The 72,089-nt window shown below is 41.3% G+C and overlaps 1 protein-coding gene across 1 annotated transcript; it reads right to left on the reverse strand.

Annotated features, from left to right (window-relative positions):
• Nucleotides 1–9,634: 9,634 nt before the first annotated feature.
• On the reverse strand, nucleotides 9,635–30,720 carry LOC134611400 (thioredoxin-1-like). Its single transcript, XM_063455264.1, has 5 exons — nucleotides 30,606–30,720; nucleotides 23,292–23,396; nucleotides 15,459–15,518; nucleotides 15,222–15,287; nucleotides 9,635–10,091 (listed from the first exon to the last, which is right to left on the reverse strand). The coding sequence occupies exons 1-5, from the start codon at nucleotides 30,624–30,626 to the stop codon at nucleotides 10,020–10,022; spliced, it is 324 nt and encodes a 107-aa protein (XP_063311334.1). The 5' UTR covers nucleotides 30,627–30,720; the 3' UTR covers nucleotides 9,635–10,019.
• Between the last annotated feature and the right edge of the window lie 41,369 nt (nucleotides 30,721–72,089).

A 72,089-nucleotide genomic window follows, 5' to 3' on the forward strand; every position in this document is an offset into this window, starting at 1 on the left:
GGCAGCAGGTTGTAGAGTTGGGTAAGACTATGGAGGAGGTACAGAAATGGGTACAAGATAGATTACCTGTGAATATTTATCCCCCAGTTCATAGTTACCACCCAGGAGACCAAGTGTGGATTAAAGAGTGGAATAATGTACCGTTAGGGCCCAAGTGGAGAGGTCCTTATGTTGTTCTTTTGTCTACCCCTACAGCGATAAAAGTAGCCGAAGTGACTCCGTGGATACATCACTCCAGGGTTAAACCAGCAGCAGTCGATTCTTGGCAAGTTACAGCAGATCCAGAGAATCCCTGCAAGATCCGGTTAAAACGCACGACTCAGTCGGAGTGACGAGGAACTTTGTGGATTACAAAATGTTATTGTTTCAGAGATTTGGTACGTGAGTGAGAGGGCCATAATAAAGCCTGTCCGCTCACCAACGTATAGTGTATAAGCCAGGAAAGTCTCGAAGGGACTCCTGTGAAGACGAGCAGAACTCCATTCCCTGCAGTCCTTACATCCTGGAAGCTGAGGTGCCTTCGCACGGACGAAGACTGAGGATGACGACGAAAGATGTGTTCTTGATAATGTTTATTTATGTGTATTTTTATATTCAGGAAGGTAGAGGTGCCGACACTCCTAGCTGTGAGGTATGCATTAAGACTACAAGAACAGGTAACCATATATCCCAGACCCTAATTTGGCATTCACAATACGAGTTTAAAGGAGATGTATCAAGATGTAGATACCTAAATATAGAATATAGTGTGTGCCATTTAGGAGTAGGAGAACCTAAGTGCTTCAGTCCGGAGTATCAACCTCGTACAATTTGGTTGACTCTCAGGAATGGAGATCCTCAGGGGACCCTAATTAACAAGACAGTATTAGAATCCGTACATTCTTCGGGTGTTCTGCTATTTGATGCGTGTAAGGCGATATCAAGTGGTAGAAAGCCGTGGAATGTATGTGGGGATCTTAGATGGGAGAGGACGTATGGGTCTAATGATAAATACATTTGTCCCAGTAGTAAAAATAAATATGTGAGTCCTAGATGCCCAAATAGAGATTATAACTTTTGCCCATATTGGTCTTGTGTGGGGTGGGCAACTTGGGGACAGACAGTAGACAAGGACATGATAGTGACTAAGTTGCCTACTAGCCCATATTGTAAGTCTATGGAATGCAATCCAGTCCATATACTTATAAATAACCCCGACAAGTTCTTAGATACATATGGTAATTTATTTGGGTTCCAAATATATGGGACGGGTTTAGATCCTGGGACAGTATTGTTTATAGGGATAGAGACTGATACGGTATCCTCCCAAACTCATCAAGTATACCATTCCTTTTATGAAGAGATGAGCATAGATAATAAGATCCCCCATAATGCTAAAAACCTGTTCATTGATTTAGCCGAAAGTATTGCCGGTAGTCTTAATGTTACCAACTGCTATGTGTGTGGAGGTACTAACATGGGAGACCAATGGCCTTGGGAAGCAAAGGAGGTAATGTCCGGTTCTGAGGCAGTTGACCAATTAATATCTACACAAGCCGATTATCATATGAGTGTTAGAGGTAAATCTGAGTGGAGATTAAAGACCTCCATCATAGGTTATGTTTGCATAGCAAGGAAAGGAATGATGTATAATACTTCTGTAGGAGAATTAACTTGTCTAGGGCAAAAAGCTTATGATGATGACACAAAGAATACAACTTGGTGGTCGGCTTCAAATGTCTCAGAACCATCTAACCCGTTTGCTTGATACGCCAATTTAAAGGATGTGTGGTTTGACCTATCCATCACATCTACCTGGAGAGCCCCAGCAAATTTGTACTGGATCTGTGGTAAGAAAGCCTATTCGGAGTTGCCACAGGACTGGGAAGGGGCATGTGTGTTGGGTATGCTCAAACCATCCTTCTTCTTGTTACCTATTGAAACAGGTGAGACTTTAGGTGTTAAAGTGTATGATGTGAATCATAGGAAGAAAAGGGGACCCATAGAGATAGGCGCCTGGGAAATAATGAATGGCCTCCCCAGCGTATTATAGATTATTATGGGCCAGCCACGTGGGCAGAAGATGGTACTTTTGGTTATAGAACCCCTATTTATATGCTCAACCGTATTATACGATTACAGGCGGTGGTTGAGATCATTACTAACGAGACATCACAAGCGCTCAATCTTCTAGCGAAGCATAATACCAGGATGAGGACAGCAGTCTACCAAAATAGATTAGCCTTGGATTACCTTTTGGCAGTAGAGGGAGGTGTATGTGGGAAGTTTAACCTGAGCAATTGCTGTCTTCAAATAGATGACGAAGGGCAAGCAATAGCTGAGCTTACTAGCCATATGGTTAAACTAGCGCATGTGCCTACTCAGGTATGGAAAGGGTATAATCCAAGCAGTTGGTTTGGTAGCTGGTATGAGTGGTTTGGAGGGTTTAAGGCAGTGGTAGGTGGAGTCCTACTGATTTTAATGTTGTGTCTACTCCTGCCGTGTCTTATACCCTTAGTAGTTAGGTCTGTGCAAAGCCTGATAGAAAATATAGCAGAGAGGAAGGCTGCTGCACAGATAATGGTAATATATAAATATAAGGCTCTAGATCAGGGAGAACCAATGCAGGAAGATGAGTGTTAAAGATTCACATCATAAGATAAGTCTGGTCTGGTTCAAGGTAACTTGCGGTGTATGCAAACTAAGGTTAAGTGATGCCTCAAGTAATTGTGAAATATCAAGAGGCATCAAAGGGGGGAATGTGGTGGAATCTCGATAAAAATAAATTTAGTAGGCCGAGATTACCACGTGGCATGTGTACGTGCATATGCTGACGTATCGATCAGTTGGTTTCACGAGGCAAGATACGATCAGTAGTGTACGGAGCATGTGCAAGAATACAGGATGTAGTATTCCCCTCCTCCATTGTGCTGGACAAGCCATGCGGTCAAGCAGGAAGTTAATTCTTATTTGTATTGATTGGTCAAGAGAATGTGCGGGTGGAGCTTAATATGGGAGGAGTTATGTGCCTATATAAGGAGCCTGCACTATTGTCCGGGGCTCAGAACTTGCTGTATTTTTGGTGACATTAGTCCCTCTGAGTCCCGATCGGTGATCCAATAAAGAATCTCTTCCTTCCTGAAGAAACCTGTGTCCATCTCTCTGTGCTTGGCTTCCGTCAGTTTCTCCGGTATCACTCTCAGTCTTCCTGCAGTTTCTCTCTGCTCCGCTGTGTGCTTTCTGTGGTGATGCTGGAGTGACTGCATGCCACTAAACAGCGCACGAGGGAGCAGAGAGGAACTGCAGTAAGGTTACTGCTCCCTGTGTCGGCCGGCTTTAATGTTTCCTGCGCGGCTTAGCAAAGGGCTGACAAATCTTGTCGACATTTGGTGTCTAGAATTTGTCAAGCTCTGTGTATGTATGTGTGTGTGTATATATCTATATATATATATATATATATATATATATATATATATATATATATATATATATATATATATATATATATATACACATTTTATAACTGCCTCCCTCCTTTTGTCCCTGGCCCCCCATGTGCCCCCCCCCCCAAGTTTGAATCATGGAGACGCCACTGGTGTATATAGCAGGGGTGGGCAAACTTCATGTCTGTAAGAGCCTCATGTTAAACTTTCAAATATTCAAGAGACACAATTACATTTATTGGAGTGTTCAACAGAACCCCAGCCCCTTCAGTCATGTGTTTCATTTCCTCCCCCCATGTGTCTATTTCCCCTGGTGCCCCATGTGTCTCAGTCCCCCTATGTCTCTCATTGCCCCAGTCCCCCATGTGTCTCATTCCCCCAACCCCCCAAATGTCTTAGTCCCCCAAGTGTCTCATTCTCCAAGTCCCTACACATCCTGTATCTCATTCTCCCAGCCCTCCAATGTGCTCATAACATGTAAATCGAACCCTGCTCAGATCCTGCAAAGTCTGAAGATTTACTGAAAAAAGGAGAATTTTGTTTTCATTTATTTATAATGTATTCTATTATTTTAAAAATCCTCTCTACAGATTGCATTGAAAACAATGGGTTTAATCCAGCTTGCTGTATCCCTTTAAAAAAAAAAAAAAAAAAAATACAGCATTTTTTCCATTAGCTCTTTCAGGAGATTTTCATAACAACATCCTGTGGCCTGAGGCCTGCTGCAGATACACCTTGTCTTGTTTTGTATTTCCCTGTTCCAGCTCGCCTAGTGTGGAATTGTTTTTGCAAGGATCAGCATGGAAACACACCCAAAGAGAGAAATTCATACATAATATCATTGTAATCTGTAATAATGACTGGAATGGAAAATATTAGGGTTGCAGGAATTAATGTGAAGATTAATTTACTGTTCTATCCTTAGCCGATTCAGACAAGTTCAGAGGGTTTGTCTACATTTAGATTCTTTGAAAGTCTGTCAAAAATGTTCTGCTTGTCTTTCTGTCTGTATTATCTATATGTCTGTCCAGGGCTGGTGCAAGGATTTTTGGTTACACAGGCAAAGATGCATTTTGCTGCTCCACTCCCCCATCCAAAAAAATGCATCTTCACCTTTCTGTCTCGTAGCCCCCTTTTTTAATTTCTTACCCTCTAGTGCTTCATATCCCCTCTCTTGAATGTCTTGCCCTTTTTGCCCCTTTGTTTCTTACACCCCTTTAGTGTGTCTCTTACAACCCCTCTTGTGTATTTCTTACTTCCCCACCAGCCACTTTCTGTGTGTAATTCTTCCTCCAGCCCCTTTCTGTCTCTTTCTCCCTCCGGCCTATTTCTGTCTCTTTCTCCCATACAAACATTAATAAATGGGCAAAAATATATATATATATGCACAAAGACACAAAATAGAGACACATAATCATACAGGCACACAGAGATAGTTATTAAGGCACACAGTGCCAAAGATATACAGAAACACAATCAAACAAACACAGACATATAGACACATAGTCATACAATCTACACTTACAGGCAAACTGTTATATACATGCAGACAGATTGTGATACAGTGACATACAGACACAGTTATACAGAGACATAAATACACAAGCAGTCACACATGCAGTCACAAGTACATATTTACATCTCAGGCCAGTGTTTGTGTATTTGAATGTAAGCATGTTTTTGTATAAAGTATGGAGTATGTTTGTGTGAATGTAGGGGCGTACCTGTGTGTAGTGTTGACATTTGAATGCAGGAGTGTCTTTGTATGTAGTGTTGGCGTTTGACTGCTGAGATTATTATTATTATTATTATATTATTTATAGTGCGCCGTCAAATTCCGCAGCGCTTTACAATGGGTGGACGAACAGACATGTAGTTGTAACCAGACAAGTTGGACACACAAGAACAGAGGGGTTGAGGGCCCTGCTCAATGAGCTTACATGCTAGAGGGAGTGGGGTAAAATGACACAAAAGGTAAGGATAGTATTAGACTAGTGACAGTTGCAGAAGAGGAATCAGTTGGGAGCTATTAAGAGTTTAATTGATACGCTTTTATGAAGAAGTGGGTTTTTAATGATTTTTTGAAGGAGTGGAGACTGGGTGAGCATCTAACGGAGGAGGGAAGCGAGCTCCACAGGAACGGTGCAGCCCTCGAGAAGTCTTCAAAAAGGCGAACATCAGAGGTGGAAGTATGGACAGAAGATAGACGTAAGTCTTCAGCAGATCGTAAGGGCCTAGACGGGACATACTTGTGTATAAGGGAGGATAGATAGGTGGGAGCAGCATTATGTAGACATTTGAAAGCAAGAACCAGAATTTTAAATTGAGCTCTATATTTTATAGGAAGCCAATGTAGGGACTGACAGAAGGGTGAGGCATGGGAGGTGCGGGCGGACAGGAAGATGAGCCTCGCCGCCGCATTCATTATGGACTGTAATGGCGCAAGTTGGGAGCACGTAAGAACACTGAGAAGCGGATTACAGTAGTCAAGGCGAGAAAGTACAGTGGAATGGACCAACACCTTAGTTGCATCTGGCGTTAGGTAGGGGTGGATGCGCACAATGTTTTTGAGATGGAAATGACAGGATTTGGCGATAGAGTGAACATGAGGCTTGAAGGAGAGGTCGGAGTCAAAGAGAACACCTAGGCAACGAGCCTGCGTGGTGGAGCTGATGGTAGCACCATTGACTTGGAGGGAGACAGACACAGGAGTAACAACACTTGAGGGAGGAAAGACCAGAATTTCAGTTTTAGTCAAGTTTAGTTTAAGGAAGTGGGCAGCCATCCAGTTAGAAACAGCAGAGAGGCAGTCAGAGACACTAGTCAAGAGGGACGGGGAGAGAGCAGGAGAGGACAGGTAGATTTGCGTGTCATCTGCATAGAAATGATATTGGAAGCCAAAGGAGTAATGAGTTTACCAAGGGAGGCAGTATAGATGGAGAACAGTAGGGGACCAAGGACTGAACCTTGAGGGACACCAACAGAGAGGAGTTGGGGAGAAGAAGCAGAGCCAGAGAAAGAAACACTGAAAGAGCGCTGGGAGAGGTAGGAGGAGCACCAGGAGAGAGCAATATCTTGTAGACTGATATTGCTAAGGATGAGAAGAAGCTGTTGATGATCAACAGTTTCAAAAGCCGCAGACAGGTCAAGGAGAATTAGGATAGAGTAGTGACCACGAGATTTTGCAGCGAGTAGATCATTGGATACTTTGGTCAGTGCCGTTTCCACAGAGTGCTTAGCGCGGAAACCAGACTGAAGCGGGTCTAGCAGAGAGTTTGATTCGAGGAAGTCTGTCAATCTCGCATACACAATTCTTTCAAGGATCTTGGATGCAAAAGGCAGTAGCGAGATAGGACGATAGTTGGATGGGGAGTTAGGGTCAAGATTGGGCTTCTTTAGAGTTGGGGTTACAGTTGCATGTTTGAAGGGCGATGGAAATATACCAGAGGAGAGAGAGAGATTGAGAATTTTAGTGAGAGGTGGAGAAAGAGAAGAAGACAGAGTACGGATGAGATGCGAGGGAATTTAAAAGGGGCTGTGGTAGGGAGCAGGTGGTGGGGCGGGAGGACTGGAGCAGAGCAGAAACCTCTTCCAATGTAGCGGGTGCGAATGAACATAGAACAGCAGAGGGAGTGAACTTAGGGGAAGTATTGCAAGGGGGAGGAGAAAGATGAGAGATCTCTTCTCTGATTGTAGAGATCTTGTCAGTGAAGTGAGTTGCAAAGTCTGAGGCAGTCAAGTTAGTAGGTGGAGGAGGTACAGCAGGGCGAAGAAGAGAGTTAAATGTGTGAAATAGTCGTTTGGGTTCGCGGGAGAGTGTGGTTATGAGGGTATTGAAGTAATTAACTTTTGCAGAGGAAAGAGCCAAGCTGTATGAGCTCAGCATAAATTTATAGTGGAGAAAGTCAGATGCACAGTGAGACTTTCTCCAACAGCGTTCAGCAGTTCGGGAGCATTTTTGGAAGTATCGAGTGAGCTTGGTGTGCCAGGGTTGTTGTTGGGGGGGGCTGCAGCATTTAAATGTACAAGGTGCCATGATGTCTAGTTGAGAGGAGAGGGTGGAATTGTAGAAGGAGGAGGAGATGTATGCACATTTAGACAAACACTTCCACACACACTGTGATCCACATACATACAGATGCACACACTGACACACATGCAGATACACTGACACACATGCAGATAAACTGACACACACACACACACACATATATATAAACTGGTACATATACAGATAGACACAGATACACACACTGCCATACACAGGCACACAGTGACAGACATACAGACACACACACACAGCCATACATATACACACTGACAGACATAAAGATACACACACAGACACACACACTGACAAACAGATACAAAACACAGACACAAACACTGATAGACATACATAGACACACGCACTGACAGATACAGGCACACATACTGACAGACACAGAGATATACACACACAGACAGATATACAGTTACAGACACATGAACTGACAGACATACAGATACACACACAGACAGACATACAGATACACACACACACAGTCACACACTGACAGACATACAGATACACATACACACACACAGTCACACACTGACAGACATACAGATACACACACAGTCACACACTGACAGACATACAGATATACACACACAGTCACACACTGACAGACATACAGATATACACACAGACACACACACACACATGCTGATCATATATACTTTTGTAGCCACCCTCCTGTTTTCTACCTTTTGGGTGCAGGAAGGTGACTTCCCTGGAATCCAGTGTGAAGATCTGGCTGAGGTAGTTGCGAGTTAGGGGCAGGCTTTCCTCTCCCAGCCCCTTCTCTCCTCTCTGTTCTCCCACGTAGCTCCAATCATGCCGATATGGAGGGGCGGTAGTTACAGTTCCTGAAAGGCGCCAGCCGCGCTGTGTGTTATGCAGGGAGCAGGGATATGACGTGCTCATATCCCCGCCCCCTTCACGCAGTCTGTGGCATGATGCAGGAAGGCTAGGCTGTGGGGGAGCTGCTGTAGTGACAGGAGAGGAGCGCTGTGTGCTTCTCTCCTGCCGGTCACCCGGACATTTGCGCCCCCTGGCCAGTGCACCTTAAGGCGCTTTGTCTATCTATCTCAAATTGCATTTGCGTGCTTATTGAAAGTTGAGTTGGGAATTCTGGGACATGGAAGATGGACTTTTCCTAAGATCCTACTTGTAATATATAGATGCATAACAGGTAATATATCTATATCTATCTATCTGAAAGTGAAATTGCCATTGGCCACAAAATGTCTTCGAGTTAAATAAATTGTTGAAATATACACAATTTGTTTTGTTTAGGCCTATATGATACTGACACATAGTTAATGCGGGGATCAGACTGTGGGGGATCCATGGGAGTTATGTAAGTGTGATTCTGTTCGAAAACAGACTTTTGCCCTCAAGACAACACCAAGAGATTCCTGGCACCATAACCACTACAGTGCTTAAGAGTACATTTTTTAAATATTTACCAATTTACATCACAATCCAGTACATTTCAGCCACATCCAGGTTACAAAATGCACTGGAGGATGAGTAACAGAAGCATTCATGGTTATTCACAAAAGTGGGAATTCAAAGAGAATTTCAAATTTAAGGTCAAAATAACTAAACCAGAAAAATTCCCTAATTCAGCAATGCTTCCAGTTCAGCTACTTTGGCCTAAAATTACAAATTTAGTGTGAACTCACTTTACATGGTTATATAGGCTAAATACAGACTACCAGCCATAAAGTTTAACCTTTCTCACATCTGTAACTTACCTTTTCGTCCATATAGCGCTGCTCTCTCTCTATGGCTGGCCCCGCTTCATTGGCAGAATTCATAAAGATTAAGGATTTCAGCCAATCCAATAATTTTCTATAGTATGGCATTAGGAGGCTAGTGTACATACCATCTGACAGAAAGAGCCAAGCTTTACTTGGCTATTTCTGTGGAAGCACCACTAGAGGTATTTAAACCCTGCAATATTTTATACAGCAAGGTTAAAACAAGGGGGCATTGCAAACAGAAAACTTCATTGAGATAAAGTGGTCTGGGTGCCTATAGTGTTTCTTTAAATATATGTACAGACTCTGATAAGACCACCTCTTTGGGCATAGAATGCTCCCTCTTTATGGTCCTTCCTTTACCTTAGACTAAATCTTCATTCTTGCAATATAGACCTTGATTTCCAGACAATAAAATTCTCACTTTATTGATTACCCTGATTGTTTCAGTTTTTCTTCCTTTCTCTATGTTGACTGACAAGTGCAAAGGGCCCATCTTAAAACATTGATTAACAGAAAGCTAAGACGTATGCAGTCCCATTTACCTGTATTTTTCAGACCTCACATTTTTTATAATGTTAAATATACGGGATAAGTAAGTATACTATTATAATTCCTGATAAGTGATGGCTCCTCTTCAATCCACTATTTCCTTGAAAAACAAGTTACATTTTTACAGATTCTTATTTTAATTACTTTATTTAATTTTCAGGAGAGTCTTGGCATAATCCCAAGGCATTGTTCATGTGAAGTTGGGTTGCAGTAACATCTAGGATCAGAAAACTATTAGCACTGGGAATACAGCCTTTCAACCGTTTTTCTTAGATAATCCGTGTTGCCTCCTTGAAAACATTCAGCCTGTAAAAAAAATGAAAGGAAGGGGACAATTATGCTTAGTTATAGCTTAAAAATGTATGCTATTGTGAACATACTAGGATATTCAGATTTCTTTACATTAGTGCTCTGAACATTAATAATTAATAAGGAAATATAATAATTCCTGGAAAAATAAGCATAACTGTTAATTATATACACCTAGGAACATTTCACATTATTAATAGCTTACAATCAGTCCAATTCAGCTTTTGAAGCAAAATTCATAGATTGCACATAGATCAACAGGGCCGGCGCAACTATAAGGCAGGACAGGCAGCCACCTTTGGGCACACCAATCTGGGGGGGAGCAATGATCGGGTGACTGGCAGGTTCACAGAGCTCCCCATTCTGCCAGTGACTTCATGGAGCGTGGTCATGTGGACTGCAGTAGAGGATACAGAAGATCCTCTACCGTGGTCTGCGAGGCGATGCTACAATGAGTTAAGCAGGCATACCAGGGGAAGAGTAGTAAAGAAAACAAAAGGAACCAGGAAAGGGAAAAAAAGAGACACACACAGGGGCTGGGGTGAGGAGAGACATGGTGCTGGTGGGAAGATAAACACAGAGGAGCTGGTGAAGGGGTGAAAGAGACACACAATAGATGCTGGGGGAATAGGAAACACACAGAGGGGCTCAGGGCCGCCATCATAAATTGTGGGGCCACTAACACAGCTCAAAGTCTGGGCCCCCAGGTGTCCACCTCCAAGCCCCGCCTCCAAATCCCGCCCACAGGAATACACACACACAGACACAAAAGGACACAGACACACACACACAGAAAGATACACACATACTAACAGACACAAATACTGAAACAGACATACACACATATAGACACATACACAGATACACACACATACTGAAATACATACATACTCACATACTGACACACACACATACAGACATACATACATACTGACAAACTGACATACATACACATAAATACATACTGACATACATACAGAATGGCATACATACTGATATACACACACACACACAGATAGATATATACATGCACACAGACATACTGACATACACACACAGACATACATGCATACTGACATACATACTGATAAAAATATATACATACACACATACATAATGACATACACACACACAGACATACATACCGACATATATACATACTGACATACACACATACAGATCGACACATACACACATACAGACATACTAACATACTGACATACACACACATACATACATACATACATACACACATACATACTGACACACACATACACATACATACATACTTGCAGACACATACACAGACATACATACATACTGACATACACACACATACATACATGCATACTGACATACATACTGATAGATATATACATACACACACATACATACATACATACATACAGACATACAGATATATATACATACTGACATACACACACAGACATACATGCATACTGACATACATACATACTGAAACACACACACATACAGACATACATACTGACATACACACACACTGACATACACACATACATACAGACATACATACATACATACATACATACATACTGACACACACACAGACATATATACATACTGACACACACAGACATACACACACACAGAGACATATATACATACTGACATACACACAGACATACACACACAGACATTTATACATACTGACATACTGACATACACAGAGACATACATACTGACATACATACACACACGCACACAGACATATATACATACTGAAATACACACACACAGACATACATGCATACTGACATACATACACACATACTTGCAGACACATACATATACACACACACTTAATTTATCAGCCACCCTCCTCTTACCTTTAAGTTGCAGGAGGGTGGCTGGGGATGATGGGAGTGGATGGTGTCCTCTCCTGTCCTCTGCTCTCCCTCTCCTCCGCTCTCCCTCTCCTCCCATGTGTAGTAAGCTGGGAGGACGGTGCAGATGCACCTGCGCAGTTTCGCAGCTCCACGTGGCCGCCGGGGCCGTGACAACCGTCATGGTTGTCACCCCCTGATGGCGGCCCTAGAGGGGCTGGGGAAGTGTAAACTAGACACACAAAAGGGACTGAGGGCAAGAGACATACAAAAGGGACTGGTGGGGAGACAAATAAAAGTGACTGGAGGAAGAGAGACATAAAAAGTGCTCGGGAAGAGACACACAAAAGTAGCTGGTGGAGAAAGAGACATACTGGGGATGGGGAGAAATAAATATGCAAAAGGCACTGGGGAATATGCACACAGAGAGGCTGGCAAGACACACAAAGGGACTGGGGAAAGGAAGAAAAAGACCCACAAAGAGTCTGGGGAACAAAGAGACACACAAGGGTGTTTAGGGTAGAAAGAAACACAAAGTACCACTGTGCCCAGCAATTTTGCCATGGCTTATGACTCACAGCCAGCTGTTTAATCTCACAGCCCTGCGATATGCAGTCTTGTTCTTGACTGCTTTACTTGTCAGAATGTGTACCATTATCCTGGAGTACCCACACTATAAGGGCCATATGCATTTTGTATTACTTATCCTATGATATGATTCCCTCTTTTTCTCCCTTTAAAGGGATACTCATTCAAGTGGTAACTACATTATTACTATTTTTGTTTGTGGTGCCCTGCCCTGTTTTATACAATTCCTTGTGGTCCACATTTTACAATGCATATCAACAGTGCTACATGTGCTGCAAGATCCTTGCAATTTTGACTCAAAAGTCCTGATCAAACAATGCCACCGACTTCAGATACAAATGCCACCAACTTTGTGCTAAAAATGCACAGCTCAAGAAAAGAAACCATGTATCAAATGTAAATGTAAAGTTTATAAGGACTTCACACCAACTTGCAAATTGCATCTAAGGTCTGTTTCATGTCTGCACTAATTAAAAAAAAAAAAAAAACATGGGTGATGCAAATTCTAAATTGGGCGGAGTGTGGGTATATGGTGAAAATGTTTTAACACTTGCTGAATAGAAAAGGAGACTGATGCAGAGAAATATAAACAGATTGGGGGAGAAGGGGATAGTGGAAAACACAAGTAAACATAGCTACACAGAACTCATGACATTATAGCACACTGCCTTACACACTATACTTAAATTGCATGAGCACATAGTGATTGCCATGCTTCCCAAATGTACTCCCACATTTACCCACACACACATGCAACACGAAATATCACACATATTTAAAACCACTTGCTGAAATATATTCTGCATCCCACCCATACAGACACCAAACACAAACACAATGGCATTAAACTTTCTTTTGCCGCAGGTACGCGGAAATTTAGAACTGACTAGTGTACAGTTTGTCTCCCCACTGTGTAATGAATGGAGCATTCTGTCACTGTGTCTGTGGACCCAGTGAGATGTAGGACATGAGGTATATTAGTGGACCAGTTGAGGACAAAAGATAATTTATTCAAGATGCTCAGAGCTTATCTCCAGTAATGTAATCAAAGAGATGGTCCTTCGGGAACAATTTGACCCTTGGCCCAGATTGAAAGTATGGGGGAATTTATTTGGGCAACAATTTAAGTAATTCTGGGGCAAAGTGCTAATTAAGAAGGAATCGCCATGTAAACTAATAGAATGTTTCTCAACATTTAGCACTTTGAGTCTGAAATAGCACTTATTTTGCCTTGATAAATCTCCCCAATAGTGTTTTATCCTTTTTTTTAATTTTAAATGACACTATACATCTGACATTATTGATTGTAGATTGTTCATATGTTTTCAATAACAGGTAGTAACTGAAAGTTAGATAGAATGTAGTATTATTATTTTGTACCAATTTACAATTTTTACACAAAATGCAATGCATAGGAAGAGAATAACTAACTGCAAAATACAGCATATATTTTAAACTTTACAAAAGTCTGTAATATTAATAAGTAATTATCAAAAATAATAATCATTATTATTATTATCATACCGCTGTCTGAAGCCACTAAGCAAAGTAAAATAATAAGAATAATTTTAACAACAAACATAAAATAATTGTAACAAAACCATCTAATACTGACACGACCATGTATTTGAAAGAGGAGATATTACTGTTTTCAAACAAGGGGTCTCATGCTTGTTTCAGTATTTTGAGGCACAATGAGGTGCTCCCACTCCCACGTGATTTTGTTACAAATGGGTATGATAATAATGCTGCTGTTATGCTTGCCTTATAGCTACATGAACATGTAAACCCTCACATAGAAGTGCTGAGCATCCTAAAAGGCACATAGTAGAAAGGTGATTACAACTCCTATTGTAATTAACTGTTACCAAGTGGAGCAGGACACCCTGAGAGACAAAAGAGTTGCTTTCAATGGCTAGCTGGTTAATGACCAAAGTTTGCTGCCATCATTAACTGATCCTGAAAACATTGTGCCATAAGGGAATGCTTTGCTTAAAGGGACACTATAGTCACCAGAATAACTACAGCTTGATGTAGTTGTTCTATTGAGTATAGACAGTCCCTGTGGACATTTTCATGCAAACACTGTCTTTTCAGAGAAAAGGCAGTGTTTATATTAAAGCCTAGGAACACCTTCAGTGGCCACTCCTCAGATGGCGACTGGAGGTGCTTAATTGGGCAGCGCTGCACAGTGTGCATTGAGACGCTGAATTTTCCTCATAGAAATGCATTGATCTATGAGGAGATGCTGACTGGCCAGGGTGGCATTTGACCTGCCCCCACCCTATCTCCTTGACAATCTCAGGAAATCCAATGCAAGAAAGCATTAGATTGTCTGAGAATACCAATTCTGATTATGTCAGTCAAAGAGGCGGTTCGGGGGCGGGGCCAGCACCAGTATGTTTTAACCCTTTCTAAGGGGGTTAAGTGAGGGTAAGACACATTAATGCTGGTTTTAACACTGCTGGGCCAGGAATACATGTTTGTGTTCCTTTAATTATACTTGTAAGCTCACTATCACCTTGATGTTGTTAAAGAAGTACCTCATTCTATTTTTGCAAGGAGATCTTTAAAATCTTGATTGTTTTGACAGCATGCAATTGACCATATTCGGACCTTTAGGGTCTGATACCATATACCGTAACTGTTTTACTGCTTGTGCAAATGTACTTACAAGCACTCCATCAATCAAAAACATGAAAGCCGGGACCCCACTGATTTTATACTTTTGAACAAACTCCTACAAATGAAACAGAGCAGAGTATGAAAAGTAAATTAAAGAGTATTCAGTGATATTTTTAAATTTCTTTATGCATAAAACTAAAGCACATTCTGCATTGATGTACATGTTAGGTCATTTGGGCATCAATTTATTTGCTACGTTTGTTCGTATGGTTTTTTTACCACTCACATCTGCTTTTTTGACATCGACTTTAAGAAAAGTAACATCACGCATCTGTTCACTCAATCCCTGTAAAATACACAAAGAAACATTTTTAAGAAACATTTTTAACATATTTGCAATACTCTAATTGAAATAGGTTCTACATTAATAATATATTTATTGCATTGCCTCATGTATCAAAGTAAATAGGCAGACCCACATATAAAAATGATTAGTGCCAATATTAGTTCTGGGATGAAAGCTAAGGAAGGTCATATTCTAAAGCCTGGACATGTCCCAGTGCCCTAGTGGACTCTATGGATGCTGAGGGGAAACACCAACGTGTCCCAAAATACCCACACTAAAGTTGGAGTTGAAATGTGCATGAGGGGGTAAAGTTATATCAGAGCTATTGTCATTGGGTCACATATACACAGTCTCGTGTATGCATAGTATTAAATGCAAATGTGCCTTATATTGATGAAGATGGAGTCCTTAAAGCTTCAAATGTGTTCCTGTTTATTCCAAATGTGTGTCGGTCCACAAAGGTTATTTGTATTTTAGAATAATAAATGAGCATAAAGGAAACATCTATTACCTACAGAGCTTAAATAATAAGAAACCTCACAACCCAAGATTTTCTCTAAAATGTCATTATTATTGGTCATTTCCCTGTTTGCACTATTTGATGGTCCATCTAGATCAGGGGTCGACAACCTGATCCCTATCGCCCTCTAGTGCTCAGGCTTCATGGTGAGCTGCAGGCTGAGCTGCACACACCACCACTGGACCACGGAGGATTCAAAAGTCCCCCCTCCCTCCCTGGCCAAAGGTAGGAAGAAGGAAGGGGTCATATAAATTAGTTATATTAGTTAAAATAAAAAAAAATAAATAAAATAAAAAATATATATATATATGTTTGTATATAAAAGGCAGACAATGTAATAGAGCAGCAGGAAATGCCAGCAGAATGCTTGGTTGTATAGGGGGAGGTATTAGCAGTAGAAAAAGGGAAGTGCTCATGCCATTGTACAGAACACTGGTGAGACCTCACTTGGAGTATTGTAAGCACACACTGAACCTCTACTCACACTACACCCCTTCCACACACTACACCCCTTCCACACACAGCACCGCCCACCAAAATTGAACCCTGCTTACACTACACCGCTCCAGACACAGCACCCGCTCCACACACACACACACTAAAACCCTATACACACTACACCACCTCACATACACACAGCACCCCCCCCACACACACACAGCACCCCCCCACACACACTGAATCACTACACACACTACACCTCCCACACACAGAGGAAGAGGTTCTATTTCAACTGTCAAAAGTAAAGACAAATAAATCAATGGGACATGATGGAATACACCCAAAGTTATTAAAAGAGCTTAGTGGTGTACTAGCAAAAGCATGAACAGATTTATTTAACCAATCATTGTTAACAGGAGTAGTCCCAGAAGATTGGAAGTTAGCAAATGTTGTGCCCATTCACAAGAAAGGTAATAGGGAGGAGTCGGGCAATTATAGTCCAGTAAGCCTTACTTCAGTAGTGGGGAAAGTAAGAGCATTATGGGGGATGTAGTCCCCAACATCTGGAGTGCCAAAGGTTGCCTATCCCTGGTCTAGAGACTAGGGACACCTTTACCAGATACCTCTAGTATTTATAGAGAGGTGGAGTCATTTGTATATATCCCTATCACCTATCCCCTTGTATATATACCCTTCACTTTATAAATTTTTTCCTGTGCGTATTTCTCACTGTTTAGCATATCTCTCACTATTCCTTTGTGTTTGACTTTTGCCTCTGGATGATTACACTAGGCTCTGTTGTAGCCAGTGTTATATACATTTCCATAAGAGTTTATAAACACAAAGTTGGAGATTGCAACTTTTTCTGTTTGTTCTCATATTGTTACATTTGTATCCTGTGGAGTTAATGTGGCATGCTTAATTACCAATCATTAGCTATTGAGCATATAACTCATATCACTTTAGACAGCTATTTGAGAGCTATTTGTTTACATGAGACTGAAGGTCTAGAGACTAGGGATACCCTTACCACAGACCTCTGGTAACCCTAGAGAGGTGGATTTAATTGGTTTTATCCCTATTACTCATCTCTTCGTATATACCCTTCATTTTATATATATTTTTTCCTGTGTGCTTTTTTCTCACCATTTAGCATATCTCTCACTATTCCTTTTACGTTTTAGTAAATATTTTAATACAACCCATGACTTAGAATTCCTATGTTAGAGATGTTTCAGTTGCATGCTAGCTTATACTATGAACACTAGACAGCCTTTTGAAACCTTAAGGTAAACTAAGGGTTAACCAGTTGCTACCAGACACATTAATCTTCATGACACAGCAACCCAGAATGGTTCAAATGCTTATGCCATGTCACAAAATTATTTCTTATGTTCTCTGAGTGTAACTCTGAGTGCCAATACTGTCAGGATGCTGCAAACACGGTTGTTCTCTAACAGATTGTTATCGTTTAGACATCTCTGCCTACTTTATTATGTTTTTAAAACAAAAAATGTGCAAATTTTCCATGCCACTGTTTAACCTATCTATGTTTAACTATAAATGTACGATGTTGTGGCGTATGACAATGCTATGTACTCACCTGCACAACAAAAATAAAGAATTTTTAAAAAGCAAAAAAAAACAAAAAAAAAAAACAAAGGCAGAGTACAGAATATTTGATAGAGTCCTAACCTCAACATTGAGGAAAGGGATTTAGGGGTAATTATTTCTGATGACTTAGAGGTAGGCAGACAATATAATAGAGCAGCAGGAAATGCCAGCAGAATGCTTGGTTGTATAGTGAGAGGTATTAGCAGTAGAAAAAGGGAATCGCTCATGCCATTGTACAGAACACTGGTGAGACCTCGCTTGGAGTATTGTATGCAGTACTGGAGACTGTATCTTCAAAAGGATATTGATACTTTAGAGAGAGTTCAGAGAAGGGCTACTAAACTGGTTTATGGATTGCAGTGAAAAACTTACAAGGAAAGGTTAAAGGAACTTAACATGTTTAGCTTGGAGGAAAGATGAGATAGGGGGGACATGATAGAAACATTTAAATACATAAAGGCAATCAACACAGGAAAGGAGGAGACTACATTTAAAAGAAGATTATCTGCCATCACATTCTATGTTAAAAAGAAGAAAACATGCACCCCCTACACACACACACACACACACACACAGCACCCCCTCTACACACACATGCAGCATCCCCACCACACACACACACACACACACACACACACAGCACCCCCTCCACACACCCACACAGAGCTCCCACCACACAAACACAAACAGCACCCTCCACACACTGTGTGTGTATTCAACAGTATGTGTGTGTGTGTGTGTGTGTATTCAGCATCCTCTGTGTGTGTATTCAGCAGCTTGTGTGTATGTTTTCAGTAGCCTGTGTGTGTATTCAGCAGCCTGTGTGTGTGTATTCAGCAGGATGTGTGGGTGTGGGTGTATTCAGCAATCTGAGTGTGTGTATTCAGCAGTCTGTGTGTCCATTCAGCAGCCTGTGTGTATGTATTCAGCAGCCTGTGTGTGTGTATTCAGCAGTCTGTGTGTGTGTATTCAGCAGTCTGTGTGTGTGTGTGTGTGTGTGTATTCAGCTGTCTGTATGTGTGTGTGTGTGTGTATTCAGCAGTCTGTGTGTATGTTTTTAGCAGTCTGTGTGTAACAGACTGTGTGTATTCCGCAGTCTCTGTTTGTATTCAGCAGTCTGTGTGTGTATTCAGCATTCTGTGTGTGTGTTTATTCAGCAGTCTGTGAGTATGTATTCAGCAGTCTCTGTGTGTGTGCGTGTGTGTATTCAGCATTGTGTGTGTATTTATTCAGAAGTCTGTGTGTGTGTATTAGGCAGCCTGTGTGTTTGTGTTTATTCAGCAGTCTGTGTGTGTACACAGCAGTCTGTGTGTGTGTGTATTCAGCAGTCTGTGTGTGTGTGTATTCAGCAGTCTGTGTGTGTGTATTAAGCAGCCTGTGTTTGTGTTTATTCAGCAGTCTGTGTGTGTGTACTCAGCAGTTCGTGAGTATGTATTCAGCAGTCTGTGTGTGTGCGTGTGTGTGTATTCAGAAGTATGTGTGGATGTGTATTCAGCAGTTTGTGTGTGTGTGTGTATTCAGCAGCCTGTGTGTGTGTGTATTCAGCAGTCTCTGTGTGTGTGTGTGTATGTGTATTCAGCAGTCTGTGTGTATGTATTTAGCAGCCAGTATGTATGTTTATTCAGCAGTCTGTGTGTGTGTGTGTGTGTATTCAGCAGTCTGTCTCTCTGTGTGTATTCAACAGTCTGTCTGGGTGTGTGTATTCAGCAGTCTGTGTGCATGTTTTTAGCAGTCTGTGTGTAACAGTCTGTGTGTATTCAGCAGTATGTGTTTTTGCATTCAGCAGTCAGTGTGCGTGTATTCAACATGATGTGTGTGTGTTTGATTTGCAGTCTGCATGTATTCATCTGTCCATGTGTTTACATATTTAGCAGTCTATGTATATTCAGCGGTCTGTGTATATTCAGCACCATGTATTTGTGTGTATTCAGCAGTCTGTGTATATATTCAGCAGCCTGTGTGTGTGTGTTCAGCAGTCTGTGTGTGTGTGTATTCAGCAGCCTGTGTGTGTGTATTCAGCAGCCTGTGTGCGTATTTAGCAGTCTGTGTGTGTATTTAGCAGTCTGTGTGTGTATTCAGCAATCTGTGTGTGTATTCAGCAGTCTGTGTGTGTATTCAGCAGTATGTGTGTGTGTATTCAGCAGCATGTGTGTGTGTATTCAGCAGTCTGTGAGTATGTATTCAGCAGTCTGTGAGTATGTATTCAGCAGTCTGTGTGTGTGCATGTGTGTGTATTCAGCATTGTGTGTGTGTGTGTTTAGCAGTCTGTATGTTTTCAGCTGTCTGTGTGTTGAATATTTAGCAGTCTGTGTATATTCAGCAGTCTGTGTATATTCAGCATCCTGTCTTTGTGTGTATTCAGCAGTCTGTCTGTGTATTTAGCAGTCTGTGTATATTCAGCAGTCTGTGTATATTCAGCATCCTGTCTTTGTGTGTATTCAGCAGTCTGTCTGTGTATTCAGCAGTCTGTGTATATGTATTCAGCAGCCTGTGTGTGTGTTTTCAGTAGCCTGTGTGTGTGTTTTCAGCAGTCTGTGTGTTTATTTAGCAGTATGTGTGTGTATTCAGCAGTCTCTGTGTGTATGTATTCAGCGGCCTGTGTGTGTGTATTCAGCAGTCTGTGTGTGTATTCAGCAGTCTGTGTGTATGTTTTCAGCAGCCTGTGTGTGTGTATTCAGCAGTCTGTGTGTGTATTCAGCAGGCTGTGTGTGTATTCAGCAGCCTTTGTGTATGTATTCAGCAGCCTGTCTGTGTGTATATAGCAATATGTGTGTGTCTGTGTATTCAGCAGTCTGTGTGTATGTATTCAGCAGCCAGTGTGTGTTTAAACAGCAGTCTGTGTGTGTTTATTCAGCAGTCTGTGTGTGTTCAACAGTCTGTGTGTGTGTATTCAGCAGTATGTGTGGGTGTGTATTCAGCAGCCTGTGTGTGTGTGTTTTCAGCAGCCTGTGTGTATGTATTCAGCAGCATGTGTGTGTATTCAGCAGTCTGTGAGTATGTATTCAGCAGTCTGTGTGTGTGTGTGTGTGTTCAGTATTGTGTGTGTGTGTGTTTAGCAGTCTGTATGTTTTCAGCTGTCTATGTGTTGTATATTTAGCAGTCTGTGTATATGCAGCAGTCTGTGTATATTCAGCATGATGTCTTTGTGTGTATTCAGCAGTCTGTGTATATGTATTCAGCAGTCTGTGTATGTATGTATTCAGCAGCCTTTGTGTATGTATTCAGCAGCCTGTGTGTGTGTGTGTGTGTTCAGCAGTCTGTGTGTGTATTCAGCAGCCTGGGTGTGTATTCAGCAGGCTGTGTTTGTATTCAGCTGTCTGTGTGTGTGTATTCAGCAGTATGTGTGTGTGTATTCAGCAGCCAGTGTGTGTGTTTTCAGCAGCCTGTGTGTATGTATTCAGCAGCATGTGTGTGTATTCAGCAGTCTGTGAGTATGTATTCAGCAGTATGTGTGTGTGTGTTCAGTATTGTGTGTGTGTGTGTGTGTGTTTAGCAGTCTGTATGTTTTCAGCTGTCTATGTGTTGTATATTTAGCAGTCTGTGTATATGCAGCAGTCTGTGTATATTTAGCATCATGTCTTTGTGTGTATTCAGCAGTCTGTGTATATGTATTCAGCAGTCTGTGTATGTATGTATTCAGCAGCCTTTGTGTATGTATTCAGCAGCCTGTGTGTGTGTGTGTGTGTGTTCAGCAGTCTGTGTGTGTATTCAGCAGCCTGGGTGTGTATATTCAGCAGCCTGTGCGTGTATTCAGCAGTCTGTGTTTGTATTCAGCTGTCTGTGTGTGTGTATTCAGCAGTATGTGTGTGTGTATTCAGCAGCATGTGTGTGTGTGTATTCAGCAGTCTGTGTGTATGTATTCAGCAGCCTGTGTGTGTGTGTATTCAGCAGTCTGTGTTTATGTATTCAGACGCCTTTGTGTGTGTGTGTGTATTCAGCACTCTGTGTGTATGTATTCAGCAGCCAGTGTGTATGTATTCAGCAGTCTGTGTGTGTGTTTATTCAGCAGTATGTGTTTATGTATTCAGCAGTCTGTGTGTGTGTTTATTCAGCCGTATGTGTGTGTGTATTCAGTAGTATGTGTGGGTGTGTATTCAGTAGTATGTGTGGGTGTATTCAGCAGCCTGTGCAAGTGTGTGTGTGTATTCAGCAGTATGTGTGTGTATTCAGCAGCCTGTGTGTGTATGTGTGTGTATTCAACAGTCTGTGTGTATGTATTCAGCAGCCAGTGTGTATGTTTATTCAGCAATCTGTGTGTGTGTATTCAGCAGTATGTGTGAGTGTGAGCGTATACAGCAGTCGGAATGTGTGTATTCAGCTGTCTGTGTGTATTCAGCAGTCTGTCTGTCTGTGTGTATTCAGCAGTCTGTCTGGGTGTGTGTATTCAGCAGTCTGTGTGCATGTTTTTAGCAGTCTGTGTGTAACAGTCTGTGTGTATTCAGCAGTATGTGTTTGTGCATTCAGCAGTCATTGTGCGTGTATTCAGCATAATGTGTGTGTGTGTGTGTTTGATTTGCAGTCTGCATGTATTCATCTGTCTATGTGTTTGCATATTTAGCAGTCTATGTATATTCAGCAGTCTGTGTATATTCAGCAGTCTGTCATTGTGTGTATTCAGCAGTCTGTATGTGTTTGTTTATTCAGCAGACTATGTGTGTGTATTCAGCAGTCTGTGTGTGTATGTATTCGGCAGTCTGTCTGTGTGTGTACTTAGCAGTCTGTGTGTATGTAGTGTATTTCCCTGGGGGCCTATTATGCTGTTAAGATGGCCCTAATCTAGGGTATGTGTGTGCTCTGATCATGCTCCTACAAAATGTAAATGAAAAAACACTCATTTGAGTACCAGGAAGGGGATGAGCTGTAACAGCCGCGTCTGGCCAGGAATAGGTTAAATACTTATAATTTGTATGTATTTCTCTGGGTTTTTTGTTATTTTATTTTATTTTTGCTATTTTTGTATCACTAATGGATGTTCCGTTTTTTCATTTTCAAAATCTGGTCACCCTGGTCAGTATGGATCATTGTGTGTAGGTGTCAGTATGGATCAATGTGTTAAAACAGCATAGGATTCCCAGGTATATAAAGCATAAATGGAAATATGCTATTTAATAATTTCCAGTAAAATTAAAATCCCAGCTGACCTTATGTTATCCCAAAACAAAGATATCAAGGAATTATCTGAATGTATTTCTGCTTACTTCAAGCAATTTTGTTGTTTGCTTGCATGCTCCACATCCTACTGAATTGAAAGAAATTACACAAAGTCTTCCTGGACACTGCTTTACTTTATCTCTTAGGTCATCCTGAAATAAAAAAAAAGAAGGAAATTAAACATTAAAACACAATGAAATTAGTTAGTTTCATGCATTAGTTTCTCCACATAAAATAATCTGCAACCCAAATTGATAGATTTTCCCAGGATCAAGCAGAGATGTGATGTTGATGAAAAAATGTATTTCACTCAATATGTTGAGTTGTATATTAACGCAGTACAATTCTAGAACAGACAGAATTCTAATCCTTGGGTTAGTGATGTCGCGAACATGACATTTTCCGTTCGCGAACAGCGAACGCGAACTTCCGCAAATGTTCGTGAACGGGCGAACCGCCGTAGACTTCAATAGGCAGGCGAATTTTAAAACCCACAGGGACTCTTTCTGGCCACAATAGTGATGGAAAAGTTGTTTCAAGGGGACTAACACCTGGACTGTGGCATGCCGGAGGGGGATCCATGGCAAAACTCCCATGGAAAATTACATAGTTCATGCAGAGTCTGGTTTTAATCCATAAAGGGCATAAATCACCAAACATTCCTAAATTGTTTGGAATAACGTGCTTTAAAACATCAGGTATGATGTTGTATCGATCAGGTAGTGTAAGGGTTACGCCCGCTTCACAGTGACAGACCAATCTCCCCGTTTAACACACCGCAAACAACCGCAAAAGTCCATTTGCACAACCGCAAACTCCCCATTTGCACAAGGTTGGATACCAAGCTAGCCATGTCCCGTTCCTTGTCCTCACTGATGTCATTGAAGGTCTCTTCCTCCACCCAACCACGTACAACACCAAGGGTCCCCGAAAGGTGACAACAAGCCCCCTGTATTTTTTTTAAAATATACACTACTGTTACACCAGATATGAGTTGCACTGGTGTGACACTGTGCCCTGGCAGGCCCTGAAACGCACACGTGTGAAGGAAACTGATTGCTATTATATTAGAGTCAAAAAAGTTTATTTTTTTTTAAATGCAAGCTATTGTGACACCAGATATGAGTGGTGGCACTGGGACCACCTTAAAAATATTGGATATCGCTAAAAATCCTGATCACTATATACTTTCTCTACAAACCTCTTGTCAGGGCTCCGCGGGCGGCGGCGACGGACCGAGGGTGAGTGCTGCGAGAGGATTGCAGCCTCCCCTCACCGCCGCCCGCGGAGCCCTGACAAGAGGTTTGTAGAGAAAGTATATAGTGATCATGATTTTTAGCGATATCCAATATTTTTAAGGTGGTCCCAGTGCCACCACTCATATCTGGTGTCACAATAGCTTGCATTTAAAAAAAAATAAACTTTTTTGACTGTAATATAATAGCAATCAGTTTCCTTCACCGATAAGCGAGCGGCGTCCTCTCCTCTTGACACGCCGCTCGCGTCCTCCTCTCCTCCTCCCAGCGGCAGCATGTCTAACGCTGCACGCTGGGAGCCGGCACTATTATCTAAGTGACCCGGCGTTAAAGCTACAGTGCAACAAACACAGTGGGGGGTATAGATATCCCCCACGTGTGTTTGTTAATACTGATTGGTGGTTAGCCAACCAGGATTCAGGCTAGGATTTAAATACTTACCTTTCCTGTCTTTCTGTGCCCTGTTGTGGTCTTTGCTTCATAGTATTGATTGTGAACGTGTGCTTTCTGGTTACGTACTCTCTGGCTTGTTATACTGACTTTGTGACTTTCTCCTACCCTTTGACCTCGGCTTGTTTCTCGTTATTCTGTTTTCTGGTTCCCCTTACTCGGCTTGTCTCCTGACTATTCTGTGTGTGCTTAGCCCGGCCACTCTAAGGACCGGTACTGCACACTTTCTGTGTGTGTGTCTGTGTGTGCGTTAGCGTGTTGGGTTCCCCGGAATCGTGACACCTCTAAAACGAACCAAACTACTCATCCATCCGCTATACCACTTTATCCCACCTAGAACTAGTGCCCAGTTTAAATACTTGACTCTTACTTACCCACACTCAGTCATGCCACACACATTTCACCACTACTCTCACTGAATCCCTCTGACTACGGCTAAATTCATCTTCTACATCAGAACACTACTCCTAAGATTGGGTTGTATCCATGTCTCGGGTCTTTCATTTAGATACGGGCAGCTTCGGTCTCCTTCAACACTGACACTCCAGTGCATATTATTAAAAGATTGGGCAGATGGAAATCCTCAGTCTACAACCGATTCATTCCTCATCCCGAGAAGGAAATGAGGAAAGCTTTTAAAAGTTTGGCTTTGTAAATTTGATGCAATAAGTGTGTTTTTCTTTAATACCTTTTCACCCTCTTTGCATGAACCCGATTTACATATATTACTAATATGTTTCTGAACATATATATTATATTATTCACTCACTCACTCACTCTCTAGGCCGTCCTAAGACATCATGCTGCCTAGGTCCAACGATAAATGACTTTGGGGGATAATGTATAATAAACACAGATTACTGGCTATGGAGGGATAATGTATAATAAACACAGGTTACTGGCTATGGGAGGATAATGCATAATAAACACAGGTTACTGGCTACGGAGGGATAATGTATAATAAACACAGGTTACTGGCTATGGGAGGATAATGTATAATAAACACAGGTTACTGGCTATGGGGGAGATAATGTATAATAAGCACAGGTTACTGACTATGGGGGGGATAATGTATAATAAACACAGGTTACTGACTATGGGGGGGATAATGTATAATAAACACAGGTTACTGGCTATAGGGGGATAATGTATAAGAAACACAGGTTACTGGCTATGGGGGGAATAATGTATAATAAACACAGGTTACTGGCTATGGGGGAATAATGTATAATAAACACAGGTTACTGGCTATGGGGGGAGATAATGTATAATAAGCACAGGTTACTGGCTATGGGGGGAATAATGTATAATAAACACAGGTTACTGGCTATGGGGGATAATGTATAATAAACACAGGTTACTCGCTATGGGAGGATAATGTATACTAAACACAGGTTACTGGCTATGGGGGGATAATGTATAATAAACACAGGTTACTGGCTATGGAGGGATAATGTATATTAAACACAGGTTACTGGCAGATAAGAACCATTCGGCCCATCTAGTCTGCCCAGTTTTCTAAATACTTTCATTAGTCCCTGGCCTTATCTTATAGTTAGGATAGCCTTATGCCTATCCCACGCATGCTTAAACTCCTTTACGGTGTTAACCTCTAGCACTTCAGCTGGAAGGCTATTCCATGCATCCACTACCCTAAAGTAATACTAATATGCATCCACTACCCTAAAGTAATACTTCCGAATATTATATTTAAACCTTTGTCCCTCTAATTTAAGACTATGTCCTCTTGTTGTGGTAGTTTTTCTTCTTTTAAATATAGTCTCCTCCTTTACTGTGTTGATTCCCTTTATGTATTTAAATGTTTCTATTATATCCTCCCTGTCTCGTCTTCCCTCCAAGCTATACATGTTAAGATCCTTTAACCTTTCCTGGTAAGTTTTATCCTGCAATCCATGAACCAGTTTAGTAGCCCTTCTTTGAACTCTCTCTAAGGTATCAATATCCTTCTGAAGATATGGTCTCCAGTACTGTGTACAGTACTCCAAGTGAGGTCTCACCAGTGTTCTGTACAATGGCATAAGCACTTCCCTCTTTCTACTGCTAATACCTCTCCCTATACAACCAAGCATTCTGCTAGCATTTCCTGCTGCTCTATTACATTGTCTGCCTACCTTTAAGTCATCAGAAATAATCACCCCTAAATCCCTTTCCTCAGATGTTGAGGTTGGGACTCTATCAAATATTCTGTACTCTGCCCTTGGGTTTTTACGTCCAAGATGCATTATCTTGCACTTATCCACATTAAATGTCAGTTGCCACAACTCTGACCATTTTTCTAGTTTACCTAAATCATTTTCCATTTGGCTTATCCCTCCTGGAACATCAACCCTGTTACATATCTTAGTATCATCCGCAAAAAGACACACCTTACCATCAAGACCTTCTGCAATATCACTAATAAAAATATTAAAGAGAATGGGTCCAAGTACAGATCCCTGAGGTACCCCACTGGTGACAAGCCCAAGCTTCGAATATACTCCATTGACTACAACCCTCTGTTGCCTGTCACTCAGCCACTGCCTTAAATTTACATGTTATTATTTTGCTTGTTATTTTATTAACTTACTATATGTTATTATGATAAGTTACTGGTGCAAAATAAAAACACAAATAGGCTGATGGTGATTTTTGTGCACTGTGACTACCATAATATAAACTTCACAACATTAATCCAGAACCAGTGCCAACTGCCAATACTGGGAACTAATTTCTTGCTAATTTCTGTTTAATCGGGGGGCGGGGCCTGACCGCCGACGGGATCAGACGCCTTCTGTCTGAGCTCCCGCTCCAGGGCCCGAAATACGGAGTTAATTGGAGGTCCACAGCACATATACACCCAGGAAAGTGACCACGCTGACCCCTAGCTACAGGGGTATGTTGGGATAACGCTCAAGACCCTGTCCGGCACCAACAGTGACCTGATGGGGGCCCGGAGCACACGGGAGCTTGAGCCGGGACAAGACGGCCGCTCTCCCGGGTCTCCAGCCGGCATCTCGCTTCCCCCCCCCCGGTCCGTAAGGGTGCTGAACAGCTCGCCAAACCAGGCTCAAGTAACCACCCGGACGCGAGGTGACCACCGCATGGCGCTTCTCAAGATGGCCGCCGCACGACAGCCATGTGCACGAACAGCCAGTTCAACCATGACAGTCTGCCCCAGGGCTATGCTGGCGGACTGCACCGAGCAAATAAAGGTACAGGCCAGGGGCATCACGCAGGGGGACAATAGGGTACGCATAGAAGGAGATCCTATGGAAGACAATATAAAAAGCAACCCCACAGGTGTGAGCAGACCTTGGCATAGCCTGCCCCACAGGGACCGGAACATCAAGCCACCCACCCTGTACCCATCCAGCAATAACTTACCCCACCAGCCTGGACCTAAGCCAGCTCTAGCTTTACCCCACGATAATCATCAAACGCACGTTTGCGAAATGCATATAATGAACAGCATCAATGAACTCACTTATTAATGCCAAGCTTGCCCCTGGACCTCACGATAAGCGTCTGACCAGCTTACCCAGCGGACTACGCCCGAGAAGATACATGGACAGTTAAGCGTATTCTGTTCACTGCATTACTATCCATGCTCACAACTCACCCTCAGTTAAAGCATAACTGTCTGGCGTACATCTTCAAAGAAAGTGTGAGGGGATAATAAGTAAAAATTGTGCGTCTACTCTGAATGCTGTACAGCAATGAAGGAGAATATTCTTTCCAAATGTGTGTAAATGCTGTTGTGGCATTGGAGACAAGCGAATGTTATTTCATGCACAGCAAAAAATAAAGAATTAAAAAAAAAAAAAATTCTGTTTAATCACTTAACAGTGGACATAAAGACAAGAATATTATAGCTGTCCCTTCTATATGACAACTAGGGCATGATGATTTGGAAAGGGAAAGAACATGATGGGTGGGTATGAACATGTGATGGGAAATTCCATTAGGAGAAGGGTGTGTATGTACAATGGCAGGCCTGAGGCAGCAGAACTTCTAGCTCCACTACTGCTGAATAAGACATTAAGCAGATAATTTGCACCAACAAGCACATTGGATTAAGTAATGCACTGACTCATTTAACCAGGCAACAAGGAAACAGCAAAGAATACATGAGAAACAGCTTCCAGATAGCAATCTCAGACACATTTAAGATTTTTCATATTTTAAAATATAGCATTGTATGGAATTTATAGCACAAACACTACTAAAATCACATTTTACCCCCAGCTATGGTACGTAACTAAGAATCACTGTAATGTTAACCATGGGCCACCAAAATTTAATTCCATCAGTATCCCGAGAGTTGTAGATATACAATAGCACAGGTCTACTCACTTAAACAAAATTTTGAAAATGTATTTGAAAAAACTTTGAAAGTATTTCCAATTTAAGAAGTTTTGCAGGTGTATATAAACAGTTAAAAATGCCAAGCAGGTTTACTTAGCTTAGTTTTTACAATTAATTCAGTTTATTACAACAGAAATTAATTACAAAAACTCGTCAGGATCATGAGGAGGCAACAAAATGGATCTTTGCCAAGAGCGTCAAAAGCCCTTGGACCTGCCCTAATTGTGAATAACAAAGAAGCCTCTATGTGTTATCTAATAATCGTAATTCATATTTACCCATAACCATGGATATGAAAATTGTCTGAATATGAATTTAAAAATCTAATTAAATATGAAATATAAGTTTTTGTATACAACCACAAAAATGCTCCCATCCCTGGATCCATAGATTTTGTGACATTTATAAATGGTGGTTATGCTGCAAAATATTGTTGCTGATGAATGAGAGACAAGACGTGCAACATGCTGCCTTAAACGTTTCTATCTAATGACCACTAAATTAAAGCACATACATGTAAGCATCATCTTAGCTTACATCATTTTTGACATTATAAAGATAAATAGAATGATATTCTGCTACATATTGCCATGAATGATAGGATAGGAAAGCTAATCTAACTAGCAATTTACATAGAGTATTGATAAATTACCCTTCAACACAAGTATTATTCCATTAAAGATGTAAGCTATCAGCGTAATTTATTAAAGTGAGAAATTCACAGTGAATTCCAAATTTAAGTTAAAAGTAAGGAAATAAAAGCATAGCTGACTTTTTTTTAATTTTTGCCTTTAATTTAGTGAATAACCCCGTATGTCTCCATATGAATACATTGATATATTTATTATTTCTTCACATGTTTTTTACAATTACATGTGAAATGGACAAAGAGGATCACTATAATTTTAAGTGTTTTTGCCATAGGTTGGATTTTTCTGAGAAATACATTTTGCTACTAAAATGTAACTTAGAACAAAAACAATGCGGCTTGTTTCAATAGATGGCTATTATAGTATCGAAGCAATGAATTTTAATTGTTAAAGTGGTTTATTTTTTTTAATGCTGTTTTGGAAGGTGTCCTAAAAAAAAACCTGGCAGAAGGTTATGTTTTTTGTATGCAAGGAAATCACATTATAAGACTCATATTAACATTTGTATGTTAGTGCATAAAACTCTAGCAGATATTAGGGAAAAAAATATTGTGTATAGCTTATGGCAGATACTATGCAGTTGCTAAAAATTCAATATCCATGCAAAACATATTGAGAAAATTTGAATAAAATCTCTTACATCATCGTAGACCTCAATCATTGTTGAGTTTTCTGTCCACCAAGCTCCAAGCGAGATGATACTGACAAGAACCTGGCACACTCTGTGACTTGAACTTGCCTAAATCCTTTTATTTATGAAGATTCCAAATGCCTGACGGCAGACAGGCAGACCAAATATTACTAAATCAGATTAGTGCTCATCTAAACACTGGGAGTGGCAAGACTAGTTTAGGTGTGCACATTGATCTCTGTATGAGTAATGTTGCTGAAGTTAATACTATTGTCTGGTCCCTGATTCGAGTTGGCGTTTACTTCTTTCTTTTTTTGAGAAGATGCTTCTCAAATTTTTACAGACTGCTGGTCATACATTAGTTGACAGTGTAATGTAAATGCATGTATCATATTGTAGATACAGACATATCACACAGGATGCACATACACATTCAGCACACACATTGCACATGCATAACTCCCAACAATGGAGGTATAGAATCAGTACAGTTGGGGGAGCACTTAGAGGGTACATCACCAGGGAAGCAACTTGCATCACTATTAATGCCCACTATGACCCAGAAATGGTATGAAACTGAAGGGGTGTGTCAGCCTGGAGTCAAGCATTCAAGGTTGACTGATGTGATTGGCAGGAAAGTCAAAAATACAAGGGACAGACTGAAGAAAGATTAAGGAAAATAAGAGAGAGGAGGGTATATTGGTAGAAGAGACAGTATTAAGGGTGAATAGTGGATGTGATTGAAGATATATTTTAGGAAGATGATTGAGGAAGCAAGAGGGAAGGGTTTATATTGCATAAGCCACTGAGTGATAGAAGAAGGGGACGGCACATATCAGAGGCAGTACTGAGGCAATAAGGTATAAGTAGAGGGTCCCCACTATAAAAGGAAGGGAGAGGCTCAAGCTGAGAGAGTCAATGAAAGTACTGTATATATTTTTCTCTGGCCTCATGAGAGTTTGCCACTAGCTTTATAAAATTACTTCCACAGCTTGGAACCAGGTTACTAGAGAAGCGTTTGTATCTTTCTTCCATGTCAGTAGGATAATCATCTTAACAAAATTGGGTAGTCCCAGCATCCATGAGTTTCTAATAGACAGGGTGGTGTGGTAGAGAAGCATGAAAAAGAGAAAGAGTCGAAAAGACTACTTATGAATTTACAAACTTCTTCCTTATAAGCGAGCTCTTCCAACATCATCATTAACATATCTGATAGCCCTTGAACATTTCCAGCAGGTAAATAGAAATGGCTGGTATTTGTTCATGTAGATGGCTTGGTATGATATCAACTTGTGAACAGGTTATAAGCATTTTCCTATATATTCTCTAATGATTAATATTTTTTTGTCGAAATCATAATATTTTGGAATTCAGCATCTGTAAATGTGCACTGTAGTTCACATTTCCCTGGGATAGCATACCTTCTAAGTGTCGCTATTTAGGAAGAACGATTCCACTGTCCATCTTTCCTATCCATATTGTTGTTGGTGTGTCTGAGGGAATAATAGAGTTTTGAATGCTAATTCTTAGTAATGTGAATGTAAACTACATGAGATTTGAATGCTGCATTCTTAATGATACATAATATAAATAAACACAAGACAACCAAGTCCAGGAGCCATAAATATATATCATAAAACCAATTTTTTAAACCAAATCCACCCTCCTGTGATGCCCAGGAGGGTGACTTATATCCCATAATAAGGTCACGACAAGAAGGGAGAGTGGGTGGGAGCAGTTATATTTAAAAACGGACAACCTTGATAGTTGTCTGGCACAAGCTGAGGTAAATAATTTGGCGCCTTTAAATTTATACTCCTCATTTTCCAGCCTCTGCTTATTTTGTGCTGTGATATACCAATCAGGGCTCTTGCCCTGATCGCAAGCTTCCCGCTCCGCTAATAGCGCGTGCTGCACTGCACTTAACCCTCAGTGCGCTCTGCTGCTAACCTAAACTCACCAATACTTACCCAACAGCCTCTGCTCCATCAAATCTCATGAGGCTTGCTCCTAATGCAGTCCACGTACCCGACAATAAATGTGTTTAGAAATCCATCTCTTGAAACAAGTTGCATTGTTTTTGTTCTAAGTTACATTTTAGTAGCAAAATGTATTTCTCAAAAAAATCCTACCTGTGGCCACACACTTAAAATTATATTGATCCTCTTTGTCCATTTCACATGTTGGGAGGAATAGGGTAGACATGGGTTATTTTGGGCCTTTGCTAAAATGTGAAACAATATTTTTTCTGCACTTTTACATACCATGTGAACTTCACAAGCCTGCTGAGAAATCTACCCAGTTCACAGCTTTATTTTACATTTTGTACTTTGAGACTTTTTATGTTGTCATTTTATTTGCAATCTCTGCTGATGCTAGCAGTCACATATTTTCCCAGTGTTTTATGCTCAAACAGGGACAGACTACTCTGGGACCAGCCAATTAATGTGCACTAGGTTTCTCAGCCCCACCCTAGTGCAGTAATCTCATCTGCTAGACCAGCTCTCACTCGGCACCGAGCAGCCGCCAGTTTTCAGCTGCTAGGTGCCTGGGGTTACTGTAATGTAACCCCAACAACTAAGCAATAAACTAAAGCTTGCAGCAAGCCTTGAACTGGCAACCAGCAAGAGTAGGAAGGAGCCTGTGCTCACAGTGGACACCTCTTCTCTCCTCCCACACACAAGGGACACATTTATAGACCGGACTCCTTCTCCTGGTAAACTGGTGTGATGGTGTGTGTCATTATGTGTAAGTGAAAGTGTGTATGTTAGTGAGAGACACTGCATGTGAATAACATTGTGTGTTATTTCAATAAGTTTGCGTAACAGTCTGTGTCAGTAAGAGAGAGGCCAGTTGGAGAAGGTCCTCTATAGCCAGGGATGTCCACAGAGCTGCAAAAGTCACATGCGCATCTGCAAGCCATTCATTGGCTGAGAGCATCAGCTGACCTTAATTGAAATTAGCCAACCCAAAACTCTTATTCCGGGATGGCTAATGATGCTGCCAAAGGTGGAGTTACACTTCCGGCAGCAAAAAGTTAAACTCCGTATGTGCAGCGTTTCATAGCAAAATGCTGCACATAGAGACTATAGGTGCCATGACCACTTTAAATTAATGAAGTGGTTATTGTGCTAGGATTAACCTGTGTATTAAAGGAACACTATAGCGTTAGGAATACAAATGTGTATTCCTGTAACTGATTACATTTATTCTATTGCTATTTTATTTTAACCTACATGTGATAAGTCACCTACTTTGACTACATGTGAGAAGTCATTGACTAAGTGTGTCAGCTGATTGCTCTCAGCCAATGATTGCCACTATTAACTCACTTCGAAATTGTTCGGTTCTCTCATAGGAACCCAATGTAAGAATTCAAATCATTCTGAAATGGCTTGACTACTTACAATACGGTGGTGCCAGGGCACTTCTGGTACCATAACCACTACAGCACTCTGTAATGGTGGTGGTGCTTGGAGTATTACCTTAAATATTTTTCCCTGTTACACGTCCGGGTGTTTATTTTTATGCAAAGTTCTCTATAGTGAATGGATCAAAACGGAACAGTTTAACTATAAAATAAACTACTGATAATATTACTTGTCCATATGATACAGTTTTATATTATTGTATATTATTTGTATTCCAGGAATGAGGAATAAGTGTTAAATTAAGTTTTATATTCCAGGTATTTGCGTACTCTTTAAAAAAAAAATTATAGTTGAATATATGCATTTTTGAAATGCAGTTTTTTAACATTAAACTTGTAAATATACTCAGTTACTACTTGTAGCGTGTTGTAGAGACAATGTTGTTTTACGAAGTTATTAAATATGTATTGGCAATGGCACTATTAAAGAATGCAACTAAATAGACAAAGAAAGAATACAAAATCAGTGCAGGTGTTACGCCCATAACTGGATAAGCACGTTGTATGACTAATCAATGAATCACTAAGGAAGAGGCTTCATGTTAGTAATGTTAACACTGTTCTAATTTCCAGATGGCAGAAACAGTGGCATAATAATGAGAGTGCGAAACTCAGCATTATCATGGAAAAATGGGTTGTGTGCAGGCCCAGATTTCCATCAGGAGCACCTGTAGGGACAGAATTGTCAAGTGCACCCAAAACCCCCCAAACTAATAAAAAGCTAAATATGACGTTTATGTGATAAAAAATTGTTATAAATACACACTCACATAAATTGAGGGTATGTGCAGAGTGTGCACATTTATAGTAGTGTGTGTAAATGTCTGGGTTAATGTCAATGTATATCTATGTATGTGTGTCCCCTAGACTCCCCTTCAAATAAGCGGTATCTGCAATTTCCTTCCCACCACATTCAGGCATATCCTTCTCTAATCCACCTCAGATAGACAATCTCCAGTCTTCTTAAAAACATAGAAACATAGAATCGATGGCAGATAAGAACCATTTGGCCCATCTAGTCTGCCCAATTTTCTAAATACTTTCATTAGTCTCTGGCCTTATTTTATAGTTAGGATAGCCTTGTGCCTATTCCAAGCATGCTTATACTCTTTTATGGTGTTAACCTCTACCACTTCAGCTGGAAGGCTATTCCATGAATCCACTACCCTCTCATTAAAATAATACTTCCTGATATTATTTTTAAATCTTTGCCCCTCTTATTTAAGACTATGTCCTCTTGTTGTGGTATTTTTTCTTCTTTTAAATATAGTCTCCTCCTTTACTCTGTTGATTGCCTTTATGTATTTAAGTGTTTCTATCATATCCCCCCTGTCTCGTCTTTCCTCCAAGCTATACATGTTAAGTTCCTTTAACCTTTTCTTGCAAGTTTTATCCTGCAATCCATGAACCCGTTTAGTAGCTCTTCTCTGAACTCTCTCTAAAGTATCAATATCCTTCTGGAGATACGGTCCCCAGTACTGCGTTCAATACTCCAAGTGAGGTCTCACCAGTGTCCTGTACAATGGCATGAGCACTTTCCTCCTTCTACTGCTAATACCTCTCTCCCTATACAACCAAGCATTCTGCTAGCATTTCCTGCTGCTCTATTACATTGTCTGTCTACCTTTAAGTCATCAGAAATAATTACCCCTAAATCCCTTTCCTCAGATGTTGAGGTTAGGACTCTATCAAATATTCTGTACTCCGCCCTTGGGTTTTTACGTCCAAGATGCATTATTTTGCACTTATCCACATTAAATGTCCGTTGACACAACCATTTTTCTAGTTTACCTAAATCATTTGCCATTTGGCTTATCCCTCCTGGAACATCAACCCTGTTACGTATCTTAGTATCATCAGCAAAAAGACATACCTTACCCAGTGGTGTATCCTGGTTTTGTGCTGCCCTAGGCAGGACAAAACTCAGACACCCCCCCCCCCCCCCCGCCACCGCCACCCCTCCCCGCCACCCCACCCCCTCCCCCGCCTTCCAAATACACACATTCACTGACAGATACGCATACACTAGCTAACAGACACACACTCACTCACTAACAGACACACACTAACAGACACACACACACTCACTCACAAACACACACACAGACACACACACTGTGGCGGAAACCGCCTCGCCACGGGACATTGGAGGGGACTGGCTGCCTGCCTCCTACCTGCTGACTATGGCCCCTGGAAAATTGGTACGTTTGAACTATATTTGGGCATGTTTTAGTTTATATTGCTGCTGCTGGCCCTTTTAGAATCATCCGTGGACATATTGGGACGTTTGGGAATAATGTCCCTTTAAGACTTTGTAACATATCACAGTAATACTGTCTTAAATATTATGTAGGTATTTATGTGTTCGGTTAAACTGGGGATATGTAGAAATGTGTGTTTTATGTGTTAAATGTATCAGTATGTAATTTTATGTCTTTTACTGTCTTTTTGTCTGCCATGTGGGTAATGGAGTTTTGCCTCTGTCCTTGGAGATAATTAGATTCCTTCCCCAATTATCTCCAGGCCAGAGGGGAGGGATTGTGAGGCATTGTGGGAGGTAACCGGTCTGAGCTGGAAAGTCATGCTGACAGGGGTTTTAAAAGATACTTTACTAACTTTTGAACCCCTGGTCTGATTCATGCCATTTTTTAATATGTTGATTGTGGATATGTATTTTTATGTATTTTTATGTGAATGTGATGTATAGTTTTAGAGTTATGAAAGTTGGGTAGAAAGTATGTTTTAACTGTATGTATAATTGTGTTAAGTGTTAATCTAAGGGGAGGAGATGTGTGGGAGGTAACATCTATGTTATTGGCTACTTTACACCTCCCCTGTGGGCTGGCTTAAGTGTGTAAGATGGAAATAAAAGCCAGGCTGGATGTGCCAGTCCAGAGTTCCTGCTTAACCCTCAAAGTGAAGTGTCGTCTCATTATTGGGGGAGGATTTATTGTATGCTGTTCCAGTTTGACTGCTAGGAGTGTAAACCTATTTGCATGGTTTTTCCTATTCTGCTGTATACAGCATTTATATGCTTGAGAGTATTCATATGCTTCTCCGGTTTGGTGATTGTGGTGTCTGCCAGAGTGCTTGGAGTCCTCAGGAAACGCTAGGAGCATCCTTCAACGGAGGTACCCAGTCGGGGTGCCAGGCGATCCGTTACATTGGTGGCAGCGGTGGGATGGCGTCCTGGTGTGAGAGGAACAACACCCTGGAGACACAGGAATTATTATGGAGCGGCATAGAACCAGCGAGTCCCTGGACAGTGCTCCAAGTGGAAGATTACAAGTGGAAGATTACTGGAGATTACAGAGCATCTTGGCCACACTGGATAAGCCGATAGCAGAGGCATCCAGGTTGGCATGCAGAGAGGATGCCCGACAGGGGATGTGGGAAGAAAACCTGGAGGGTGTCCAGCGTTGGCGAGGTGAGCCTCTTCCCAACAAGGAGCAGCGATTACAAACCAGAGTGACCCTATGGATACCTATGCTGGGAGAACAGGCCCAGGAGGAATGGGTAATGCAACTTGATTCACTGGCATGGAGGGAACTGGGTCTCGATGATGCATACCAAGCGCTACGTTGGTACGCGGTTCAGCGGGTTCCCGGAATGGCAAAATTTGACAAACCCGAGGGCAAGGATTATAATGGCCCTGACTTATTATGGGGGACCTTTGCAGAACCGGAATTTGGGAGTGCGGCAGAGTCACGGCTTGGGGACTTAATTGCCTACAGAGAGGCCGTGCTGGATCTCCCTATGGCCGAAGATCTAAGGCCAGACCTGATTGAACTGGCTGTCCAGGAATGGGAACTGGAGCAGGATTACCAGCACCTGTTCAGCTTCAGTCAGTTGCCCTATACCCTGCAAGTACCACCAGAGCAGTGGGAGATCGAACAGAATTATGCGGACTTATATGATCCAGTGACACCGCCTGTCTCTAACCTGATGGGGCTTATGGACTGTACACCATTGGGAGCGGTGAGTTTTGTTCCCCCTCCCCAACAACTAAGCCCGTCATTAGGAGACCTGCATTCGGTACCTCCTACTCCCCAACCAGCCCCCGAAATGAGGGACCTTATCGACTGGTCCTGGGAAGACCCACATATGGCAGGTGGAGATGGGACCGAGATCTCTCTACCGGCCCTACAGGGAGGCTGGGCAGTTGGCCCAGATCCCCAGCGGCAATGTGTGTTACAGGGGGCTGAAGGTGCCATCCTTGCTCCCCAGTGGCAGCCTAACACACCAAGGGGAGACAGTAAGCCCCACACCAGCACAGATGAGACCGTAGTCTCTGCGCCCAAGCTACAGGGAGTACGGATGGTCAGCCCGGCTCCCCAGCGGCAGTCTACGGTTCAGGGAGAGGAGCCTGTTATCCCCTCTCCCCAGCGGCTGAAGGTGTGTAAGGGAGAGGAGTTTGTTATTCCCTCTCCCCAGCGGCAGCACAGCTCACTAAGGGGAGACAGTAAGCCCCTCACCAGCGCAGATGGGACCGTGGTCTCTGCGCCCTGCCTACAGGGAGTACAGAGGGTCAACCCTGCTCCCCAGCGGCTGGGAGTGTGTAAGGGAGAGGAGTTTGTTACAGCCTCTCCCCAGCGACAACCTAACCCACCAAGGGGAGATGTTAAACCCCACAACAGTGTAGATGGGACCATTGTCTCTGCATCTGCACCACCAGGGGTAGAGACAGTCTGCCCGGTGCCCCAACAGCAAGGCAAAGTAATTGAAGGGGAGACAGTCGTTTTTCCCCTACCACAAGAGAAGGTGTCGCAGGGAGAGGAACCTATTACCCCCTCTCCCCAGCGGCAGTTTACGGTTCAGGGAGAGGAGCCGGTTACCCCCTCTCCCCAGCAGCTGGAAGTGTGTAAGGGAGAGGAGTTTGTTACCCCCTCTCCCCAGCGGCAGCTTTGTTCAACCAGGGGAGAAGACACCCTGGGTATTTTTTCCCCAAGCCATGGACCTACAACTGGGCACAAGTGGCAGGGGGCCATATGGACAACTACACCCTGTGAGAAAGGCAGGCCGACTATCAGAGCCCCAGACCGACTGGAGGTCTGGAGTCTGGATAGTCTTAATGGAAAAGGGGAGAAATGTGGCGGAAACCGCCTCGCCACGGGACATTGGAGGGTCCTGGCTGCCTGCCTCCTACCTGCTCCTACCTGCTCCTACCCCTCCCCGCCACCCCACCCCCTCCCCCGCCTTCCAAATACACACATTCACTGACAGATACGCATACACTAGCTAACAGACACACACTCACTCACTAACAGACACACACTAACAGACACACACACACTCACTCACAAACACACACACAGACACACACACTGTGGCGGAAACCGCCTCGCCACGGGACATTGGAGGGGACTGGCTGCCTGCCTCCTACCTGCTGACTATGGCCCCTGGAAAATTGGTACGTTTGAACTATATTTGGGCATGTTTTAGTTTATATTGCTGCTGCTGGCCCTTTTAGAATCATCCGTGGACATATTGGGACGTTTGGGAATAATGTCCCTTTAAGACTTTGTAACATATCACAGTAATACTGTCTTAAATATTATGTAGGTATTTATGTGTTCGGTTAAACTGGGGATATGTAGAAATGTGTGTTTTATGTGTTAAATGTATCAGTATGTAATTTTATGTGAATGTGATGTATAGTTTTAGAGTTATGAAAGTTGGGTAGAAAGTATGTTTTAACTGTATGTATAATTGTGTTAAGTGTTAATCTAAGGGGAGGAGATGTGTGGGAGGTAACATCTATGTTATTGGCTATTTTACACCTCCCCTGTGGGCAGGCTTAAGTGTGTAAGATGGAAATAAAAGCCAGGCTGGATGTGCCAGTCCAGAGTTCCTGCTTAACCCTCAAAGTGAAGTGTCGTCTCATTATTGGGGGAGGATTTATTGTATGCTGTTCCAGTTTGACTGCTAGGAGTGTAAACCTATTTGCATGGTTTTTCCTATTTGGCTGTATACAGCATTTATATGCTTGAGAGTATTCATATGCTTCTCCGGTTTGGTGATTGTGGTGTCTGCCAGAGTGCTTGGAGTCCTCAGGAAACGCTAGGAGCATCCTTCAACGGAGGTACCCAGTCGGGGTGCCAGGTGATCCGTTACACACACTAACAGACAAACCACTAACAAACACACACTCACTCACTAACAGACACACACTAACAGACAAACACACACTCACTCACAGACACACACACACACACAGACACACTAACAGACACACACACTAACAGACACACTAAACGACACACTAACAGACAAAGACACACACTTACACTAACATACACTCACACAAACAGACAAGCCACTAACAGACACACACGCACTCTCACACACACAGACACACTAACATACACACACTAACAGACACACACTCACACTAACATACACACACAGACACACACTGACACACACTGACACACACAGACACACACTCACACTAACAGACACACACACACTCACACACACTAACATACACACACTTTTTCTTTTAAAAATTCAACCCGCCCAGCCTCCTTACTTTTGGGAATGCTGGGGGGGGGGGTCTCCTTTTCCCTGAGGATCCAGTGGCTGCTGGTCAGTCGGGCGGGCGGGCGGCGCTGGCGAGGGAGCACTTCCCCTGAGCTCTCTGCTCAGCTCCCTGATGACGTCATATTCCGGCTCCCGGTATCACTCTGCAGGCGGCGCGCAAGGGAGCTGAGCAGAGAGCTCAGGGGAAGTGCTCCCTCGCCAGCGCCGCCCACCCAACCAGCAGCCCGCCCGGATTGTCAGTTAGCCGCAAGGCTAACAAAGTATTTGCCTGGGCATTTGGGGGCGGCTTTTTTTGCCGCCCCCTGGAAAATGCTGCCCAAGGCAAATGCCTTGTTTGCCTCGCGGCTAATACATCTGTAACCTTACCATCAAGACCTTCTGCAATATCACTAATAAAAATATTAAAGAGAATGGTTCCAAGTACAGATCCCTGATGTACCCCACTGGTGACAAGCCCATGCTTCTAATATACTGCATTGACTACAACCCTCTGTTGTCTGTCACTCAGCCACTTCCTTACCTATTCAACAATATTGGAATCCAAACTTAAAGGACCACTATAGTGCCAGGAAAACATACTTGTTTTCCTGGAACTATAGTGCCCTGAGGGTGCCCCCACCCTCAGGGACCCCCTCCCGCCGTGTGCTGGGGAGAGTAAAGGGTTAAAACTTACCTTTATTCCAGCGCCGGGCGGGGAGCTCCTCCTCCTCTCCGCCTCGGATCCTCCCTTTCGGCTGAATGCGCATGCGCGCCAAGAGCTGCGCGCGCATTCAGACGGTCTCATAGGAAAGCTTTTACAATCACGCAAGCGCCTCTAGCGGCTGTCAGTGAGACAACCACTAGAGGATTTGGAGGCTGGATTAACCCTATTTCTCTGAAACTGCTATGTTTATAAAAAAAAGGGTTAATCCTAGAGGGATCTGGCACCCAGACCACTTCATTAAGCTGAAGTGGTCTGGGTGCCTAGAGTGGTCCTTTAAATATTGCAGGTTATTGATAAGCCTTCTATGTGCAACAGTGTCAAACGCCTTATTGAAATCTAGGTTAGCCATGTCTACTGCACTACCCTGATCTATTATTTTAGTTACCAAATCAAAAAAAATCAATAAGATTAGTTTGGCATGATCTCCCTGAAGTAACCCCATGTTGTCTCTGATCTTGAAATCTTCATTCTTGGGATAGCAATTAGCCATGTTTCCAGCCCCCTTCTCCCTTTTCATTAGCCAGGTTTTCAGCCCTCTCCCCCTTTCCCTTGACTTTGTTTCCAGCACCTATCCCACCTCGACCTTTACATTGACCATGTCTCCAGCCCCCTCTCCATTTCCATTGTCCATGTTTTTAGCTCCCACCCTTCTCTCCCTTAGCCAAGTGTCCAGCTGCCTTCCACATTACCAGTAAGCCATGTTTCTAGCCCCCAAGCCCCTCTCTCCCTTTCATTAGTCATATTTCCAGCCTCTTCCACCTTTTTTTTGCATAATTAGTTATATATGTGTGACATTACAGGACACTACGTCACCTAATCTTACGTAACATCTCACTGGGAGTGACCCAAAAAATTTGGAAGAGAAAATCACTAATAAACTACTTACAATTTGTATTATGTCTGACTGTGCATGTATGTATGTATGTATGTATGATGTATAATGAGTATAATGTGTATAATGAGTATAATGTGTATAATGAGTGTGTGTGCAGTAGTGTGTGTATAGTAGTGCCATTGTCTAAGTGTGTGTATAACAGTGTGTGCATACTGGAGTCTGAGTGTGTGTCTGTTATTGTGTGTATACTTTGTCTAAGTGTGTGTATGACGTTGTGTGCATACAGTGTTTGAATACAGCAATGTGTGTAACTTTCATGTATTTTAGAGATAGATATTCTGGTTTAATTTCTCTCAGCACTTTCCCAGAATCTGGTCAGAGAAAAATACCAGCCATCACATGGCCGGTAGTTTTGCAATGCCAGGACCGGACAGACAGCCTCAAATACCAGCTGTGCAGGTATAATATCGGCCAGCTGGCAACCCTACAATGTTCCGCCCCAGTTATATTTCCCTCTGCCTCTTTCATAATCTTCTCCCTTTTGCTTTAGTCCCTTCTTTGTCCTCTCCCATTTTATCTTCCTAGTGTGTGTCCCCATTTACCTTATCCCCACTGCCATTCTCTCTTTATTCTGTCTTCTCCCTGTATCCCCTATCACACAGTCCATCTAGAGATAGTTCTGCTTCAATGAGCTCTAAGCACAGCCTTACAGCTCACACTAGTACACATGCAAGCACAACTAACTATAGATGGACTGTTTCTGCATGGTAGTGAACTCTGTTCACTGGCATCTCTGACAGGACACAAGGTAGGGAGGGACTCTTAACGGGCACAACAGGTAAGCACTTGCAGGCAGGTGCCTACTCAGCCTAATGGGAAGTCATGCCCTGGTTGTGTGACAAACTAGGGTAATAAAGACTGAGCAGAGCTCTGCCCCTACATCCCTCACCAGCGTGAATACCTCCTAACAAAGGTCAGTATATAAATTGAGACTAAATGAATGGGCCCCATAAGAAGTGTTTCTACTGCAGAGGACATTGGCCAAGTATTTCGACTCTGAGGTCAGGGCCAGCCTTAGGGATGTACAAGCTGTGAGGCAGCACAGGGCGCCATGATAAAAGGGGTGACAGGCAACTAAACAGTTTGCAACACCAGGGGCTGCCTTAAAGGAGCACTATAGTGCCAGGAAATCAAACAAATTTTCCTGGCATTATAGGGTTATAGTGCCCTTAAAACCCCTTCAGCCACCTTAATCCAGCACCGGACTCCCTCAGCGCTGGTGACCTCTCCACCCCTTCCGACGTCAGCTCCAAATGTTTTCCTATGGATGTCCAGCGTGTCCTCAATGCGAAAATCACGGAAGCGACTAGGGAGACAGCTCTCTGAAACTGCTATGTTTACAGCAGCAGGGTTAAAACTAGGGGTGCTTGGCACCCAGACCACTTAGGACTTATGTCCCTAGTGTATTTCATATACTGTAACATTATCCTGTATTAGTTCATTTGGTTTTTGGACCCCCCTAGAGTTGAATATGTGTATTACATCTTGACTCAATTTTGTTTATGGTTGTGCTGGTTTTACTTGTAGCAGGTCTAGGTATCCCGGCTGGATATACCTGCTTAAACCGGCTTCCCTCTGTCAACTATCGACCGCTAAACCTTTCCTGGTTCCCGTTTGATATCAGAGTATCGGCCGCTAAAGTTTATATAGCTATCCCCAAGTACTTTAGCTGAAACTAAATGCTTGAGGGTCAAATAGGAACTCACATATTTTATGCCAAACCTCCCCTCCAGACAATTTGGACGCAAAAGTACAAGTTCCAGGAGACAATTGCATCAACAAATTCACATGGTAAGACTCACAGGACAAGGTATTCATGCTCCAGGGAAATAGTTCAAAAGATTCCCACAATCTGCAGGTGATAAATCAGTACATTCAGATTTTACAGGAACTGATTGACACCAGGGGAGGGATTATAACATTAACCTAATGACAATAAATACCAATAATAGCTGATGCCAGGAAGCCTGGATCTTCCCTGCTGCCAGGAACTCTGTACAAGAAAACACATTCTCCTATAAATGTAACCAGGTGCAAAAAACCATTTCAAAACACAGATTTCCAATATCTTAACAAAGCTCTGCAATCCTGAGAGTCTCTTAACACTTGGGGAAATGCAGTAAAACTAAACCGGGGAAGGGGGAGTAATCCAAATGGGTCCCCAAAACAGAACCCCCTTCTACGCTAGAACCCATATTCAGTGGGAATGTGGCTAATCCGCAGTTCTCTCCAAGTGCCAAGGTAACAGAGACTTCCATTACAGTACTATTGTTATTATTATTATTAATTAGTTTTTTTAGGGGCTTCAACACAGACACTAGATTTACGTTTGACATCTACTCATAAGCACCTTCATCACTGGGATTGGGAGAGGCCTGCTTGCCAGCCTCTCGCCCTGTGACTATGGCCCCTGGGATATATTGCCCTTTAAAAACACTATTTGGGCATATTGGATTTTAAAGGCACTGTTTCTGCCCCTTGGACTCTTAACTGTAACAGATTCAAATATGTGGTGGCAGCCATCTCAAATTGTCCAGCAGTGTTTTGCTGTCGAGTGTATGTAACTGTTTTGGGCATGGGACCATGTGCACGGTGGGGCAAAAATAAGACTTCCAGGAAATTCCTTTTGTGGGGATATGTTGTATTTTGGGGTACTTTTTGGGGTTTGTAAAAACAATTTTTTTTTTTCTGCTTAGAGTTAATTAAGTTAGTCCATTCTCTAAGCTAATTGTATCACAGGCAGAGGGGAGGGCTTGTGTGCTGTATGTGGGAGTGTCGGACATTCCTCAGGCCTAGGGGGTGTGCCTCTGGCCTGAGGAATTGTATAAATTGTGAGTGCTGGCTTGCATTAAAGAGACTTGTTCTACCCTTGATGAAGTTTCGGCTCATGTTTGGGGGATTGGAGAACTACCTACACTCTGGGGATTGCTATAATCACTATACTCCCCAGAGTAAGCTCTCTTGATTTAGGAGAGGTCTGCCTACTGGGCCCAGAGTAGGAGGAAGACGGCGAGACCCCAACCAAGCTGCGGCGGTTTGTGGGATCTGCGGTGGTTATGGTGTCTATTGGAGTGCTTGGAGCCCTCGGGAAGCACTTGGAGCATCCGTCCACGAAAGGTAACCAGTCTGGGCGCCAGGTGTTCCGTTACAGACCCATGGACAAGAATGCGTATTTGCATGACGCATCATTTCACCCACCCAGATTTAAAGAGGGGTTACCAGTTGCGACTTAGTAGAATTATCTCAGATAATGAGATCTTGGAGAAATGGGTGGATGAGATGATGGGTGATTTCAGAGATAGGGGCTACCTTCAGGAAGTACTACATTGCGCCAAGGAAAGAGTATTGTCCCTTTCCACACAGGAAGTTAATGTGGTTAAAAAAGAAACCCCAATCGAAACGCATTCCTTTTGTTCATACGTTCTCTACAAAATTTGTTCATACGTTCTCTACAAAATCTAAACAGTTTGCTTATACTTTTGCCCTCCCTTTTTGCCAGTTTGCTTATATTGTCAGAAAGCACTGGCATATACTGAGGAATGACACAGAGTTGAAATAGTATTTGAGGAAATCCCCATTATGGCCTTAAGGAAATCGAGAAGTCTCAGAAATGCCAAGGTTAATGTTGAGGGAAATAGAAGTGGACAGTGGTTGGCACCACCCAATGGTATGTACAAGTGTGGCAGATGTGCCAACTGCAATAATGTCATTAAATCGATTTCATTTTCTCACCCTAGTTTGGGCCACAAGATTGATTTGAAATCATATATAAATTGCCAGTTGGAAATTTGTGGTTTACCTCATTAAATGTCCTTGTGGAAAGGGATATGTGGGCCAGACGAGACATCTGACTATGCGCATTGGAGAGCACAAAAGTGCCATTAGGCATAAACTTGTCACCTCTTCTGTGGCAAGACACTTTAATGACAAGGGTCATCAAGTGTCGCAATTACAATTTTTAGGAAGTGAACAGATTAGAACCCCACTCAGGGGAGGTGACAGATGTAAAATGTTTGGACGTAAAGAGATGTTCTGGATATAAAAATTAGGGATCCTATATCCCAATGGTATGAATGAGGACAGAGAATACAGATTTTTTAGTTTTGATGCTTCAAAGATGTGGAACTTATATATGAGTGAAGAGAGTCTTATATGGAATTACTATCTTGGATTACAGCCCATATGAAAAGTCTGGATGAGATTTCCAATATACTATGAATACTCTGCATACTTCTCATTTTTTTTTTTTTTTTTTTTTATCTTTATTTTTTATGTGCTTGGCAGAACGAAAAGTGCATATTACACATTGGGTAGTCTGTTGTGAAGTAACATTTAATTGTGTAGAATTTCAAGTGTACAGAAAAAACTGCATATTTTTTGTTTAAGAAAGAAAGGTAGATGACAAGTAGAGCACAGTGCATATTGATAAGCACAGTAGGATAGAAAGTATGCTAGCTTTATACACTGGGAATAATCTGTATAGAGTAGACAGCTCCTAGCTGTATAGGCAGACAATCAGTTTAGCTTCAAATAAAGACCCACGGAGGCCCCCAGACAGCCTATAAATTAGAGCCCTACAAGATTCAAGAGACAATAGGTGAAAATAAGCACAATAGCTGCTTCATTTGCACAATGCCTTGCCAGGTTATATGGCTAAAAAAGGGTAGTCCCAGACCCGGCCTTGGACTCAACCTTTGCCTTCTCGGGGCTGTGTACAGACAATCCATGGAAGTCAAAGTATGAGGCTCAGCAGCCCACTTGAGTGTTGATGCTGGGTTGCTTTGTGGCAGTCGGGTATGACCCGTGCGAGTAGCAGGAATCCCCTTGATGGTCCCCAAGTTCAGCATGTTGCGTCATGTGCCGCAGGGCTCACAATGGTCCTCTACCCATATCTTCGAGCCCGGTCACGGCGGGAGCCTCCCTCCTCTCTTTAAGCGTTTCCGCAAACTCACTGCGCTTTTGTAGTTCTTCGGAGCAGCAGGTCCCAGACACGTCTCCAGCTTCGCCACTGAGGGTTTGAGTATGTCATTTGGGTGGTGCTGGACATAGTGGAGTGAAGGAGCATGCAGCACCCTTGTGTGAGTGCCAGTTGCTTGTTTAGTGGGGAGGCCCCGTATCTGCAGCTTAGCCAGGGAGCCTCCAGAGAGTAGACTGGGATAACCCCCACTGGTCCAAAGGGGGGAGGGGGAATGGGGCCGCAATCAGCAGCACAGGCCTAGGGCAGAGATCAATCACTTCCCCACTCTCCCAGATTCACTAAACGCCAAGCCAGCTCAAGTTCCTCGGTAGCGTGGATACCGGGCAGCATCAATACACATGTTCTGATAACACCCTAATTGGTTCAAAAGCACTATGGGAGTATCCAGTGTGGTTGAAAAAGCACATATTGAAAGCAGAAAACACCATGCCAGATGAACATATAGATTTTATCATACAAGGCATACAAATCATTTTAAATAATTATTTTTGGTTTTTAGATTATTTTTATATCCAAAAACAAGGCACGGCTATGGGGACCAGATTTGCCCAGAGCTATGCCAACCTTTTTATGGCCGATTGGGAAAACAACTCCATTTGGGGTGACCATATCTGGCAGGGAAATCTGGTCACCTATTTCCGTTACATAGACAACCTCTTTTTTTATTTGGAAGGTTTTAGAAGATTCCCTCAAATCCTTTTTAAACCATCTTAACACAAACAACACAAATATCACTTTAACCTCAGAATTGAGTAGCAGTTGTATACATTTTTTAGATCTACAATTTTTTATTCACAATGGAACTGTCAGCACCAAAACGTTTTTTTTAAAAAAGGTCTGTACAAACACAATTATAGATCAAATTAAGTTGCCACCACAAACCATGGTTGGCAATTTTTGCTTTTACGTAGAAACTGCTCCCGTAACGAAGACTTTATAGAACAAGTCCAGGGAGGGAGTGAGGTTAGGGGAAGAAGAAAGATGATAGATCTCCTCCCTGATTGTAGAGATCTTGTCAGTGAAGTGAGTTGCAAAGTCTGAGGCGGTCAAGTTAGTAGGTGGAGGAGGAACAGCAGGGCGAAAAAGAGAGTTAAATGTGTGAAATAGTCGTTTGGGTTCGCAGGAGAGTGTGGTTATGAGGGTATTGAAGAAATTAACGTTTTGCAGAGGAAAGAGCCAAGCTGTATGAGCTCAGCATACATTTATAGTGGAGAAAGTCAGATGCACAGTGAGACTTTCTCCAACAGCGTTCAGTAGTTCGGGAGCATTTTTGGAGGTATTGAGTCGTCTTGGTGTGCCAAGGTTGTTGTTGAGGGCTCTTGCTGTGTTTAAAGGTAGGTGCCATGATGTCTAGTTGAGAGGAGAGGGTGGAATTGTAGAAGGGGCTTGCAGAGCTAGGACAGGTGAGGTTTGAGATAGGTAAAAGAAGAGATTGGAGATTAGTGGAGAAATTCTCTAGGTCAAGACATTGGAGGTTTCTGTGAGATTGATGTTCAGGCGGTGGTGTCAATTGGGTCTTAGGTATGCTGATGTCAAAAGTCAACAGATGGTGGTCAGATAGAGGAAAATTAATATTGGAGAGATTAGAAGTGGTACAGAGATTAGTGAAGGTGAGCTCAAGAGTGTTTCCTGCTGTATGGGTTGCTAAATTGGACCATAGCGTAAGGCCAAAGGAGGAGGTTACAGATAGGAGACGAGAGGCATCAGTGCAGTTGGGGTTGTTAATTGGAATATTGAAATCCCCAAATATAAGGGAAGGAGTGCTAGATGAGAGGAAGTGGGGAAGCCATGAAGAAAAGTACTCAATGAATAGTCTAGGATGACCGGGGGGGGTGGGGGGGTGGGGTTGATGATAGCAATTCTTAATGAGTGGGTTTAAATAGGCGGACAGTGTGAACTTCAAAAGAAGAAAAGGATAGTTTACAGTTGAGTCTGGGAGTGTGAGAGAATTGTAGCCCACCAAAACATAAAGAGGCAGGAGTAGTGCTATCAGAGGGGGACAGCCAGGTCTCTGTAAGTGCAAGTAGTGTGAGTGAGTTATAGATAAAAAAGTTATGTATGGCTGTTGATTTTAAATTACTGCAAACAGAGCGAGCGTTCCAGAGTGCACACTGAATGTTGGTAAGTGAGGGTGAAGGGCAGGGTATTGTGATGAGGTTTGTGGGGTTTCTGGTTTTCTTAGTGTGTGTAGAGAAGGTGAAGGGCCCTGGATTGGGAGAGACATCACCAGCTGCTAGAAGAAAAAGGAGAGAAACTGACAGGAGGTGTGAATGGGTTTTGTATGCATGGGGTCTAGGATGAGATCGATTGTGGGTAGGAGTGAGAGAGTAGAAAAATGAGTGCAAGGCATAAGATGAGAGAAATTGGGGTGTAGCAGAGAGGGGCATATGTAAATATGGATGGGGGATGAGTGAAGTGGGTGTAAGGAGAGATTTTTATACTGAGGGAGAAGGAGGAACTAAAGAAGAGGAGAAGACAGATCATTGCTAAACTGGGAAAAAGTAAAGAGCAGGTGAAGGTAATGTAATTATTAAGTTTTATGGGTTAAGAAAGTGCAGGGGTGTACTAATAAGAGGCAGTGTACACCTGTTATTTTTACTATTCTAAAATGTGGGTGTGACAGACAATCTATAACTGTAATAATGAGCATAGGGTGGCAGTGGTGTATCCTGGTTCTATGCTGCCCTAGGCAGGACAAAACTCAGACACCCCCAACCCGCCACCGACCCCCCCTCCCCGCCACCCCACGCCTTCCCCGCCTTCCAAATACACACATTCACTGACAGATACGCATACACTAGCTAGCAGACACACACTCACTCACTAACAGACACACACTAACAGACACACACACACTCACTCACAGACACACACACAGACACACACACTAACAGACAAACCACTAACAGACACACACTCACTCACTAGCAGACACACACTAACAGACAAACACACACTCACTCACTCACAGAAACACACACACAGACACACTAACAGACACACACACTAACAGACACACTAAACGACACACTAACAGACACAGACACACACTCACACTAACATACACTCACACTAACAGACAAACCACTAACAGACACACACTCACTCACTCACTCACTCACTCACACACACAGACACACTAACAGACACACACTTTCAGACATACAGACACACACACACACTAACCTACACACACAGACACACACTGACACACACTGACACACACAGACACACACTCACACTAACAGACACACACACACTCACACACACTAACATACACACACTTTTTCTTTTAAAAATGTCCCCCCCCCAGCCTCCTTACCTTTGGGAATGCGGGGGGGGGTCTCCTTTTCCCTGAGGATCCAGTGGCTGCTGGTCAGTCGGTCGGGCGGGCGGCGCTGGCGAGGGAGCACTTCCCCTGAGCTCTCTGCTCAGCTCCCTCATATTCCGGCTCCCGGTATCACTCTGCAGGTGGCAAAGAGCTCAGGGGAAGTGCTCCCTCGCCAGCGCCGCCCGCCCGACCAGCAGCTCGCCTGGATTGTCAGTTAGCCGCAAGGCTAACAAGGTATTTGCCTGGGCATTTAGGGGTGGCATTTTTTGCCGTCCCCTGGAAAATGCCGCCCACGGCAAATGCCTTGTTTGCCTCGTGGCTAATACGTCCGTGTGGGGTGGGGTGGTATCAGACTTTCTTACAGCAGTACTAGTAAAACACAGTAAAAATGGAGGAATATTGATAAAAAGTGCTCAAATCACCAAGTGTGAATCACTCCAAATCACACAGAAAGTGTATAAAACAATATTGTAAATAGTATAGTGAGAGCAAGTATTAATACACCAAAATATAAAGAATATATTAAACAGGCAATATTACCATCTGTCTTGGATGTCCTAAAAATATAAAATAAAGGACATAGTATAGCCTGTATAAAATATATGAAATAAAATCAATATAAAATTGTCCACTCACGCCTTATAATAATTTCCTGGAGACCGCAATGCTGGAAAAGCAGGTTAAGTTGATCTCTGTCAGAATCCCCTTGTGTCAATTGATAAAAATCAAGTCAGGAAGTACAGGAACAAACTTTATTTGCATAGCATAGCATATAGTGGAATCTCCCAAGACTATTGCACTAACGCGTTTCGACCGTTATGGTCTTTATCAAAGTGCTATAGTATAAAACAAATTTAGCGTTTAAATACATTTACAAACATTAAAATTATAATTCCTTCTCCGGTTTACTTCCGGTTTCCGGCAGTTACTCCTCGTCGTTTCATTTCCGGCTTCCGGTCACGTTGCGTGTCACAGGGCATTTCTGGGTCAGCGGTCATATTCCTTTTGCGTTCCAGCGAAACTCCGGTTCCGGTCAGCATCAATAAGTTTTTTTCAAATGTCTTTTGTACCAAGTCCATAATATAAATAAACAATGTAAAGAACATCCGTTTTACGCATATTTATCCATTCTTTATACTGTTATTCAGAACTTTGGTAAGAGAACTTATTGGAATAAAATATTTTTTCTCATTTTAACACAATAAAAAATATTAAAAAAGAGTTTCATATATATAGGAATATGTCATATATCTCAGAATATATAAAAAACGAAATATATAAAAAAAAAAACAATTTTGTGAGTTAAGGGCAGTATAAAACCAAATAAAATATGAATAAAACCAGAATACAGAAAGGGAAAAAAATAGGAAAAAGGGAGAGAATATGTAAATGGTTAAAATGGACCCATATAAAATACATATTGTAAAAAATTACATATTATAAAAAAGAGGTGGTTTCGAAATCAACATTTAGACTTTCAGGAGTCAGGGTATTGAGGTTAAACATCCACCTCATTTCTGCTTTACTTAAAATGTTATCTTTGCATCCCCCTCTCCAGTGCACTTTTATTTTTTCTATGCCTATAAATTGAAGGCCTTCTGGATTTCCATTATGGTACTCTAAAAAATTTTGGAGACACTGTGGTTGATACATTTTTTCTTTATGTTATTAATATGTTCCCCTATTCTAACGTTCAATTTTCTTATTGTTTTGCCCACATATTGATAGCCACATGGGAGATATATTAAATTATTTGTGTTGCAAGTAATTAATGAGTGTATTTTATATTCTTCTTCTGGATTTTTATTCGAAGATAAAGTTTTTTTGTTTTTACTTGTAGTTCTTTTTAATCTAAACCCAGTGCAATCTCCACAATAATAAAAACCTACTTGTCCTCCTAAAAAATTGTTAGTTTCCTTTTTTTCTTTATCTAAAAAACTATTTGTTAAAATTTGCCTAAAATTTCTTGCTCCTCTAAAAATAAATTGGGGTTTGTCTCCTAAATAGGGTAAAAGGTCCTTGTCCTCTTTTAGCACATGCCAATTATTTTTAAAAACATTGCATAAGGGTCTATTATTAGTACTGAAATTAAGAATAAGAGGGATCTGTTCTTCCTTTTTTCTTTCTTTATATTTATATTCCAACAGTAAATCCCTATCTTTTCTGCCTATTGCATCTCTGGCATTTTTAATCGAAATAGGATCATAGCCTTTATCTATGAATTGTTGCACAAGGTTATGTGATTGGTCTTGATAGTCGTTAAGGTCTGTACAGTTCCTCCTTAATCGGAGGAACTGACCCTTTGGTACATTATTGAGCCAAGGTTTAAAATGGCAGCTTTGCAGATCTATAAAACTATTAACATCCACCTTCTTAAAATGGGTTTTACTCTTAATTTGGTCTTGTTGTATAAAATATCCAAATCTAAAAAGGTGATGTTTTGATTACTAATATTGGAGGTGAGTTTAATATTCCAATCATTGGAATTTAAAAACTTTAAAAACTTATCCAGGGAATCTCTGTCCCCCCTCCATATAATAAAAATGTCGTCAATATACCGCTTATAAAGGACCAGGTTTGCCCCCAAATCCACGCTGGGGAGGACAAATGTCTCTTCCCAGTGGGACATAAATAAATTAGCATAACTGGGGGCAAACCTGGTCCCCATAGCGGTTCCTTGAGTCTGCAAATAAAATTGTTCTTCGTACCAAAAGAAGTTGTTTCTTAATATAATTTCAATTCCTTTTAGGATAAAATCAACCTGTGCTTCATTAAAATCTCCCAATTTTTTTAAAAAAATGCCTTGCAGCCTTACAGCCCCTCTCATGGGCTATATTAGTGTATAAGCTGCTCACATCACAGGTTGCCATAATGTATTCTTTTTCCCATTTAAAATCTTTTAAAATTTTTAGCAAAGTCATTGTGTCCTTCAAATAAGTTGGGCATTTTTTAACAAGGTCTTGTAAAAATCGGTCGATATACTGGGATAAATTAGATAAAAGTGATCCTATGCCTGATATTATTGGCCTGCCGGGTGGATTAAAAATGTCTTTGTGTATTTTCGGCAATACATAGATCACTGGGATTCTTGGGTATTCTATTTTTAAAAACTTATATTCTTTTTTATTTAAAATCCCTGTTTCTAATCCTTCCTTGATAAAATTCTCATATTCATCCTTTATCCTAGTTAGTGGGTTCATGTCTAATCTCTGATAGGTGGAGTTGTCATTTAATTGGTTATGGATTTATTTTAGGTATCTATCTTTCTGCCAGATCACAACTCCACCCCCCTTATCAGCCGGTTTTATTATCACTGACTTGTCTTCTTTTAGATCTTTTAATGCTACTTTTTCTTTTTTAGATAGGTTTCTTTGGTATTTATTTAAAGGTTTTAGTTTTTTCAGATCTTTTAAACATAATTTTTCAAAAACCCTCATCGCTTCAGATTTTTTATTTACTGGATAAAAGGAGGATTTTTGTTTTAAATCCGTATGTTTATAACAGTTATTATCTATTTCTTCTTCTTTTGGTATAAAATCCTTAAAAACATTTTTTAAACATAATTTACGTAAAAATCTGTTTAGGTCCAAATAGCTATCAAATTTGTTGGCCTCGCAGCTTGGTGCAAATTTAAAACCCTTTCTCAGGACGGACATATGTGTGTCCGTCAGGATTTTATCTGATAGGTTAAAAATAGGAATGGGTTTCTCATCTATTTCCTCTTTATTCTCTATCCTCTTTTTCTCTTTCCCTCTTCCTCTATTTCCCCCTCTTCTATTTCCCTTGTTCTTTTTAATGGAGTATTCAATTTTCTCTTGTTCAGATATGCTGGTCCTAAAAAAAGATCTTGGCTCTCCTCTCTGAGTTCTCTTAGCTTTTCAAATCTGTTAGAAGTGATAGTCTTTTGTGGAGTGGCTCTTCTAAAGGAACTACTAGTGTGTGATGGAGGATTTAAGGGTTCCCTTTTATTAAAATGGTTTCTCCTTCTAGGGGTAACTTTTATCCATTGATTTTCCCTTTTAGATGGGATCCTATCTCTGAAGTATTCCCTTCTATTTTTCTCCTGTCTTACTTTTGTTTGACGGTAATATGGGATATTTCTATTTTCTTCTTTTCTTTCTATGTTTTCTTTATGATAATTCCCTTTTACTTTATTGTTATCCCTAGTTCTTTCTGATGTTGAGAAGTTCCTAATTTTTCCTTGGGCATAATCTTCCATATCTCGTTTAAACTTCCTTCTCTTGGTTTCAATGATCTTTTTTTCTAATTTAATGATCTTTTCAATCATCCTTTTGTTAATATTCTCAAACTCCTCCATTAAGATAAAGGGTTCTAATTTAATTTGAATGTCTTTAATTTTTTCTTCTAATTGATGCAGAGGCTGACCCCTCTGTTCAATTATTATTCCCATCATGTGGAATGAAAAGGATTCTAAAGAATTATCCCAAATTTTCATAAAGACATCATGGTCTTGGTCAAAAGTGGGGAGTTTCTGGAATCTCAGACCTCGTGGGGTGATTTTTTGAGTGATATATCTCTCTAATGTGAACACCTCCCACTTGATTTTCATTTCTCTAATTAACAATTTTTCTAATTGTTCACATATAATGTCTAGATCATCACTGACACATACATCATTTTTCTGATCAACTATTTTATCTTCAAATCTTTTATCCATATCCTTTTGCCATACTTTTCTCATATTAAAAATAGACATGGTGTAAATAATGGTTTTAACAATATCTCCCTTTTTAAGAGTGAAAATAAACAGTACTAGTAAAACACAGTAAAATTGGAGGAATATTGATAAAAAAGTGCTCAAATCACCAAGTGTGAATCACTCCAAATCACACAGAAAGTGTATAAAACAATATTGTAAATAGTATAGTGAGAGCAAGTATTAATACACCAAAATATAAAGAATATATTAAACAGGCAATATTACCATCTGTCTTGGATGTCCTAAAAATATAAAATAAAGGACATAGTATAGCCTGTATAAAATATATGAAATAAAATCAATATAAAATTGTCCACTCACGTGGTGCTGAGCCTTAAGTAGCGGCTCAGACTATAAGCGCCTTATAATAATTTCCTGGAGACCGCAATGCTGGAAAAGCAGGTTAAGTTGATCTCTGTCAGAATCCCCTTGTGTCAATTGATAAAAATCAAGTCAGGAAGTACAGGAACAAACTTTATTTGCATAGCATAGCATATAGTGGAATCTCCCAAGACTATTGCACTAACGCGTTTCGACCGTTATGGTCTTTATCAAAGTGCTATAGTATAAAACAAATTTAGCGTTTAAATACATTTACAAACATTAAAATTATAATTCCTTCTCCGGTTTACTTCCGGTTTCCGGCTGTTACTCCTCGTCGTTTCATTTCCGGCTTCCGGTCACGTTGCGTGTCACAGGGCATTTCTGGGTCAGCGGTCATATTCCTTTTGCGTTCCAGCGAAACTCCGGTTCCGGTCAGCATCAATAAGTTTTTTTCAAATGTCTTTTGTACCAAGTCCATAATATAAATAAACAATGTAAAGAACATCCGTTTTACGCATATTTATCCATTCTTTATACTGTTATTCAGAACTTTGGTAAGAGAACTTATTGGAATAAAATATTTTTTCTCATTTTAACACAATAAAAAATATTAAAAAAGAGTTTCATATATATAGGAATATGTCATATATCTCAGAATATATAAAAAACGAAATATATAAAAAAAAAAAACAATTTTGTGAGTTAAGGGCAGTATTAAACCAAATAAAATATGAATAAAACCAGAATACAGAAAGGGAAAAAAATAGGAAAAAGGGAGAGAATATGTAAATGGTTAAAATGGACCCATATAAAATACATATTGTAAAAAATTACATATTATAAAAAAGAGGTGGTTTCGAAATCAACATTTAGACTTTCAGGAGTCAGGGTATTGAGGTTAAACATACACCTCATTTCTGCTTTACTTAAAATGTTATCTTTGCATCCCCCTCTCCAGTGCACTTTTATTTTTTCTATGCCTATAAATTGAAGGCCTTCTGGATTTCCATTATGGTACTCTAAAAAATTTTGGAGACACTGTGGTTGATACATTTTTTCTTTATGTTATTAATATGTTCCCCTATTCTAACGTTCAATTTTCTTATTGTTTTGCCCACATATTGATAGCCACATGGGAGATATATTAAATTATTTGTGTTGCAAGTAATTAATGAGTGTATTTTATATTCTTCTTCTGGATTTTTATTCGAAGATAAAGTTTTTTTGTTTTTACTTGTAGTTCTTTTTAATCTAAACCCAGTGCAATCTCCACAATAATAAAAACCTACTTGTCCTCCTAAAAAATTGTTAGTTTCCTTTTTTTCTTTATCTAAAAAACTATTTGTTAAAATTTGCCTAAAATTTCTTGCTCCTCTAAAAATAAATTGGGGTTTGTCTCCTAAATAGGGTAAAAGGTCCTTGTCCTCTTTTAGCACATGCCAATTATTTTTAAAAACATTGCATAAGGGTCTATTATTAGTACTGAAATTAAGAATAAGAGGGATCTGTTCTTCCTTTTTTCTTTCTTTATATTTATATTCCAACAGTAAATCCCTATCTTTTCTGCCTATTGCATCTCTGGCATTTTTAATCGAAATAGGATCATAGCCTTTATCTATGAATTGTTGCATAAGGTTATGTGATTGGTCTTGATAGTCGTTAAGGTCTGTACAGTTCCTCCTTAATCGGAGGAACTGACCCTTTGGTACATTATTGAGCCAAGGTTTAAAATGGCAGCTTTGCAGATCTATAAAACTATTAACATCCACCTTCTTAAAATGGGTTTTACTCTTAATTTGGTCTTGTTGTATAAAATATCCAAATCTAAAAAGGTGATGTTTTGATTACTAATATTGGAGGTGAGTTTAATATTCCAATCATTGGAATTTAAAAACTTTAAAAACTTATCCAGGGAATCTCTGTCCCCCCTCCATATAATAAAAATGTCGTCAATATACCGCTTATAAAGGACCAGGTTTGCCCCCAAATCCACGCTGGGGAGGACAAATGTCTCTTCCCAGTGGGACATAAATAAATTAGCATAACTGGGGGCAAACCTGGTCCCCATAGCGGTTCCTTGAGTCTGCAAATAAAATTGTTCTTCGTACCAAAAGAAGTTGTTTCTTAATATAATTTCAATTCCTTTTAGGATAAAATCAACCTGTGCTTCATTAAAATCTCCCAATTTTTTTAAAAAAATGCCTTGCAGCCTTACAGCCCCTCTCATGGGCTATATTAGTGTATAAGCTGCTCACATCACAGGTTGCCATAATGTATTCTTTTTCCCATTTAAAATCTTTTAAAATTTTTAGCAAAGTCATTGTGTCCTTCAAATAAGTTGGGCATTTTTTAACAAGGTCTTGTAAAAATCGGTCGATATACTGGGATAAATTAGATAAAAGTGATCCTATGCCTGATATTATTGGCCTGCCGGGTGGATTAAAAATGTCTTTGTGTATTTTCGGCAATACATAGATCACTGGGATTCTTGGGTATTCTATTTTTAAAAACTTATATTCTTTTTTATTTAAAATCCCTGTTTCTAATCCTTCCTTGATAAAATTCTCATATTCATCCTTTATCCTAGTTAGTGGGTTCATGTCTAATCTCTGATAGGTGGAGTTGTCATTTAATTGGTTATGGATTTATTTTAGGTATCTATCTTTCTGCCAGATCACAACTCCACCCCCCTTATCAGCCGGTTTTATTATCACTGACTTGTCTTCTTTTAGATCTTTTAATGCTACTTTTTCTTTTTTAGATAGGTTTCTTTGGTATTTATTTAAAGGTTTTAGTTTTTTCAGATCTTTTAAACATAATTTTTCAAAAACCCTCATCGCTTCAGATTTTTTATTTACTGGATAAAAGGAGGATTTTTGTTTTAAATCCGTATGTTTATAACAGTTATTATCTATTTCTTCTTCTTTTGGTATAAAATCCTTAAAAACATTTTTTAAACATAATTTACGTAAAAATCTGTTTAGGTCCAAATAGCTATCAAATTTGTTGGCCTCGCAGCTTGGTGCAAATTTAAAACCCTTTCTCAGGACGGACATATGTGTGTCCGTCAGGATTTTATCTGATAGGTTAAAAATAGGAATGGGTTTCTCATCTATTTCCTCTTTATTCTCTATCCTCTTTTTCTCTTTCCCTCTTCCTCTATTTCCCCCTCTTCTATTTCCCTTGTTCTTTTTAATGGAGTATTCAATTTTCTCTTGTTCAGATATGCTGGTCCTAAAAAAAGATCTTGGCTCTCCTCTCTGAGTTCTCTTAGCTTTTCAAATCTGTTAGAAGTGATAGTCTTTTGTGGAGTGGCTCTTCTAAAGGAACTACTAGTGTGTGATGGAGGATTTAAGGGTTCCCTTTTATTAAAATGGTTTCTCCTTCTAGGGGTAACTTTTATCCATTGATTTTCCCTTTTAGATGGGATCCTATCTCTGAAGTATTCCCTTCTATTTTTCTCCTGTCTTACTTTTGTTTGACGGTAATATGGGATATTTCTATTTTCTTCTTTTCTTTCTATGTTTTCTTTATGATAATTCCCTTTTACTTTATTGTTATCCCTAGTTCTTTCTGATGTTGAGAAGTTCCTAATTTTTCCTTGGGCATAATCTTCCATATCTCGTTTAAACTTCCTTCTCTTGGTTTCAATGATCTTTTTTTCTAATTTAATGATCTTTTCAATCATCCTTTTGTTAATATTCTCAAACTCCTCCATTAAGATAAAGGGTTCTAATTTAATTTGAATGTCTTTAATTTTTTCTTCTAATTGATGCAGAGGCTGACCCCTCTGTTCAATTATTATTCCCATCATGTGGAATGAAAAGGATTCTAAAGAATTATCCCAAATTTTCATAAAGACATCATGGTCTTGGTCAAAAGTGGGGAGTTTCTGGAATCTCAGACCTCGTGGGGTGATTTTTTGAGTGATATATCTCTCTAATGTGAACACCTCCCACTTGATTTTCATTTCTCTAATTAACAATTTTTCTAATTGTTCACATATAATGTCTAGATCATCACTGACACATACATCATTTTTCTGATCAACTATTTTATCTTCAAATCTTTTATCCATATCCTTTTGCCATACTTTTCTCATATTAAAAATAGACATGGTGTAAATAATGGTTTTAACAATATCTCCCTTTTTAAGAGTGAAAATAAACAGTACTAGTAAAACACAGTAAAATTGGAGGAATATTGATAAAAAAGTGCTCAAATCACCAAGTGTGAATCACTCCAAATCACACAGAAAGTGTATAAAACAATATTGTAAATAGTATAGTGAGAGCAAGTATTAATACACCAAAATATAAAGAATATATTAAACAGGCAATATTACCATCTGTCTTGGATGTCCTAAAAATATAAAATAAAGGACATAGTATAGCCTGTATAAAATATATGAAATAAAATCAATATAAAATTGTCCACTCACGTGGTGCTGAGCCTTAAGTAGCGGCTCAGACTATAAGCGCCTTATAATAATTTCCTGGAGACCGCAATGCTGGAAAAGCAGGTTAAGTTGATCTCTGTCAGAATCCCCTTGTGTCAATTGATAAAAATCAAGTCAGGAAGTACAGGAACAAACTTTATTTGCATAGCATAGCATATAGTGGAATCTCCCAAGACTATTGCACTAACGCGTTTCGACCGTTATGGTCTTTATCAAAGTGCTATAGTATAAAACAAATTTAGCGTTTAAATACATTTACAAACATTAAAATTATAATTCCTTCTCCGGTTTACTTCCGGTTTCCGGCTGTTACTCCTCGTCGTTTCATTTCCGGCTTCCGGTCACGTTGCGTGTCACAGGGCATTTCTGGGTCAGCGGTCATATTCCTTTTGCGTTCCAGCGAAACTCCGGTTCCGGTCAGCATCAATAAGTTTTTTTCAAATGTCTTTTGTACCAAGTCCATAATATAAATAAACAATGTAAAGAACATCCGTTTTACGCATATTTATCCATTCTTTATACTGTTATTCAGAACTTTGGTAAGAGAACTTATTGGAATAAAATATTTTTTCTCATTTTAACACAATAAAAAATATTAAAAAAGAGTTTCATATATATAGGAATATGTCATATATCTCAGAATATATAAAAAACGAAATATATAAAAAAAAAAACAATTTTGTGAGTTAAGGGCAGTATTAAACCAAATAAAATATGAATAAAACCAGAATACAGAAAGGGAAAAAAATAGGAAAAAGGGAGAGAATATGTAAATGGTTAAAATGGACCCATATAAAATACATATTGTAAAAAATTACATATTATAAAAAAGAGGTGGTTTCGAAATCAACATTTAGACTTTCAGGAGTCAGGGTATTGAGGTTAAACATACACCTCATTTCTGCTTTACTTAAAATGTTATCTTTGCATCCCCCTCTCCAGTGCACTTTTATTTTTTCTATGCCTATAAATTGAAGGCCTTCTGGATTTCCATTATGGTACTCTAAAAAATTTTGGAGACACTGTGGTTGATACATTTTTTCTTTATGTTATTAATATGTTCCCCTATTCTAACGTTCAATTTTCTTATTGTTTTGCCCACATATTGATAGCCACATGGGCAAGTTAGGAGATATATTAAATTATTTGTGTTGCAAGTAATTAATGAGTGTATTTTATATTCTTCTTCTGGATTTTTATTCGAAGATAAAGTTTTTTTGTTTTTACTTGTAGTTCTTTTTAATCTAAACCCAGTGCAATCTCCACAATAATAAAAACCTACTTGTCCTCCTAAAAAATTGTTAGTTTCCTTTTTTTCTTTATCTAAAAAACTATTTGTTAAAATTTGCCTAAAATTTCTTGCTCCTCTAAAAATAAATTGGGGTTTGTCTCCTAAATAGGGTAAAAGGTCCTTGTCCTCTTTTAGCACATGCCAATTATTTTTAAAAACATTGCATAAGGGTCTATTATTAGTACTGAAATTAAGAATAAGAGGGATCTGTTCTTCCTTTTTTCTTTCTTTATATTTATATTCCAACAGTAAATCCCTATCTTTTCTGCCTATTGCATCTCTGGCATTTTTAATCGAAATAGGATCATAGCCTTTATCTATGAATTGTTGCATAAGGTTATGTGATTGGTCTTGATAGTCGTTAAGGTCTGTACAGTTCCTCCTTAATCGGAGGAACTGACCCTTTGGTACATTATTGAGCCAAGGTTTAAAATGGCAGCTTTGCAGATCTATAAAACTATTAACATCCACCTTCTTAAAATGGGTTTTACTCTTAATTTGGTCTTGTTGTATAAAATATCCAAATCTAAAAAGGTGATGTTTTGATTACTAATATTGGAGGTGAGTTTAATATTCCAATCATTGGAATTTAAAAACTTTAAAAACTTATCCAGGGAATCTCTGTCCCCCCTCCATATAATAAAAATGTCGTCAATATACCGCTTATAAAGGACCAGGTTTGCCCCCAAATCCACGCTGGGGAGGACAAATGTCTCTTCCCAGTGGGACATAAATAAATTAGCATAACTGGGGGCAAACCTGGTCCCCATAGCGGTTCCTTGAGTCTGCAAATAAAATTGTTCTTCGTACCAAAAGAAGTTGTTTCTTAATATAATTTCAATTCCTTTTAGGATAAAATCAACCTGTGCTTCATTAAAATCTCCCAATTTTTTTTAAAAAATGCCTTGCAGCCTTACAGCCCCTCTCATGGGCTATATTAGTGTATAAGCTGCTCACATCACAGGTTGCCATAATGTATTCTTTTTCCCATTTAAAATCTTTTAAAATTTTTAGCAAAGTCATTGTGTCCTTCAAATAAGTTGGGCATTTTTTAACAAGGTCTTGTAAAAATCGGTCGATATACTGGGATAAATTAGATAAAAGTGATCCTATGCCTGATATTATTGGCCTGCCGGGTGGATTAAAAATTTCTTTGTGTATTTTCGGCAATACATAGATCACTGGGATTCTTGGGTATTCTATTTTTAAAAACTTATATTCTTTTTTATTTAAAATCCCTGTTTCTAATCCTTCCTTGATAAAATTCTCATATTCATCCTTTATCCTAGTTAGTGGGTTCATGTCTAATCTCTGATAGGTGGAGTTGTCATTTAATTGGTTATGGATTTATTTTAGGTATCTATCTTTCTGCCAGATCACAACTCCACCCCCCTTATCAGCCGGTTTTATTATCACTGACTTGTCTTCTTTTAGATCTTTTAATGCTACTTTTTCTTTTTTAGATAGGTTTCTTTGGTATTTATTTAAAGGTTTTAGTTTTTTCAGATCTTTTAAACATAATTTTTCAAAAACCCTCATCGCTTCAGATTTTTTATTTACTGGATAAAAGGAGGATTTTTGTTTTAAATCCGTATGTTTATAACAGTTATTATCTATTTCTTCTTCTTTTGGTATAAAATCATCACTGACACATACATCATTTTTCTGATCAACTATTTTATCTTCAAATCTTTTATCCATATCCTTTTGCCATACTTTTCTCATATTAAAAATAGACATGGTGTAAATAATGGTTTTAACAATATCTCCCTTTTTAAGAGTGAAAATAAACAGTACTAGTAAAACACAGTAAAATTGGAGGAATATTGATAAAAAAGTGCTCAAATCACCAAGTGTGAATCACTCCAAATCACACAGAAAGTGTATAAAACAATATTGTAAATAGTATAGTGAGAGCAAGTATTAATACACCAAAATATAAAGAATATATTAAACAGGCAATATTACCATCTGTCTTGGATGTCCTAAAAATATAAAATAAAGGACATAGTATAGCCTGTATAAAATATATGAAATAAAATCAATATAAAATTGTCCACTCACGTGGTGCTGAGCCTTAAGTAGCGGCTCAGACTATAAGCGCCTTATAATAATTTCCTGGAGACCGCAATGCTGGAAAAGCAGGTTAAGTTGATCTCTGTCAGAATCCCCTTGTGTCAATTGATAAAAATCAAGTCAGGAAGTACAGGAACAAACTTTATTTGCATAGCATAGCATATAGTGGAATCTCCCAAGACTATTGCACTAACGCGTTTCGACCGTTATGGTCTTTATCAAAGTGCTATAGTATAAAACAAATTTAGCGTTTAAATACATTTACAAACATTAAAAAAGGCGCACATTATAATTCCTTCTCCGGTTTACTTCCGGTTTCCGGCTGTTACTCCTCGTCGTTTCATTTCCGGCTTCCGGTCACGTTGCGTGTAACAGGGCATTTCCGGGTCAGCGGTCATATTCCTTTTGCGTTCCAGCGAAACTCCGGTTCCGGTCAGCATCAATAAGTTTTTTTCAAATGTCTTTTGTACCAAGTCCATAATATAAATAAACAATGTAAAGAACATCCGTTTTACGCATATTTATCCATTCTTTATACTGTTATTCGGAACTTTGGTAAGAGAACTTATTGGAATAAAATATTTTTCTCATTTTAACACAATAAAAAATATTAAAAAAGAGTTTCATATATATAGGAATATATCATATATCTCAGAATATATAAAAAACAAAATATATTAAAGGACCACTCTAGGCACCCAGACCACTTCAGCTTAATGAAGTGGTCTGGGTGCCAGGTCCTTCTAGGGTTAACCCATTTTTTTCATAAACATAGCAGTTTCAGAGAAACTGCTATGTTTGTGAATGGGTTAAGCCTTCCCCCATTTCCTCTAGTGGCTGTCTCATTGACAGCCGCTAGAGGCGCTTGCGTGATTCTCACTGTGAAAATCACAGTGAGAGCACGCAAGCGTCCATAGGAAAGCATTATGAATGCTTTCCTATGTGACCGGCTGAATGCGCGCGCAGCTCTTGCCGCGCGTGCGCATTCAGCCGACGGGGAGGAGAAGAGGAGGATCGGAGGAGGAGAGCTCTCCGCCCACCGCTGGAAAAAGGTAAGTTTTCCGCTGGAAAAATGTTTGGAGACACTGTGGTTGATAAATTTTTTCTTTATGTTATTAATATGTTAATACAACTAATTAACACAACACAACTAATTTAATATATCTCCTAACTTGCCCATGTGGCTATCAATATGTGGGCAAAACAATAAGAAAATTGAAAGTTAGAATAGGGGAACATATTAATAACATAAAGAAAAAATTTATCAACCACAGTGTCTCCAAACATTTTTTAGAGTACCATAATGGAAATCCAGAAGGCCTTCAATTTACAGGCATAGAAAAAATAAAAGTGCACTGGAGAGGGGGATGCAAAGATAACATTTTAAGTAAAGCAGAAATGAGGTGGATGTTTAACCTCAATACCCTGACTCCTGAAGGTCTAAATGTTGATTTCGAAACTACCTCTTTTTTATAATATGTAATTTTTTATAATATGTATTTTATATGGGTCCATTTTAACCATTTACATATTCTCTCCCTTTTTCCTATTTTTTTCCCTTTCTGTATTCTGGTTTTATTCATATTTTATTTGGTTTTATACTGCCCTTAACTCACAAAATAGTTTTTTTTTAATATATTTCGTTTTTTATATATTCTGAGATATATGACATATTCCTATATATATGAAACTCTTTTTTAATAATTTTTATTGTGTTAAAATGAGAAAATATTTTATTCCAATAAGTTCTCTTACCAAAGTTCTGAATAACAGTATAAAGAATGGATAAATATGCATAAAACGGATGTTCTTTACATTGTTTATTTATATTATGGACTTGGTACAAAAGACATTTGAAAAAAACTTATTGATGCTGACCGGAACCGGAGTTTCGCTGGAACGTAAAAGGAATATGACCGCTGACCCGGAAATGCCCTGTGACACGCAACGAGACCGGATGCCGGAAATGAAACGACGAGGAGTAACAGCCGGAAACCGGAAGTAAACCGGAGAAGGAATTATAATGTGCGCCTTTTTTAATGTTTGTAAATGTATTTAAACGCTAAATTTGTTTTATACTATAGCACTTTGATAAAGACCATAACGGTCGAAACGCGTTAGTGCAATAGTCTTGGGAGATTCCACTATATGCTATGCTATGCAAATAAAGTTTGTTCCTGTACTTCCTGACTTGATTTTTATCAATTGACACAAGGGGATTCTGACAGAGATCAACTTAACCTGCTTTTCCAGCATTGCGGTCTCCAGTAAATTATTATAAGGCGTGAGTGGACAATTTTATATTGATTTTATTTCATATATTTTATACAGGCTATACTATGTCCTTTATTTTATATTTTTTAGGACATCCAAGACAGATGGTAATATTGCCTGTTTAATATATTCTTTATATTATGGTGTATTAATACTTGCTCTCACTATACTATTTACAATATTTCTTACAGCAGTATTGGGGCTTGATTGTTCTGAAATCAGGCTGTTGAATAAAGATATGTGAGGGTCAGATAGGCTTGCTATAAAGTTGAGGGAGGGGGATATGTATCTAGGCACAGAGATGCATGGATCGTTATTCAAATAAACACAAACATATCAATAAAAGAAGGGAGGGTTCAGAGGTCAGTCAGAAATCAGAGGGGAAATAGAGGAATGCATATACAGTGGGACCTCGGTTTACAAACGACTCAGTTAACATAATTTTCGGTTTACAAGTTAAAATCCATTGAAAATAATGCCTCGGTTTACAAAAAAATTTCGCAATACAAAGCGAGTTTCCCCAGGATGCTTTAAACCCTTGCATGCTGGAGCTGTGGGTAGCGCATGGCGTCAAGTGTGGAGGTGTTGGATCGGCTTTTGCATCGAGTTTTGGAGCCTTTCTGGAAATTATTTGCAGTTGTTTTGGAACTTTTTGGTGCATTTCTCAAGCTGTGGAAAGGTAGAGAGCTGAGCTTCGTTGTTTGCATGCCTTTTATTGTGTGTTCTGCATTGTGGGTTGGTTTCCTTGCCAGCTCATTTTTACTTTTTTCTGACCTCCAGAACGGATTAATTGGTTTTCAATGCATTCCTATAGGAAACTGTGTTTCAGTTTTCAAATTTTTCGCAATAAGAAACGCATTAAATTCGTAAACCGAGGTCCCACTGTAGGTGAATAAAACAATTACATACAGGGCTAGCAAAACTACACTTTAGCATGACAGACAAGATATAAAAGCAAGAAAATATACAAGGCATACAGGATATATGAAATAAAATAAATGTACAGGGTGGTTAAATTAAATATACATGATGCTGTGCAGGATAGTGTCTTAGTGTGGTCTTCCAGAAGGCTACCTTTGCTTATTGCAGATGATCAGCTGATGGAGCACTGACTTTCTTACAGCAATACTGGGGCTTGATAGTTTGTAAATCAGGTGGTTTTATTATTGCAGACGTGTCAAACATATTCTTGAAAAGTAACCTACCTACAGGCAAATATCTGTGGATTGTTCTTAACGAGATACATACACCTAATAATCCGCAATGGAGTTCCAAAACTTTGGTTTAAAGGATCACTGTAGGGTCAGGAACACAAACATGTATTCCTGACCCTATAGTTCTAAAACCACCATTTAGGTGGCTTGCCCCCCCTTAGCCCTGCTATAAAAGTATAAAACTCAACATACTTCCAGTGGTGCGCGGGTCCGCCGGTGCTGGCTCTGGCCACTTTGTGACGTCATCAAGTGGGCGATTTATAGCCAATTCAATGCTTTCTCATAGGAGATTGGCTAAAATCATCACGTGGGTGGGGCCAAATGTTGTTTTGGCCAATCAGGACCTCCTCATAGAGATGCATTGAATCAATGCATCTCTATTAGGAAAGTTCAGCGTCTCCATGCAGAGTGTGGGGACGCTGAACGGCAGGGTTGCTTACTGTGCAGCACTGAGCCAGGAAGCACCTCCGGTGGCCATTTAAGGAGTCCCTAGGGGCAATGTAAACACTGAAAAGGCAGTCTGAAAAGGCAGTGTTTACATGAAAATGCCTGAAGGGAGCTATTATACTCACCAGAGCAACTACATTAAGCTGTAGTTGTTCTGGTGACTATAGTGTCCCTTTAAATCCTAACATATCAGGTTTTGCAGTGCTGTCTATCATCAGGGTCCTCATTCTTACAAGAATAGCATACCACTTTTAACCCCTTAAGGACAGACGACGGATATATTCCGTCATGATTCCCTTTTATTCCTGAAGTTGTGTCATTAAGGGGTTAATGCTACAATATCAGTGACATGCCCACCTCTCCTTCCTTTATATATATATATATATCTCACAGTGTCAGCAAGTTTGTCACCATATAAGTGACTATATAATGAACTTTTCACTGGTGGCTTAATGGGAATATTGGTAAGATGCTCAACATTTTTTTTTTGGGACCATGGCAGACTTCTATGAGACCAAAGATTTCAAGGTGCACCTATTTGTTCTTTTTACCTTCATCACAACAGCTTATAAATATCATTTTTTTTTTTTTTTTAAAACATGGCTAGACAATTATGCATATTTCTAACCACATTAACTTACTAGTTTTAATTAACTTACAGAAATGTTGACACTCATTAAAAAAATCCAAGGACTGCATTCAGCCTATTATAGCCATAAAGCCATTGTGTTCGTGGGACTCTTTGAGGTAGCTTCCGGGCTGGTGCGAGACTATTTTGCATCCTATTATTTTTGAGGCAAGACCAGCTACTTGCACCCCCCCAACCTAAAACAAACATGTCCAGGTTTGTATGTCTCTTTTTTCACCCAGCTTCTTTGTGTGTCTCGCCCTCCCTGTTTCTTTGTAAGTCTCTTTCTCCCCCCTAGCCCCTTTGTGTGTATCTTTCTTCATAACCCCTCTTTGTGGTTCTTGGTCCCCCCAGCCCTTTTGTGTGTTTCTTGTACCCATTCCCCTCTATGTTTATCTTCCCCCGAGTACTCCATGGGTCTCTTTCTCCCCCCAGCCCCTCTGTGTGTCTCTTTGTCCCATCCCTCTGTGTGTCTCTTTGTTCCTCTTCCCCCCAAGCCATTTGTGTGTCTCTTTGTGCCACCTAGCCTTTCTGTGGCCTCTTTGTTGTCTCTCCAGCACCTCTGTGCCTCTTCTAAACCCCCATTCTTTTGTGGTCTCTCCGCCATCTCACCTTGTTCCTGCTGACCTCCCTTCATGTACTTTGGCCGAATGGACTGTGGTAGAGGATCTTCTGTTTGCTGTACACAGTCTGACGAGAAGCTGTTGATTGCTCCCAGTGAGCAGCTTCCTGTCAGACTGTGTAGAGGATACAGAAGATCCACTCAATTACACTACAACCACACTGCATGCAGTGACCATCGGGAAAGGGAGCACTATGCAGTGCGCTCCCCTCCTACCTGGTAACCCAGACTTTGTGTCCCCTAGTCCAGTGTGCCTTAGGTGGCTACTACTTTTCCTAGCAATTGTGCCAGCCGTTGGTGGCTTAAAGCACATTAGGCACACTATTTAAAAATTGAATAAAACATTTTACTTTCACAATGGATTAACATTCCCACATGTAGCGGAACTTAACTTTGAAAGATGTAGCTTCCCAGGTGGTTTTTCTCAAAATAGTCAAAAAATTTGAGATTCAGCTAAACATCTTTAAAAAGGATAACAATAAACCGTATAGTGAAGCACAGTTTTATACAGTGTAATGTGCACTATATTGCAGTTTTGCATATCAAATTCTTACACAAGGTCCACTGCACTGAAATGAGCCATGGTCTATACTGTCTCAACCTTTAAGGACTTGTCAGAATAGCATGTTATCAGAGGCGGCTCTCTAATTAGGCGATTTAGGCGGCCGCCTAAGGCCTCGCGCTTGCTGGGGCCTCGCGGCCGCCTAAATCACCTTAGGGCAGACTGAACTGTCGGATCCTCGGTCTATGAACGAGGACCCGACAGTGAGAGGGGGCCCGGCGGCTTGCCCAGTATGCCGCCGGGTGGCCCCTCCACATGGTCTGCCCACAGGGAGAGCCAGCCTCTGATCTGCAGCTCCGCCGAGTGCAGAGCTGCAGATCACTTACTGTGTGGTTCTCGCGAGCACACAGAGCGTTGCCGCGGGTTACCACGGCAACGCTCTTATAGGCGCTCGCGAGAACAAGGTCTGCAGCTCTAGCTGAGCTGCAGATTGAAAAGTCATCCCACCGGACCACCAGGGACTGCTGCCACTGGACCACCAGGGAATTATATTTTACAAATAAGGTATTTAATTGTGTGGAGGCTTGTCACAGCCTCCACACACACTGCCCTCCCACCCCACTGTCCTGCCCCAAAACTGCCCTCCCACCCCTCACTGCCCTGCCCCAAAACTGCCCCCCCATCCACACTGCCCCAGAACTGCCCTCCCACCCCCACTGCCTTGCCCCCCACCCCCACTGCCCCAAAACTGCCCTCCCACCCCTCACTGCCCTGCCCCAAAACTGCCCCCCCATCCCCACTGCCCCAGAACTGCCCTCCCACCCCCACTGCCTTGCCCCCCACCCCCACTGCCCCAGAACTGCCCTCCCACCCCTCACTGCCCTGCCCCAAAACTGCCCCCACTGCCCCAGAACTGCCCTCCCATCCCTCACTGCCCTGATCCAAAACTGCCCTCCCACCCCTCACTGCCCTGCCCCAAAACTGCCCCCACTGCCCCAGAACTGCCCTCCCACCCCCACTACACTGCCCCAAAAATGCCCTCCCACCCCCACCCCCACTGCCCCAAAACTGCCCCCCACCCCCACTGCCCCAGAACTGCCCTTCCACCCCTCACTGCCCTGCCCCAAAACTGCCCCCCTAACCCCACTGCCCCAGAACTGCCCTCCCACCCCCACTGCCATGTCCCCAACACTGCCCTCCCACCCCCACTGCCCCAACACTGCCCTCCCACCCCCACTGCCCCAAAACTGCCATCACACCCCCACTAAGCCAAAACTGCCCTCCCACCCCCACTGCCCCAACATTTCCCTCTCACCCCCACCGCCCCAAATCTGCCCTCCCACCCCCACTGTCCTGCCCCAAAACTGCCCTCCCACCCCTCACTGCCCTGCCCCAAAACTGCCCCCCCATCCACACTGCCCCAGAACTGCCCTCCCACCCCCACTGCCTTGCCCCCCACCCCCACTGCCCCAAAACTGCCCTCCCACCCCTCACTGCCCTGCCCCAAAACTGCCCCCCCATCCCCACTGCCCCAGAACTGCCCTCCCACCCCCACTGCCTTGCCCCCCACCCCCACTGCCCCAGAACTGCCCTCCCACCCCTCACTGCCCTGCCCCAAAACTGCCCCCACTGCCCCAGAACTGCCCTCCCATCCCTCACTGCCCTGATCCAAAACTGCCCTCCCACCCCTCACTGCCCTGCCCCAAAACTGCCCCCACTGCCCCAGAACTGCCCTCCCACCCCCACTACACTGCCCCAAAAATGCCCTCCCACCCCCACCCCCACTGCCCCAAAACTGCCCCCCACCCCCACTGCCCCAGAACTGCCCTTCCACCCCTCACTGCCCTGCCCCAAAACTGCCCCCCTAACCCCACTGCCCCAGAACTGCCCTCCCACCCCCACTGCCATGTCCCCAACACTGCCCTCCCACCCCCACTGCCCCAACACTGCCCTCCCACCCCCACTGCCCCAAAACTGCCATCACACCCCCACTAAGCCAAAACTGCCCTCCCACCCCCACTGCCCCAACATTTCCCTCTCACCCCCACCGCCCCAAATCTGCCCTCCCACCCCCACTGCCCTGTCCCCAACACTGCCCTCCCACCCACACTGCCCAAATACTGCCCTCCCACCCCTACTGCCCTGTCCCCAACACTGCCCTCCCACCCCCACTGCCCTGCCCTAAAAATGCCCCCCACCCCCACTGCACCAAAATTGCCCCCCAGCCCCACTGCCACAACACTGCCCTCCCACCCCCACTGCCCTGTCCCCAACACTGCCCTCCCAGCCCCCACTGCCCTGCCCAAACACTGACCTCCCACCCCCACTGCCCCAACACTGCCCTGCCCCAACACTGCCCTCCCACCCACACTGCCCTCCCACCCCCACACTGCCCTGCCAGTCATATACCCTACCCCCCACACTGCCCTGCCAGTCATATACCCTACCCCCCACACTGTCCTGCCCACCCCATACACTGCACCCACATTGCCCTGCCACCCACATTGCCTGCCCCCGACACTGCCTTGCCCACCACATACACTGCACCTACATTCCCCTGTCAGCCACATACCCTGCCCCATATACATTTCCACCACACTGACCACCACATGCCCTGACCCCCACATACACTGACCACCACTTACACTGCCCCCACACTGATGACCACCACATACACTGCGCCCCACACTGACGAACACACTGACAACCACATACCCTACCCCCAACACTGACCACAGCATACACTGCCCCCCACACTGATGACCACACTGACAACCACATACACTGCCCCCCACACTGACGATCACACTGACCACCACATACACTGCCCCCACACTGACCACCACTTACACTGCCCCCACACTGATGACCACCACATACACTGACGAACACACTGACAACCACATACCCTACCCCCAACACTGACCACAGCATACACTGCCCCCCCACACTGATGACCACACTGACCACCACATACACTGCCCCCCACACTGACGATCACACTGACCACCACATACACTGCCCCCCACACTGACCACCACTTACACTGCCCCACA

The sequence above is a fragment of the Pelobates fuscus genome, chromosome 5 (genome assembly GCF_036172605.1).
Source record: "Pelobates fuscus isolate aPelFus1 chromosome 5, aPelFus1.pri, whole genome shotgun sequence".
Classification (NCBI taxonomy): Eukaryota; Metazoa; Chordata; class Amphibia; order Anura; family Pelobatidae; genus Pelobates; species Pelobates fuscus.

Excerpts from the sequence above, each read along its gene's own strand:
- LOC134611400 (XM_063455264.1), bottom strand. The coding sequence starts at position 30,626 with ATGATTGAGGTCTACGATGAT. Across the intron at positions 15,519-23,291 it reads AAACAACAAAATTGCTTGAA|GGATTGAGTGAACAGATGCG; the intron begins GTAAGCAGAAAT and ends TGTATTTTACAG. Across the intron at positions 15,288-15,458 it reads TCGATGTCAAAAAAGCAGAT|GAGTTTGTTCAAAAGTATAA; the intron begins GTGAGTGGTAAA and ends TTTCATTTGTAG.